Source organism: Adiantum capillus-veneris, chromosome 9 (genome assembly GCF_014529385.1).
Source record: "Adiantum capillus-veneris isolate H3 chromosome 9, ASM1452938v2, whole genome shotgun sequence".
Taxonomy (NCBI): domain Eukaryota; kingdom Viridiplantae; phylum Streptophyta; class Polypodiopsida; order Polypodiales; family Pteridaceae; genus Adiantum; species Adiantum capillus-veneris.
The window spans coordinates 61,259,239-61,331,327 of NC_140939.1; the positions used below are offsets into that span (position 1 = coordinate 61,259,239).

General features: G+C 41.4%; 1 protein-coding gene and 1 pseudogene across 1 annotated transcript; both read left to right on the forward strand.

The window, feature by feature from the left end:
• Window positions 1-1,312: 1,312 nt before the first annotated feature.
• LOC147450558 (uncharacterized) lies at window positions 1,313-2,379 on the forward strand (annotated as a pseudogene).
• Window positions 2,380-22,106: 19,727 nt separating this feature from the next.
• On the forward strand, window positions 22,107-55,032 carry LOC147450559 (F-box/LRR-repeat protein 3-like). The gene is made up of 7 exons (XM_086519742.1): window positions 22,107-23,519; window positions 52,129-52,254; window positions 52,414-52,518; window positions 52,594-52,987; window positions 53,067-53,196; window positions 53,717-54,011; window positions 54,743-55,032. Exons 1-7 carry the CDS (start codon window positions 22,809-22,811, stop codon window positions 54,989-54,991), a joined length of 2,010 nt encoding a protein of 669 aa, XP_086375868.1. The 5' UTR covers window positions 22,107-22,808; the 3' UTR covers window positions 54,992-55,032.
• Window positions 55,033-72,089: the final 17,057 nt, after the last annotated feature.

Consider the following 72,089-nt stretch of genomic DNA (forward strand, 5'->3'; position numbering starts at 1 on the left):
AAGGTATGGGAAATGCATTTTAATATACTTTATAAACTTAAAGTCTTATATATTTCTAAACTTTCATGATGTTCTCCGCAAAATTAAGAATTGGGTGCATAAATTTCGTGGGGAGTCGAGTGCTCGTGGAGAGGAGTCATTGATAATTGACTTAAAGAGACGCTTGACATTTGTGTTTATCCACGGAATGCTTTTTCCAGGTCAATCTAATAGAGAGGAGGATAGATGTTTTGTATTCAAGATGTCAACAACAAGACAAGTCCTGGCTCAAGCATAGATCTTGTCAATAGAATGCGAAGAAATGGAAATGGAGATCTAAAAAGAGTGTGGGTTTGCTTTGATCACGTTCGACGGGTAGAAGGATGGACAACCATGGCACCACATGTTTACGATCCAAGGCAAGTTTTAATTTAATTCTTTTAATTTTATGTTCAATACATCCTACAACCTATTCTAGAACAAATTCTAGAATACTCAACACATATTGACACATACTTAAATGTTAATGTGGCTTTGTGTTGATGTTCAGTGTCCAAGAATTAATGACAATTGCCATATGTGAGATGAAAGAAGAGGACACTACAGCACATATTATATTTTGGCAACAAATGATTAACGTGCTAGAGCGCAATGGGGTGCCCCAACCAGATTTTGCTGGCTTTATGGCAGATGAAGCCCAAGAAAACTGGAATGCGGTGCGCACAATTTTCAATGGAGGTCCGGATATGGTGATGAAAGGTAGGGAGATATCATGCCTTTTCCATTGGGATCAGAGTCTAGAGTTTCACACCACAAAATTTGTTATCAATGCATTTCAAGACGAGCACAAGCAAATGTGTCGAATGTGGCGGTGCGCGCAAAGCAGTGAAGATGCAGAGGCCCAATATCGGTTCATTCGAGCTTGGTGGGCAACAGGAAAGATGGCAGATGGGAATCTAGGCCCAATGGAGCTGGTTGAGTTGGTGGCATGTGAGGTACCCTCATTGGAGGAGGGAAATTGTTGGTGTAAGTTTTCAAATTTATTCTAGAATAGGTTGTAGGATGTCCATTTAATTAGACCCTTCATGATATCAATGAAATATATTAATTTCTTTTTTTGTAGGCTTTAGATGACTATTGCATCGAGGTCATCCCTCGAACAAATCTCTCAGAGTCACGTCACACTTCATGGCTAGCAGGTGAAGGTCACAAGCCTAAAATTTCTTTGTACGATGCAACAGTTTCGGATATTGGGAACGCTCTTCTTCAACAATCCAAAAGAATGGCATATACAGAGGGTAAGTATATAGGAAGCGGACCAAGCATAAGCAAGATGAGAGACAAGGCAGCTTCACGACAATTTCACACACCTATTCCATCACAGAGTAGCCGTGTTGTGAACGATGTAATTGGAGGAACTGATCTTCCAAAGGTGTCAGAGTTTTTTGGAGACCGGGTTACAATGATAAGGCGACGCAAGACGTTCGGCAATGTTATAGGCGAGGAGGCAAATAGTTCACACAGGCCAGAGTATGTCACTCAAAATGTTGCTCGATAAAGAAAGGCTCGAAAGTGTCATTTGGAGATGCATCACAGGTAATCCAAGATCACTCTACGAACGACGAGAATGACGGGGTAACAATTAGGGCCATCGAGGTTGACATAAATGACACCATGTGGGCAATCCACAGGTGCAAACTAGGGTCTAAGTTCACTTGCCAAGGAAAAATCAAAGGAGGAAAGTGCAAGAAAAAGGTGAATTTATGCAAAGAGGGAACAACGGCACCAAGTTTTTGGGGGAAACGCAACTGGGAGGGGCGTAACAATGAGACATGGGTATGGTTTTGTAGTGATGATGTCAAACATGTGTGGGATGTATGTCCATATATTGTGATGCGGCCTCCAAGACCTCCGCTTGAGTGGCCAGTTGCACAGGGCACGAACTTAATAGCGCTGGAAGTAAAGTCTCTGCAACTAGCGGGGTTTCATATCGCAACAAAAACTATGGAAGTGCAAGGGCAAAGACGTGCGGGCAAGTATAGGACAGGTGTTTCTGAAGAGGCATCGAAAAGGATTGACAGTGCTTTAGGACTAGAAATGGTCATCGAACAAGTGGAAATGGTAAAGATCGGTAAGCATGAAGTCTTCATTGCAGTAACACCAAACTCGAAGTTACGTGGTGAGAAATATCGAGTCACAATAGCTAGGAATCCTAGTTGTACTTGCAGAGACTTACAAAGGAGGTCAGGGGAAGGAATGACCTATGTGGCTTGCAAACACTTGTATTATATCTACTTGAGAGTGTTTGGAATGGACATAAACAACAACATGTTCATTCATCAGTCTAGTCTGGCTGATAACGAGCTCAAGACTTTACTGAGTGCAAAAAGACTGTTGTAATAATCTAGCATTTGTTGTGCTATCACATTTACCTTGAGTTGTGCAAACGATGATATTTGTTTTGAGTTTTCAACAAAGTGAATTCTATCATTGTTGTCTTTTGATATGCAATTAGTGAATGTGTGATGAGAGAGAGAGAGAGGGGGGGGGGTAGAGATAGACAAGTGAGAGAGAATGAGAGACAAAGTCAAGAAAATAAAGAGAGAGAGACAGATTGATAGAGAGAGAGAGAGAGTGAATTCTATCATTGTTGTCTTTTGATATGCAATTAGTAAATGTGTGATGAGAGAGAGAGAGAGAGAGAGAGAGAGGGGGGGGGGGGGGGGATAGACAAGAGAGAGAAAGAGAGACAAAATCAAGAAAATAAAGAGAGAGACAGATTGAAAGAGAGAGAGAGAGAGAGAGAGAGAGAGAGAGAGAGAGAGAATTCTATCATTGTTGTCTTTTGATATGTAAATAGAGAGAGAGAGAGAGAGAGAGAGAGAGAGAGAGAGAGAGAGAGAGAGAGAGGGGGGGGGGGGGTAGAGATAGACAAGTGAGAGAGAAAGAGAGACAAAATCAAGAAAATAAAGAGAGAGACAGATTGAAAGAGAGAGAGAGAGAGAGAGAGAGAGAGAGAGAGAGAGAGAGAGAGTGAATTCTATCATTGTTGTCTTTTGATATGTAAATAGAGAGAGAGAGAGAGAGAGAGAGAGAGAGAGAGAGAGAGAGAGAGAGAGAGAGAGAGAGAGAGAGAGGAGGTCCTTGAGTAGCGAGAGAGAAAGAGAGAGGGAGGGAGGGAGAGAGGGCGAGAGAGAGAGAGAGAGAGAGAGAGAGAGAGAGAGAGAGAGAGAGTGTTGGGGGGAGGGGGGGGAGAGAGAGACATTTGTGTGTGTGTGTGTGTGTGTGTGTGTGTGTGTGTGTGAGAGAGAGAGAGAGAGAGAGAGAGAGAGAGAGAGAGAGGAGGTCCTTGAGTAGCCCACTAGAAGGAAGAGTGGGAGGAGAACCGGCGGCAATGGGCAGTGGTGGTAGGAGGAGGAGTGGCAGATGGTGGTAGTGAGCTAACACCACCAACCACTGGTGCTAGGTGGGAAAAAAAAAAAGCTTGCTCTAAAGCTCGCTCCATAACCACCCCCATTAAGTTTCATAACAAATATCACTTTCCCATCACACTCTTCTTGTGTCAACCCATAAAATCTTATCATTGACTCTTGGAGCTTCAACAAGTCAACATACACATTGTTGAACTCGTTGTAGCGGAATACTTTGTTGTCATCTAATGGCATGTCATCCTTCACATATTGAAATCCGCCCAACAAGCTTGCAACATCATTATTGGCGCACTTTTTTGCAACACTGACACTGTAAGGCGTTGGCAAAAACCGAAACAAACCTTTTGTTTGATGATCGAGTGTGACACTTTTATACAAAGCTTCATAGGCCTTGAAACTTATTCCTGCGCTATCACACACCTCCATCATCTCTTGAGGCGACACAATGTCCTTTAGCTCACTGAAATACTTTTGCGGCAAAACATTAGCAGTGGCAGCATTGGATGGATCATCTAGTAACTCAACCAACATTAGCAGTGGCAGCATTGGATGGATCATCTAGTAACTCAACCAACTCCTTTGGCTTGATGATATGCTGTAGCAGAGCACGTCCGGTTGTTTGAGCATCGGGATCAATTCCCATCATCATTCGAGCCAAGTTTCTGCATATTGAATTACCATTACACAAACCTATAGAATATATAGGAAATCAAAATCTTGCATCAGTATTCTTACCAAGTTTGACAGGCACGTTTCTTTCGAGCTCCACCACTTGAGGATAGCAAGGACATCACTTGTCAAGCGCTTATGAATGTCCATTGTTTTCTATTAATAGCTTTTGAATTGTCTTCTTACAGTGCTACCAAACTTATTGTTGGTCACCTGAGTACCACAAATAAGGATTACAATATAGAAGGTTTCAGTACTACGATCAAAAAGTGCCTTTACAAACAGACTCAACTTCTTGTGGATGGAGGGTGCTTGCCAATGCATGGAGATATCTTGAGTCAAGGTGCAGGATGACTACACTCACTGTAAGTGTGTATCTCATGTGCCATTGATTTATTTTGATTTCTTAACTATGTATGTATGTACTCATGTCATTTCATTCCTTTTTCTATTAGTTCCAGTTGCATGACTATCCAGAGTCTTGGTTCACGTGGGTGAGAGAGAAAGTTGTTTCTATGGTTTTGGAAAGATCAATAAACCCAAATGATCCAAAATCTCCTTTGCCACCAAAGATAGATAGAGTCACCAAGGGTTTGGATGCAAAAGAAAATGGATCACAAGAAGAAGATTCCTGCAAAGAATATCCATACAAAGAAAAGCCCTTCAAAGAAAAGGGATCACAAGAAGAAGATTCCTACAAAGAAGAGCCATGCCAAGAAGAGTCCTGCCAAGGGAAAGAGTCCCACCAAGAAGAAGAGCCTTGCAAAAAAACAAAGCAGATACAAAGGGCCATCCATTCCACTCACCATTGAAATTGAAGGTTCAAAAGTGTCGTACAACTAAGAACAGTAAGGGGGAGGCACCTAGCTCACCTTTCAAGCTACCATTCATGCTGCCAAAGAAGGTTGCCAAGTCACCCAAGCCAACCACTCCTCAGGAGCCCAAAGCACCAACCCCTGCCAAGTCCTGCGTGCCAAGCCTTGAGGAGCCCAAGTCACCATCACCCACTCCTGAACTTTCACCCCCTTCTGAACACAAAAGAAAAAGGGTCTCTGAGGATGCAGAATCCTCTCACGCAAAAAGAAAAGCGGAGTTTCATGATTGATTACTCCACAAAAGCTATGTACACTTTTGATCATTTTTTCCATATGAACATGTACCCTTTGGTGATTCATAATTTTGTACTTCAAATACTTAATACCAATTATCGATTCTTAAATGTGTATCATGGTGTCACGTAAGTTTAAAACAACATAAATAATGATCACAATAAGGTAGAGAAAAGATAAATATATTTGCAAAATGCAATGATTACAATATTGAACTTGTTTTTTCAAGTCCTTGCAAGTGGCTCAAATATAACTCTTTTTGGGGGAAGGCATGTGATGCAAGAGGTTGAATTCTCCATCCTTGTGCTCACCACAATTTCATCCACTTTGAATCTATACTCAGGAGATGTTTCATCAAGAAACTCAAGAGATTCTCTAACATCATGTAGTCTCCAATTTATTGTTACTATAAGGCTTCTATACTCGGTGTGTGGATGGATTGTGATCTTTAGTTCAAACTCTGGACAATTTTCCTCAGAGTCAAGAGGAACCCAGCTACCTAATTTGCTTCTCCATCTCCTATAGTCATAGCCCAAAACTAATGATTGACGACATAGTTGATATGAGATAGACATAGAATTTGGGCTTACTCTACAACTAATATTATCGCCAATATGGAAAGTTTCTTTGGTACTCCATTCGTCTCCAAGTACATTATCCAGTTCAGTCATAGAAAGTCTTCTATTAAGCCACACCATTTTTGTCCTCTGCAAGTCCATTGTTTTGAAACATGCCACAAAGACATGTATAGGCAAGAACCATTGAACTTTAATCCTTCTTGATATCCTGCCCGGAGACATAGCTTTAAGGATGTCTTCTTTGATCTTGGATTTAAAGCTTGATATAGTACATGCATCAGGAGCTTCCTAGTCAAGTGAATTTATGGTGGGAATGGGTAATTGATGTAGTTCTCCATATGCACCTTCTCGTGATGGAACCTTGTATTCTGCAAAATAGACAAACAAATCCATTGTTTTGTAAAAGGAAGGTGGCTTGTCAACATACATAGCATCTGCAATCCCTTTATGCATTGCTTTGAATGTCCCACTTAGACTCTCCACAGGCTGCCATTCCACAACTGTTGAAGTAAATATATCTAGAATGGAATCAAAAAATGAGAAAAAACAATAGGAGAATGAAAAAATCATTGTATCAAATATAAGTTTTTTTTTTACTTACAGTAAGAATGCAGTGTGGGATGTTCTTCCCAGTCTAACACCAGTGTGGGATGTTTCGCAAGTTTAATGAGCTCACTCGTCGAAAGCACCTAAATATAGCAGTTTCAGCCTTATAATCAAGACATTTAGCCGTTCTTCGTCAAAATAGGACCACCAAAACCCAAAATAGAGGAGATAAGAGTGCCATACTTTTGTATACGTGTCAAATGACTATTGGACTATTCCTTAGTCCTTATATTAACAAACAACCCTTTTTGAGTCGTTTTTGGCCCTAATGGCGTGCATGTAAATTATGGATATGGTAATGGAGAGTTTGTTCCACCTTTGTATAAAAAATACATAGAGTTTTGTTGCATTTATGTACACAACTACTCCTAAAATAGGTGCTCTAGCAAGCAGAGTGGAGGATAAGTCAAAATCTGGGCACCTTAATTTTGAGCCAAAAGAAGTGCTAGTTTTGTCGAAATCTACCCTCTTTCTCTAAAAACATGGATTGATTTCAAAAGTTAATTCTTGCCTCCACCATTCATTTTTTTGGTGTAATTTATTGAGTTTGAAAGGAATCTTGGTAACTAATGCAATTATAGCTTTGATTCTTACCAACATGCATTCGTATAATCATGATGCTCATCATAAGTGCTACTAAAGGCCAGTTGGGGTTTTTACGCTAAGATTAAGGTCAGTTGGGTTTTTTTAAGCTAAGAATAAGGCTTTCTAAAAAGTCTCTCTGTGTGTGTGTTGTTGTTTTTAAACTTATACACAAAAAGAACATAATAGTTTAAAAGACATCTGGCTTTAGACAAAGGACAAGGATTATCACAAAAAATGACTTAATCTTTGATTCAATTTGGCACATCATAGTGAGAAGAGGTATCATTCTAGTGATTTTGTACATAATATAGTGGAGAACAACTCATAGTAAAGTGATAGAGTCCAAGTTCGACGATGACGGACAACAACAAAGCCCAAAAGATCCTAAGTAAAGATATAGTCATCACCAGCATCCATATAAACAAGACAACGAATTTGTTAGACTTGAAAACATTCTACAGGTGTCAATGAACCCTATCAATTGTTATCCATGTCCTACTTAAAACCTTTTTAGCTTATACCTACCATCTAGCTAGTGTAAAATACCGGCAAGTATCCATTCTCAAAACAAGTGATATGAAGCTCTCACTGTTTTTTGTAATCAAAAGGCCAATACCCCTCCTATAAAGTGATTCACTTTTCATTCCTTTTAATTTGTTTTAATTTTTGATCCGAAGGTCATTACTCCTTCAAACCCAAATGAAATCAGAGTTTAAAATTAAGGTTAGTAGTAACCCCATTTTTAAAGGAATTTATACATATTGATTAAGTTCTCATCAGAAGGCCATCACCCCTTCTGATCCAAGTGTTTTACCCAATCTTTTGACCCAGAGAAGTTAAAATATGAAGTTTCTTTAGCTAAACTACTTCCAATTTACAATTGTTCATGTTTATACAAAAAATGGAATCACCAAAGATGTGTCACAATCATAATCTTTTATCTCACTAGTGATGGCAAGCTGATTTGTGAATCTTAGTGCTCAATAACCATCCGAGTCAACATTTTTTAACTGATAACATAAACCATTAAAAAAAAAAGGACATCATTACTCTGGGAGTTTCTCAAATTATACCAACAATTCAAGTATCCTAAAGATTTCCCACTTTTATCAGCTTATAAAGACTAAAGATTTTAACAACGGGTTGGTAAGGTTTAGGTAAACCAAAACCTCAGTCATTTCATAGCTTAACTAAACTAGACGACTATCCTAAGTAGTTGCCTCAAAGGAGTGAGAGTATCCAAAGTCTAGTAAAGATCAAACCTCAATAGTACTCAAAAAAGCCAAAGCTATATGGCTACCTTCTCTACTCTTGACATAGAGTTGTTTTTAGAAGATCATTATAGTATGAATGAACAAATTACTTTGCATTACAATCATTTCAGATAAAGACCAAATGGCAAAAATATGATCAATCTTGCAAGAGTTTATGCAAGATATTTAGGTTTTTTTATAATATAAATCTTTCTTATTTGTAAACCTAAAGTGCATTAAAAAATAATATGATAGTGCTGAGTACTCCAAAAAGCAGTAGTACCTAAATGAAAAAAATTTCAGCATTTAAACTAATCGTGAGCAGTATAATATAATATATTTCAGAACTTAAATCATTCCTATCAATTCATCAATACAAGGTAGGTAGTGAAACACCCTTAGATTATTAGCTATGAGAGAAAAAGTATTACTAATCTAGTATAAGTTATGAACTAAAGTATGCGCTATCAAAGAGCTATGTTAGAGATAAGACACCCGTTTTTAGAACCCAAAATCGATTATTGTGATCAAAGACTGCTTGAACAACACATCATTTTAATAAGTAGGAAAGCTACACATCACCATATCAATAAGTTTATAACAAGATAGTAAGTATCCAAAACAATCTTCAAAAGTATAGCACCAAACAATGCGAAGGAGCCATACATTGCTCAATCATTCTCATGGATTAACCTTATCAAGGTAAACAAAATTGAATTTGGCATAACCCTTTTTTTTAATTAAGAAACTCACCCCCACACTATACTGAGCATGACACCAGAAAAATAGGTAAAATAGTTTGGTCGCATCCCATATGTATAAGTAAATCCCAACAATAGTACAGAGTTTGCAAAAAAACAAAACATTGAAAAACTCGACAGTAGCGACCTGAAAATTTCCACATTTTTCCACGATTTCCATATTGGAGACATCAAGCCGATATACAACCCACGACCCTCACTCAAAAATATGCAAAATAAAAGGAGATTCAAGGCTAAGTGAGGGGAAGATTCAACCCTCACCTCCATTTATATTAGCACAAGGAGGTCAAGCCAACCTGTTTGTGAGAAGGAAATCCCTAGTTTTTGCTTACAAGATTGGTGCAAGGACCAAGACAATAGCTACGCAGACTAGATATTAGGGGTAGATAGTAGAGGCACAAGGAGGAAAGAGAAAGAGAAAGAGAATGGGATACCATAGTAAGTTTGGCATGAGTCTGCAGATGGGAGTCCCATGTTCGGAGAGCGTGAGCATTAAAACATCTTGCAAGAGATTATGGCGATGGTGTAGTGGAGGGAGAAATCGCGGATGCTGCCGGTAGACAAGGACGAGTCAGGCGATTCACCACTCAACCTGCTTGGTAGGAGACCAACCATAAAGGATGTGTACCTAATCATGGTAGGGTTGTCAAACCATTGTAAAACGCATTAAAGGTTTTTTCAAACCCACTTATTTGGGGAGAATAGCCTAGTTGTGATAAAAGGTAGGTTCCACTAGTAGTATTGCCAAAGTAAAAGATGGTACTAGGCTAAGGTTCCAACAAACTGCCAAGAGAGCTATAGGCTTGAGTGACAGATCCCTCAAACATTTTTTTATAGAAAAACTTAGTTTATGTAAGGTTTTTTTAAGGGTGAGGTCCACACAAAGATTTTTAGTCCATACAAGAGTGTTTGATGGTTAAGTGAAATCCAAATCAAATCATAAATACTATATATAAGACTAAATGGCACAGAAGGGGAGTTATCCCTATAGGGAGGTTATAGTATTATAGTAGTTTAAACATTTTGAGATAAAAGTTACAAGGTGCAGGATAAGCCAATAGTCAATCAATAGAAGGCTAGTGATAATATGTTTGTCAAATTTCCAGAGCAATTAAGGTTGAGTTACACTAAAGGCTTATCCAGAGCAATGAGGGTTTATAGTTATTAAGGAAGATTCTAAGATAGTTTTGTAACAAAATTAGGTTAAAACATGATTTTTAAAAGGCTTGAGTTCAACCTTAATAGCTGGTGGGTACCATGAGGCATTGGGGAGGGAGAAAGGAGTTGGGGGTGGAGCGACTTCTTGAAAAAAGAGCTTGAGTTGGTAGCTTCTTTCCAAGTTAGACAAAGAATGTTTTAACAAGGAGAGAGTAGGAGGGGAGGGGGGAGGAATATATTTAAGGCTTAAACCAAGAAGCTTCTTTTCACAATGAGAAAGGGCACGTTTCGAGAGGTTGTGGCAAGCTACTTTAGTGACGTTGTTTTCTAATTCATAAATCGATTGACTACCTAGAATTATCACTTTAAAATGAGAAGGGTTAGTAAGAGGAGGCTAGTACTTGAATCTTCCCTTAGCAACACCATAAGGGGAAAAAGTGGAGCAGGGTGTAGTGGGGAGTAAGATGAAGAAAAGGGAAGAGAAGTCCAAAAAAGAGGAAAAAGAGGGGGTTTGGAGAAGAGCAGATGGATCCAAGAAGTAGGGTGCTCAATTGATACTTCCTCCTCCAATGCAAGTTTTTTGAATATCTAGGTTTTTTAGGAAGGTTAGAAGGGGGAAGAGGAAAAAGGGTGGGAGAGGGGTGGCTAGAACTCGGAGGGTTACTAAGGGGGTATTTGGGAGATTTGAAAAAATGAGGGATGGGTGGGGGAAGAAGGCCCAAAGAGAAGGGGGGGTTTTGCAAGCAAAGTAGTGGAGGGAGAGGGAGAAAAGGAAGCGTTATCAGGGTTTTTGAATGGTTGGCAGGAGTATTTCCCATGGATCTTTATGTTTAGTAAGGGAAGCTGAAGGCAGAGAGGGAGCGCAAGACATTATGGCAATGGTGTAGGGGAGAGAGAAATCGAGGATGTTGCTAGTAGACAAGGATGAGCCTAGCAATTCACCACTCAACCTGCTTGGTAGGAGAACCAACCATAAAGGATGTGTACCCGATCGTGGTAGGGTTGTCAAACCATTGAAAAATGCCTTAAAGGTTTGTTCAAACCCACTTATTGGGGGAGAAGAGAGTAGTTGTGAGATAAGAGGTGGGTCCCACCAGTAGTAGTGCCAAAGTAAAAGATGGTACCAGGCTAAGGTTACAAGGTTCCAACAAACTGTCAGAAGAGCTTTAGGCTTAAGTGACGGATCCCTCAAACATTTTTTAATGGAAAACCTTCGTTTATGTAAGGGTTTTTTAAGAGTGAGGTCCACACAAAGATTTTTAATCCATACAAGAGTGTTTGATAAGTGAAATCTAATCATAAATACTCTATAAGCCTAAATGGTGCAAAAGGGGAGTTATCCTTATAGGAAGGTTATAATATTATATTATTTTAAACATTTTGAGATAAAAGTTACAAGGTGCAGGATAAGCCAATAGTCAATCAATAGAAGGCTAGTGATATATGTTTGGGTTAAGTTACACTAAAGGCTTATCCATAGGTTTATGCTAGAGCAAGGAGGGTTTATAGTTATTAAGTGAAGGAAGATGTGAGCTCAAGCTTAATAATATGCCACACAATAGTATCTATTAGTTAGTACCACCCAAAATAAGCTAACCTCATTTTTCTATTTAAGGCAAGATTAGGCCCTAAAAGGGGTTATAGTATTAAAGCCTCCAACGGAGGGCTTTTTTAATTGAATATGGACACGTCTGATTCCAAGTAAAAGGTAAACCATAGCAAAAAGTCAAATTCTTGCAAGATACATGCACAAGGTAGTCACCCTTAAGACAAAATAACCATCGACTACATAGTAGCTCAAGTGTAAGGGTATGTGTAGCTAGGTGAAGCAATCATAGCCAGATGAAGAGACCAAGTGTGTGTGTGTGTGTGTGTGTGTGTGTGTGTGTGTGTAGTGTCCTTGTCTATTTGTGCGTACTTGGTTTTGGGAGAGATGGTGAGAAGTTTGATGGGTGTGCGTGAGAGGAAAATTGAATAGAATAAGTATCCCATTTTTTTATCTCCCAACAGTGGTATCAGAGCCTTAGGTTGAGATAATTGGCACTTGATTTCAAATTTTAAGGAGAATTTTTGAATCGGCAACACCGGATTTGCAAATTGAAGCTCAATTGGTAATTAACTTGAAAATTGTCCAATAAATCGCACTTATCAACAACCCTAAATGGGGATGCCAAGCATTTAAATTCAATCAATTACTCAATTTTGTGAATTGTGAAGATCTGAGAAGAAGAAATTTTTGAATAAATTTCAATAAATTGGTGATTTAGATTTGATATCAAAGTGCTTCAATAAAGTTCTGGAAGAATTGGTTTTGGCTTAAGAGGAGGAAAGTAGAGAATAAGGCTTCTAAAAGAGGTTAGCAAAGAAGCCCGCACATACGTGCAAAGTAACAAAGGTACTATCAAGAGATTTTGAAGGTGAATTTTAATTACTCAAAGGAGATTGAATTTTTGCGACCTCATTTTATTTAACAAACTCAAACCCAATTGTGAGATCTTCCAAAGAATTCTAAAAAGAAATTTTGAACCTATAGACTCAAGATCAAGCATCTCAGGTCGCATCATAAGAAGGGGAAAAAACTCCCTTGTGAGAACAAGAATCAAACTCGTGATGTGGGCTTCTCCATTAGTTCCTTTCCCCGAAAACAATTGACCTTAGCATGGGAATTACCCTCTACACGTAGAAGAGAGTAGGAGGTCGATTTTCATCAGACCTTGCAAAGTTGATGTGAATGTGGTCGCCTTGGGTTACAGAATGAAATTTTCTTCATGCTTGTGTGTTGAAATTGCTTCTGTTAGTTTCCATCCTCCCTTCTTCCCTTGTGCAGGTTCTACAGAAGTCATCCTCACTGCCATGCACTCTTTCCACACACTATAAGCAAAAAAGAGTGGATTTATTTCATGGCCGGTTGTCCCCCACTACCCCATGGTTAATGAAGTTAAAAAAAGAAAATAATAACTTCTCAAAGGCTCCCAAAGAATATCCAACTATTCAATCATTCCCATTCTCATATATGCCATACCCTCGTCTTGCTCCCTAGTGGCTGTCTGCGAGGAAAAACAAAAGAATACTTAAATACATAAAGCTTTTATTTAAAGTTTCCTTGAACTCGGATTTTCAAAAAGCCTTGCAAAAGAATCCCCAAAATTATTCTCAACCCCCGGTCTTGTACACTGCCCACTATCAGGTGATGGCCATTACCCCATGATCAATTCTTCTACAAAACCCTTTTCTGATTGCCACCTATAATTGGAACAAGGGAGTTTAAATGCAACCAAAAAGGAAACAAGGGAGTTCAAATGCAACAAAAAAAGTCAATTTTTTAACATACCGACCTGCCCAACCGATCGCCAATTTTCAACCTTGCCTTGGTGCTACACATGTGGAGTGCAGATCACCATCAAATTTATTTTGTTTTTTTCTTTTATTTTCTCATTTCTTGCATACCAATAGTATCCACATATATATAGCCATTCAATATATATGTGTGTGTGTGTGTGTGTGTGTATATATATATATATATATATATATATATATAAGAAGAGAAAAAAGAAAAGAAGAAAAACATACTATCATGGCTCACCTCTTCCACATCTACTCACAATCACAAACAACACAAAACAACACAAATTTACAAAAATTACTTGCATATTAGTGTATGCAAGGACAAGACCTAGATTATAAGCTATTGCACATTGCATGTGTTGACACTGCAACTGCTCCAAAGAAAACAAAATTGGCAAAAAATCTTTCACTTTTAGATATCTTGATGGCACTAAAGATGTTGGTATTGTTCTAGCCTAGATTAGTCAATTAGATAACTACTTTCATGATGAATTTTTTTTTTAATGTGACATGGTCAAATAAGCATCAAATCACTTCACTATGGATTAATCAATTATAAGACTACTTTCATAATGAAGAGTTTCCTAGATGTGACATGGTCAAATGTGTAACAAATCACCTCACTAGTAGCACTACACTATGGTGGAATGCCACCAAATAGTACAATAGAAGACCTCATGCTTGACATGCATTTAAAAAGTTATTTCTACCCCATTTCTTATTCACACAGTATAAAGCTCAAGCACACCACTAGTGAGATTTAATTTGTAAAGGTAGAAATGAAGATGTAGAGGCTTTACAATGATCATTTATAGAACTGTTTCATTTAGCTAGGCCATTGAACATGTTAGCCGCATAACTAAAGCATAAGTATATATCTAGGTTAGCACTACAAATTGGTGCTAAGCTAGATATGTTTGAGCTAGATTTTGTTTCTTATTCATACAATATAAAGCTAAAGCACACCATAAGTGATATTTAATTTGTAAAGGTAGAAACGAATATGTACAAGCTTACAATGATTGTTTCTAGGATTTTCTCATTCGACTGCAAGCCATTTAACATGTTAGCCGTAGGAAACTAAAGCATAAGTATATATCAAGGTTAGCGCTACAAATTGGTGCTACAATACATATGTTTGAGCTAGATTCCTTGTCAAAATCTATGAACTTGGCTCTTAATGTGGAGAACAAGAAAGGTGGACATCAACCACACATTGATTAACCTACTGACATTAATCGTAAAGAGTTCCTTCCTCTCCTAACTTTGATAGGAACAGGAATCAAAGCTGCATCTTCTTCAAGAGATGACGATTAGAAAATTCTTCTACATCTTCTCAGCCCCATGGAAAAAAATTTAGCAACATGCAATAGAGGGGCAACCAAAATCCTTCAGTTAATCAATGTCCTACTCAACCTTCCAACTCTAAAAAAAGGTGAAACATTTTAAATGTTTTTAGTTTGGCCATTGTGCACATAATTGCCCAAAAAAAGTGTTAAGAGCAATGGTCATTCCAATGGCCAATCCAATGGAGTCACACATAATTCCAACCAAAGACCATTCAACAACAACCGCCCATATGATGCAACAACTAACCTCATAAAGATGCTCTCCCCGCGACAACAATGAAGTTGAAGCCAATTATGGTGAGTGCTATGATCTTGAATATGATTCCAATAAAAACCCTTCTCCAAGTATGCATAAATCTTCACACACGTTACTTAAAGTGAAAGGCAGAATTAAGGATGAAAATATTACAATTCTCTTAGATGATGGCAGTAGCCATGATTTTTTTTTTGCACAATTGGAACAACAACTCTCTCTGTGAATTCTCTTCACCCCACAAAGTAAATATTACTTTCAATAATACATCTTTTAAATGTAAGACTTAGGTCACAATCAAAGTTTGCATTGGTGAATTTTCACATACATATACATTTTTAGTGGCAATTAATATGATTTTGGGAATGCATTTCTAACATGAGTTTAATCTAGCAATCACAAACTATGCACATCGAAGTATCACCAAGTCAAAATGTTTAAGAAAGATGTTTACAAATCTGCATTACACAAACTTGACATTGTGAATTCCATGTCATGCCATTTGGTCTTACAAATGCATCAAACCCCCTTCACACATATGATGAACAAGATTTTTATTAAATGCTAGGATTTCATCACTGTATTTTTTGATGATATTCTAGTGTTCAATAAATTTGAACAAGAACATGAAGAACATTTAACACATGTGTTTGATCTTCTTTCACAAGACCATTTATATCTGAATCCCAAAAAGAGGTCACTTTTCAACTTAAATTTGAGTACTTGACACATTGTATTGGGAAGGGCAATGCATGTAGACCTCAAGAAAATTGATACATTATAAGTCATGGCCTAGACCCGAAAACCTATATGAGTTACATTTTTTCATTCATTTTTGTAGTTATCACAAGAAGTTTAGTCGTAATTTTGCATATAAATATCAATATTTGACTCTTTTGTTAAAGAAAATCACTCCTTATGCATGGAATAAGTTACAAGAAAACTCATTCACTACACTCAAGCATACTTTAACTAATGCACTCATGGTACAATTGCTTGATTTTGATAGAATATTTTTTGTTGTAGTCACTGATGCTAGTGGAAAGGTATTGGTTCGGCTCTTATGCAAGATAACAATCCACTCGCATCTGAGAGTCATAAATTTAAAGCTTCTAGATCAAAGTTTAGTGCATATTTGATGTAGTGTATGCTTTAAAGATTTGGAAATATTATTCAAATGGTGTTAATTTGATAATCAAAACGGATCAACAAAGCACCAAGTAGCCGAGGGGAATGTGTGTGAGATGATCGATTTGCCGACGCATATTGCGTGAAGTGTACATGTTGTAGGTGAACATAATTGTCTAGTCAATGCTCCTGCTCTTTTTTTTTTGCTTTACTTTTTCATTGAGATTCGTCATCTCATCGTTTAGTTGCTTCATCTTCTTGTTGGCTTCCTACTGTAGATCTTTCACAGACTTCTCTTGTAGTGATGAATAGGCAGCCAATAGATGTTTACTTGCTTCCCTTTCATTGACAAAAGCTGAATACAATCTCCAGTAGTAGCCAAACAGTCCGCCTCTTCCATCTCCAATAAAACGCAGAAGATCAGTGACATTACGAAAGGGTAGTGGTGCATTAGTCGTTGGATCACCTGGATAAATGTGGCCATCAACCCATAAGTTGATTGCCTTGCACCCAATGCTTCGTAGCTAATCTGCAGCATTGGGATTCGATGTGCCAAGTCGCACAGTAGCATACTCCTGCTCCAAATCAGCGTTTAATCAATATTGTTTTGGCTTGTTAGTAATGTCTTGCAGTGGAGGGAGATTGAATGACATGTTTGTTAGCTAATCAAGAAAAATAGTGAGAGAATGTGTAATGGTGACTGCTGCAAGCAGGAAAATCTGGCTATTGAGGGAAAAAGTGGAAGGTACTCAGAGATAGTAGAGAAGGATTATGTTGTGGAGGAAAGAAAGAGAGGGAGTGTAGCTCAATCTCTTTTGAATTCAAAATATTGATCATGAGGGATTTAGAGAGAGAAATGCAGTTGCACACAGAGGTAATGGAGTTCTCCGTTGCTCTCACCTGAAGCTAGAATGGGAGAAGAGAGAGCCTGAGAGAGAGAGAGAGAGAGAGAGAGAGAGAGAGAGAGAGAGAGAGAGAGAGAGAGAGAGAGAGAGAGAGACATAAAGGAAGGGAGTGATAGAGAGAGTAGATCTGCAGCCTTGGAGGATCTGCACTTTCTGTCAGATGTAGACAGCATAGAATGTCCTCTTCATGATTGGAAGGTGGAAGTAACAAGAGAGAAATGGGGGGGAAAGAGAAAGAGTTGGCTCACCTTTTAGAGAGAGAATATGCAAAATCTGTTTTTTGGGCAGGGGGGCTGAAAAGTGCTTCTTTTAATGAGAACTAAGTGAGAAAGAGTGTTTTATATGTTAGAGAGAGGGGAGAGAGATGGGGAAAGACATTTTAAAATTCAGTTACCCACCTCTCATTTGTGTTAAAGTAGTCTATTTTCAAAAAACAAAATATACAAATGGTATTTTTAAAAATCTTAGCATAGGCCTTTTTGCCCTCTCTTTTAGACTTGGTCAAACTTGACTTAAGCTTTAAGCATTTCCTTAAAGTTCCAAATAAAGAGGCCCTCCTATACCCCATTCCCTTCCTAATGTTAGTATAAGGAATCTGGTAAGGAATCAAGAACAGTCTGCACAAGGGAACTGTCTGAAATGACTTCACCTGCAGAAATAAGTTGCTCATTGATATCCTTGACACCAGCAAGGAAAGTGTCCATATCATCTTCCTCATGCATAATCTTCGACTCCAGCTCTTTACGCAGCAAAGCAATTTTAGCCTCATTACAACTTTCATAAAGACCGGCCAATATATCCCAAGCCTATTTTGCAGATTTTGCGGAATGAATGTGAGGAAGAATGGTGCGCTTCTCAGACAACGCAATCAATGCATGAGCCTGCGCATCCTTTACATCCCAACGAGATTGTTCAGCCGTAGGAAAAACAACTCTATAGCAGCAATCCTTGCAGCAACACCTGCAACATCCTCAACATCGCCTGCATCCTCAGATCCATGACGCATATCAATGCCCTGCACAATATTATAGACGCTCTTTGACACAAGAACATGTTGCATCATGTAAGCCCACATAGGATAATTGTCACCATCCAACCTGTCCTCAGCAGTAAACATCTTGAACACATCTGTGTTGTTGTCAACCATGGTAAATGCTGCACTTGATGTGAATTCTGCCCGAAAAGAGGAGAAATGAAGCGGGAGCAACACGTGCTATATAGCACAAACCGTAGAAAACTATAAGGCACATGTTATGTAGAAATCGGCTCTGACAAAAATTTTGCATAAAATGTCGAAATTGCCTGTGCAAACCTGCCTGCAGTGGAAACAGGGGCCGAAATGAGGCTGAAATGAGCCCGAAATGGGCCAAAATATTTGTTGATCTGCGAACGCTTGCCAAACCTCACTGTAAATCGAAGAAAGTGAGCAGGCGTGTGCTGGAGCAGCTGGTGACTAAGCCGGGAGGACGTAACTTGCTTTGATACCAATTGTTGGAATTAGGGTTACAGAGAAACGCACACAGCTTGGAGAAGACGAAGGAAGCTCAAGGCCCACAATAGAGAGTGTGTTACTTAGTGTGCAATGGAAAGATAGATTGCCCTAGAGTGATGGGCGTGTATACAATGCTCGGGGGAAAAAACCTCCTAAAGAGAGAAAAAAATGCCCCGGCGGTCCTAGTTTGTTCACACACATCACTACCACATGTATATGGCAACATCCAATGATTGAATTAGCTTAACATACACATCAATTACATGATTGCACACTCACATATCATCAATTCCATCAATTTCTATGCATGCACACACTCACGATTAGGTGCACACACACTTGCATTTTTTGGCAGTCTTTCCCTCTTTGATGCATTACACACACAATGATTTTTATGCGCACACATGATTTCTTGTTGGAAATCAAGCTTAATCTTGATACAAACATCATTGACTTGTCCAAATTCACCATCAATTTCATTCCAAAACAATCAAATTAGGATCTCAAGGTATGTCAATTGATTTACACACCTAATTTTAGCAATAAATTAGCAACACATTGGAATCAAATTTATCACCCAAAAATTGAATGGAGTAGGTCAATGCACTTACAGTCGATTGCATCCAAGCTAATCCTCGCTCCACGCGACGTTTTCATCATGCACACACATGTGTGGCTCTTCCAAATTAGCCCAAAAATTGACCATTGTAGGCCAAAAATCAAACACTCAAATCATCAAATTAGGCATGGATTAGCACAATTAACTTGATAAAAGTATTAATTTCACCTCTTATAAGGGGATTGAACATACATTACACTTCAAATGTTAGCGGTTAGGTTAGCAAAGTTAGTCAAAAATTAGTAGAAATTAGCATGAAATTAGTACAATTAGCATGAAAATGAAGCGAAATTAGTAAGGGCCGGTATGAGATTAGTGAAATTGGGGGTTTGGAGTATTCATAACTAAAAAATTAGCTTCAATTTCTTGCACCAACATCATCAAATCAATCCAAAATTGAGTTACACACACTCAAAATCAATGAAATTAGTAGTGAAATTACTCTATTCTAAACATCCTATACTCACTAGCTTAGGTTATCGATCCCGACAAACGACGCCAAATGTTAGGGGCAATCGTAGCATAGTCTAATCAACCCAAGACCAAAAAAATGATCAATCCTAGGATCGGCAACCCGGCTAGGGCATGGAAGCACGAGCATCGGATGTATCGAATGAGAGGATTCAAAAGAATGCTCATCCAATGCAATAGAGATTGGCCATGAATCACTAACTCTAATCACATCATCAATCAAGCATCACCTACACACATTAAGCCCGCCAAAGTCCGACTTGCTATAGACTACAATATCAAAGCACACTCTTGATAAGCACACGCTAATTGCATTGGTGTTGGCGTCTCCAATCACCACATGCCAATCAATTCACTTCATCAAAAGCTATACACACAAGGTGAATGGTGCTAGAGTTTCATTAAACCCATCCACACACACAAGCAAACAATAGGACACATACACTAATTACAAGATTAAGAACCAACTTTATCAGCCTAATTAGAGATCTTATCGCAAATTAAATGCTCATAGAAGCATAGGAGTGGTTAATAAGCAAGAAGTCATTACACATACTCAAATCTAGAAGAATGAGAAGGTGAAGCTACTTCATGACATAATGGAATGTATAAGAAGTAGACTAATGAAGAAAGTAGAGATTAGATTAAGAAATGCTTCTCTAATTACAATGGATTAGCACTAGCCTCTCAAGCATGGGCATTAAGCTCAAGGCTAGGCCATCCATAGAGTGGACACTCAAGAGAGAGAGAACTCTCAAGAATGGATCCTCAAGAGTGGATACTCAAGAATGAAACCTCCTTGCATAAAGGCTTGCACCACAATCCCTTTTACTATGGGTTTAAGTTTAAGCTCTCTAGCATATACAACTTTGGAACTCTCAATGAGCCCAAGACCTTATACAATGTGAGTTGGAAATATTGTGCACATCCATAACATATCTCCCGCTTGATGCATATTCGATGTATCCTGTGTTAGCCGCTGCTAACAAATTGAAATGGTGGTCTTTACCTTCCATTGATCCTCTTAAGTGTAGACCTAGTGATTTTATCACTTGTTGTATTATGAAGTAACAGAGAGTGATGAATAGATGTCTTCTCTAGCACCATAGCCTATCAAATTTATTTACAAATTGGAATGTTTAGTGTAAGTCTTAATATCCACATTACTAGTTCAAAATTGGGTGAAGGGTCGCATTGGTCTTCTAAAACAATTAAAATTTAATGGAATGGACCAATGTGAGGCTCTTACATGAAATGACTCTTTTACAAACTAAAATAATCATCGAAAATATAGTCATGTCAAATGTATGCATTACCCCCTTCTTCACTAAGGTTTGTTTTAGAAAGCCAATAAGAAAGAGCTCCACAAAGCTATACTCACACCTACTAGAACTTTTGCTTAAATAAAGATTCCAACTTATCGTATAGAAAACATAGATTATTACTTGTGAACAACTTGCTACTTTATTGAGGTGAAAGTGTCTTTGTGACTTCTCTTTCTACTGTTATGCTAGGCTTTTATTATTTCACTAGTGGGTTAAAGATTTGTCTAGTCTCTCTCGATGATCCATTTATTTGACATTCTTTTATTGCATTTCTTGTGTATGCTCCTCTTGTGATTAAATATGATGGGGCATATGGTGTAGAGTTCTTAGCTGGTCTTCTTCTTCCTCCAGGGACGTGGAGCAATGAGTCTCCTTGGTGAGCAAAGTTAAAATAGGTGAGAAAATGAGGCATTTTCCTCACTTCCTAGATTGATGGCGTGCTCCAATGAATTTTTAGATGTTATGCACATGTTGGTGTTTCGTTGTGCTCCTTGTGAGTGATGATTGCCAAGACATTCTCCTCCTAGTATTGGCCACACTTGGTTGCCAATATTTGGTGACTTGAAATTTTTGCTAACCTTGGCAAACAAGATTAGATAAGAGAATGTGCTTGCTGTAGCTTTCTCACAACAACATACCTCAAAAGCCATAATATATATAGGGTTGGGACCAACGTTCGGTGGCCCTATTGGAGTATCACATTGTGTAATTTTTGTGCGCTTGGCCAACAAATCGAGATTCTCTTTAGTTAGCATCTGGCGATTGGCATCGTGCAAACGTCGGCGCAATATGTTGCAAAGAAGCAACCTTAGTATGGAGTGGAGTGACCCACATGAGGGTAGAGGGTGTGTATCAACAAGATAGGAAGGCATATGGGAAGATACGGGGGCACTGCTTTTGAAAGATCTGTGTAGCATTTTAGTATGAAAAGGGGAGAGAGAGTGTGCACCCGCCCCAGAAGGAGCCGGCCCTAGATGGGCGCGAGTGGGTAGGTGTGTACGGGGGGAGTGCACTGCCGTACTACCTGTTCCTGCTAGCGTGGCGAAGGGCAAGTCAAGGATACCGTATACGGTTGTACGTGAGGCGGGCTTGTGTTTTACTTGCTCCTTGCTCGAACCTTCAAGTTCAGTCCCTCGGGCCTCGGCTGAGAAGTTTCTCTCTCCTCTCTCTCCCCCACACACTCACGGCAAACCAGACTGCAGAGTGTGAGTTACTGTGTGACCACACTCTCCTCTCTCTCTCCATCTCTATCTTTTTGTCTCACGCGCGCTCACGATAACCTGCAGATCGCCCTCACGCACCCCATTAAATCGCAACACCAACCCATTCTTTCTCTCACACATATAATTCATACACTCACAGATAGGCACCCAGATGCACAGAAAACCTACAGATCGCAAGACACACGCACACCCCCTCGCAGCCCTAACGAGCCAAATTCTTTCGCTGCCTGCATCATCGGCTCAATCTTTGTTTCTGCTGCATGAAGACATGTTGCTTCACCTACCCCAGGTCCCGGCGGCAATTATGCTGCTCTCAAGGTCCTTGGGTAAGGAGACAAGCTGTAGACATTTGATTGCACTGAAAGTAGCGTTCTATTGTGCCGCCATAGCTGCCGGCTGCAACAAGGAAGAAACAGAGGTTCTTTCTTCCCATTCTTTTAAGTGCAACCGTTAAGTCATCTGCGTCATCCGAAGAGGGGACAGACGACATGTAATTGTGTTTTCCTCCATAAATCAAAGGAAGGTAGAAACTCTGTGTGTGTGCGCGTGTGCATGTGCATGAAGCAGCTATGGCAAGCTTCCTCAGAACAGAGACCGTACACGTAGCTCACCCGAAAGTGAAGGTTTTTTGCCGTTACGTGCCAGAAATCTGCTGCAGAAGCATCAAATCCATGAGCATCTTGGACATTTTGCATGATAGCATACTCCTAAATATACAGGAAAGGCTTTCTCATCCATTAGACCTGCAATCATGGGCTCTCTCCTGCAAGAGGTTTTATGCACTCGAAGCTGGCAGCAGAAGGCATCTCTCCTTACTAAGGCTGCACACATTTCCTGTGCTTGCGCAAAGGTACCCATCTCTGCAACATCTTGATCTGTCCTCTTGTACTTTTGTGTCGGATGAGGGTCTCGGGTATGTGGCCCTCTCCGTAGGCAAGCGTCTTCTCTCACTCAACCTCTCCAGCGTGTGCACATTCACTTATTTGGGGCTCATTCTACTTGCCAAAGAGTGTATATCGCTTCTCCATCTGGACCTCAGCAAGTGCTTGCAAGTTGGGGAGCTTGGCATCATGGCCCTTGCTCACATCCACACCTTGCAATCTCTCAAGCTTAACGGCTGTGTGGAAGTGTCTGACTCCAGTTTGGCTTTCTTAGCCTTCCATTGCAGGAGATTGCGGTCGCTTTGCCTCAAGTGGTGCATTCGGATAACTGATGGTGCTCTTTTTACCATTGGAGCTTATTGCCTCAGCCTTCAGGAGCTCGACGTCTCGTATACAGAGGTAAGCCTACCGGTTTTCCTTGTCTACCTGCTACCTTTTTCAGTTATTTGATCTGCACTTGTCAACACCTACATCTTGGTTTTTTGTAAAAGGGAAGGCTGCGGTGAACAGATTTAAGATTGTTACTTTTAGCTTTTGTTGTAGGTCTTATCTCTTTAATGACCTACGTCAGACTCATGTTTTTTGAAACACTTTTTCTAGGATTTTCTGGTCTGTAGTTCTCCTTTTTTCAATGTCACTTCAAGAGTTTGAGATGGGGTTAGGGCATTGCAAGGTGCTTGACATTGCAAGCTAGCATATGTACCAGTGGTTTTTACTGCAGCACTTCCTTAAGGAACACCCTTTGCAAAGGCAAATAAGTGAAAAGGTCATTGTGAGGCTTGTCTGGTGAATAATATCGTGGGGAGAGACCATCATCATAGTGAATCATGTTTAGCTCATGGAGATTGTGTCGAAAGGGTTCATTCTTTTGCAAGGGTTACATTGCAAGTGCATTTTCCATGAGGTGAAATGAGTGCATCGAGTTGAAGAACATAACCGAGGGTACAAGTGAAATGCCCCTTGTAAGTTGTACAATGTTAGATTGTTCAATAGAATGCACAAAAACAATGGCACATAAGTGAGAAGACGGGAAGAAAGAAGTCCAATTTTCTATGTAGTAGATGCATCATGAATAATGATATTCAAATAGTGAGCAGTGAGGGAAGGAATTTGTCAACAAGGGCATGATGAAATATTTCCCACATGGAAGTTGCAAGTTAGCAAGGGCTCTAAAGAGTGGATGCAAGGATGGGTGTTGGACTATCATAAATAGACTTGCTACACCTACATGCGGCAAAGACTTCCCTTGCAACAATTATGAAACATCTATTTGACCATAATAGTGGTTGTCAGCCTGAAAAGGTGGGGCATGTTCACAACCGGGGCCCTCTTGCAAGATCTAACCCAGGAATTTAGGGCATACACAGATTGAATAATTGATAACTGATTGCCCATGGATTGTAATGTTTTTATTTTTTATTTTTTTACCAAGTGATTGCCCATGGATTGTAATGTTTTTATTTTTTATTTTTTTACCAAGTTATATTTTTACATGTGAAAATGTGATGGTAGGGCCTATAACACAAGCTATGGCGCATTCAATAAATTTTTTTGCTAGCCATATTTTTCTCTTGGAAACTTTCTCTGTGAGTTTAAGATTTCTTGTTTTATTTTTTTGTGAGAGTTAAATAATGCCAATTTAGTTTTTCTTCTTTGTTCTTGTGTGCTTTGCGTTTTTGTATTTGTGTGTGTTTTAGCCTCTTTTATAACTCATAAATTACAAACTTTTTTGACCTTACGAAGATGTATAGAAACTTTTTGAAAAGGTTCAAGAGTCTATTGGTTCGGAAGTAGATTTTTGACGAGCCTTGATACTAGTCTAGTTATCATCATTTTCATTTCGTGCCTCTCTCTTTTTGATTTTTTGTTCTCAACTTTTTGGTATCTTCCATTATGTATCCCATGATATAAAAAAATTAAGAGCCGGGGAGGCAGGGCCCATGGGGAACCAACTTTCTCTCTCTCTCTCTCTCTGATTTGTGTCGTGCGAGGAAGCCAATATGTGGGATTAGGAGAGGGTGAGTGAAGAGGAGTCGCAACGGAGATGTGATGTAGACTTTTGAAGGAAGGGAGGAGAATCTCGCTAATTTCTGGTTTTAATTTGATGTGAGCCATAATGTGAGTATACGAGTTATAATTTTTTGTTATTCAATCTTGCCATCTTTTCCATCACTTGTTAACATTAAATTGTAATTTTAGCTACAACTTAGCATCTATTAGTAAATGAAGTTTCTTGTGTTGCCCTTGTGATCGCATGTAAGAGGAGAGATTAAGTATGATTCTAGCAAGGGACCATGGACTGTGGATGTGCACGCTATTGTCGATCATTTTCTAAATGCAACAAGTATGCTTATCGAAGTCACTCATTGCTTGTTGGCAACAACCTTGTTAAACAACTTAGGTTTTTAGTCCCTTGGGGTGGATGTTGATCTTAAATGTTGCCCAACCTATAAGAATGCATAGTTGTTTACTTCTACCTTAGCTTTGATCAATAATGCTATGTAATGCTTAATTGTTTACTTCTTCTTCAGCTTTGATCAATAATGTTATGTCCCTAGGTATGCTAGAAATAGTCATGGTTGCTAGAAACTCAATTTATTGGTTTTATAGAGTACATTCAAAAGGATGAATGAACTCTATATTGACGTGCACCTACTTGGGTATTGATGACGTGTGTAGGGATGTCATAGGATTGTTGAGGCTATGCATGATTAAGGTGATAATCTTATTCTTCCAGTTTGGACAAACAACGAAGTTGAGGTTGCATAATGTCAAGTTTTGAACTATGTGCTACTTTGGTTATGTTTGTCCCTTCTAGGTGGGTTTGTAGTAGTATTCATTTCTAGTATATAGCTTACAGTAGGTGGAGTTTGATTTCTACGATTAAGTCCTGGACATGACTTATCCTTGTTAATTTTAAGTTGAGTACTTGTTTCAAGCTTTAGTTAAGTAAGCTTCTTCAACTTATTTTGCTTATGTCTTTTCTAAGTGAATAATTGGTTGTTTTATTAGTTTTGTTTTGTAACAAATTATTTTTAACCTTTTCTAGTTTTTGGGTTCCTTGCTTTTGTATTTTTGTGAGTGTTTTATTCCCTCTTATAGCTCGTAAGTTCAGACTATGATGACCTTATGAAGGTATATATTGTTAAAGTTTAGGCATCTCAAGTGAACTGCTCAATGTGATCCCATTATTTAGTTTGGCTTTTAGATATTTATTTTACTTATTTGTCAAAGTCTTGGGTAGGGCAATTTACTGGGATTGCTATATAAGCAACCCCTTGTCTCCATTGTATACACATTTAGTTATTCATTGCCAAGGTTGATTGGTTCAGGAGACTTTCTCTCTCTCTCTCTCTCTCTCTCTCTCTCTCTCGTGCTCACTCCCCTTAGTCTTTATGCTTCCGCATTGTCGACTTTGACATGGTATCATAGCGTGTGGCTTGAAGCCCTTGGTGGAGAAGCAGCCCTGTGAAGAGAGGAACCCATTGGTCGCCGGCCTCCAATCTTCCCATCTTTGCTGTAGTGTTTTAAAACGTAGCCCAAAAGGCGGCTCTCTACACCTCCCCCCTTGCAATGGCACGTTGTGCGTTTTCAAAACGCTGACACCGTTGTCCGTTTCCACCTCCCCTCCCAACAACGTTCTAAAACGCCGCGCCTGGTAGTGCCTCCCCTCCTCTGCCCGTTTTGAAACGCCGGCCAACCTGCGACAGCCACACCCGCTCCTCCTGTCCCCAGCGTATTGAAGCGTTGCCGTAAGCAAGGCCCAGTCCCCCCTCCCGATTTGCGTTTTGAAACGTCGACTGGCGACCCATCCTTCCCTCCCTTCACTCATTGTCCACCCCTCCCTTCTCCTTGGTGAGGCAACGTTTCAAAACGTTGTCCCCTAGGAGGCCCTCGGGGCTTTTGAGCAGCAGGGACAATTCAAACGACTGCCTCACCTAGACGATTGGAGCGAGGAGATTGAAGCCTAGAGAGGGGACAAACCGAGCCTTCGGAGCAGCTTGGTGGAGAGATTTATCACACGACTTGGAGGAGTGCAGAGTGCTAGGCTTTGAGTGGCCAATTGGTGGGAGTTTCGAGCGGTTTCAAGTTCGGGAGGGATAGCAAAGGGTTTGGAGTTGTTTGACATAATGCCGTGGAGCGGATTGGCATCATCTTGGATGGAATTCTTAGCCATTGCTATGCACAATTTATTGTGGAGCTTTGGATTTGTTCGAGGCCTACCACATGGCAAACGTGCGGAGCGGATATCGGCGACGGAGTTTTGGATTTCAGAGAGGGATAGCAGATTGTGCGGAGCCCATTGCATGTAAAGTTCCTTTTGCGGTGGAGTTGAAGCGGCTTGGATCTTTTTTGGCGTGCTTTGTACGGCCATTTTTTGGAGTGCAAGAAGGTACTCGATTACCGGATCTTGCATCTTAAAAATGGCCTCCCCTTGCTCGAGCATGCTCGACAACAACGACCAAAAGCAACAAGTGGCTATGGATAACGGATCGTCAACCATCCATTTAGCGGCGTGTACACCGGCAAAGATATCAAGGAACCCGGAAATTTGTTTGGCTCGAGTTTACGAAGTCAAAAGCAAATGGAGGAGTTCGTTAGAGGACAACGGCAAAGGTCAGTTGGACATGGATGATAGTACGAGTACTTAGTCGATACTCGGGAGGTACGACCACAATTGTCATGATTGTGATTTGACGCTTTGTTTGGCTCGGGAGTTTGAAGCGAAAGGCAAAAGCATGAACTCACAGATAGACAACGACAAAGGCAAGCTGGACAGAGATTACGGTAATAAAGATTTGACAGAGGAGATCGGCATGGCACTCGTAGCGATGGCCACAATGGCCTTGATGTTAGATTTCTAGTCAAATGATAGGTGTCACCACTAGCTTCAGCTAAAGAGAGGCTTGTGAGTGGTAGAGAGACAAAGGCAACCGAAGCTCAAGATGGCATTACTTTCAGGTACGAAGTTGAGGAGAGCAACACCGAGGTGTATCCAGTAGTACAAGGCCTTCTATTGGGGTGTCCATGGTAGCTTCTTCATCGACTTGGTCTCACCATTGATGTCCACTATGAGTTGCACAGAGGGTGTTAAAGTTTAGGCATTCCAAGTGAACTGCCCAATGGATCCCATTATTTAGTTTGGCTTTTAGTGTTAGGTGCAGCGGAATGAATGTTGTATTTTCTCAAGATTAGTGATCTTTACTGCTCAAGGTTCCTTTTAGTTCTTAGGGAAAGAGAGAGCTTTCCCTCTTATAGAGAGTGTGGCGATCACGAACAAAGTGAGTGGATCTAGTGCGTGCAAATGAATGAGACTGAGAGGAGGAGAGAGAAGAGATACGACACCGAGGGGTTGTAAAACCCTCCTCCGAAGGCCCCACTCGTCGGCGAGAGTGGTCTACTTTGATTGCACGAAAGAGTACAATGCGAATGCAAAGGACTGATGCTGTTGGACTATGCCGATGACGACGATGGTGATGATGTCGACGGCTTCATGGTTGAAAAGGGGACTGTTTTTCTTTGCTGAAAATGGACGGAATCTTGGGGGCTTATGGCTGAATCTGAGTGCTGGACAAAACACTAGGTTCCGGGTCTCTTTTGGCTGCGTTTTTGGGGGATAAGGCTGGCTGAAAAACGCTGTTACAGCAGAGCTTTGATTGCTGAATATTGACTGTTTTGCAAGGCCCAATTCACCCTTATGGCATGTGGATCTTCTGCTGCGATCGGGGATGAAAAACGCTGCTGCTGTAGACACTTCCTCTTGCGTTTATGGTGCTGATTTGCTGCAGTTCTTCCTTGCTTCCTAGCGTTGGTAATTGCAGGTTTACTGCTGCCAAGGGAAGAGCAAAACGCTGGATAGGCTGAGATTGAAACGCTGAATTTTCTGTGGCTGCTGGCGTTAGTAACTTGGGAAGAAAACGCTGACTGTGCGGAGGTTCCTGGCGATGTCTCCAAGAGGGAAGCGCTAGGCTCTGCAAGGGGAGAAGGTGACACCAAGGTTGAAGATGCGGGGGGGATTGGACTCACCGAAGTTGGAGAGGTTCTTGCTGAGAGGGAAGGAACACCTGCTGCTTTGGAAAAGCCTGTTGTGCTCTCTGCTCATCTGCCAATTAGTGCTAACTTGGATCTGCTTATAAATTAACTTACCCAATTTGCCCTACTGACTACCCAACAAAAGTCACTTAATAAATAAGTGAAAAATGTCAAAAATAGGGAAAAATGGGATAAAGTCATCTGAAAAATCCCCAAACGCACTCTGATGGAATCTGATGGAAATGCTTATGCTTGTGCAAGGTGCAACCAGAGGATATGCATCTATACTGAGTGACTGGGCATGCACGGTCTACGAATAGACTCACAAAAGTGCCAGATCACTCCTAATCTAACTTGACTCGACTTTAACAGAAACCTTGCTATGGTGTAGCTTGTCCACGGACACATAGGGTTGGGATGTGTCACGTGACATCCCCTCCTTTTTAAAGTGAGGTACTGGTACCGAGCTGCATGGCTTCCTTGTAGTCTACCAACAACTCTGGATAATCCTTGAAGAACTCTTCGTCTACCCACACCCCTTCATGGGTTTCTCGATCTTTGAACTTCAAAAAATACTGTCGTACTTGTTTCTTCGAACCATGGCGAAACCGATGCAACAAGACTTACTTTGGCTCCATGACCTCTGCTTCATCGATGATCTTTGGCTCTTCTTCTTCCGAAACGTCCTTTGGAGGTGTCTCCTGAAACACTTTCAACCAAGAAACATGGAAAACGTTGTGCATTGACCATAAGTTAGGCAACTTTAATTTCATTGAAACCTCATTAATCTTTTTGATGATTGGAAATGGACCATACATACGAAAAGATAATTTAGGACATTTCTTTCCAACTTGCTTAAGACGCTGTTTCATAATCCGTAGATACACCCAATCTCCTTTCTTGATCGAGACCTCCTGACGATGCTTGTTAGCGTGTCGAGAATAAGATTCCTGAGCGTTGCTTAGGCGAAGCTTCACACTCTCAGAAATCTCATCCAATGACTGACTCTCAGCACTAGCATCAGGCATTTGACTGACCGATCGAGTCAACAATGACTTGGAATCGGCAGCCAAAAGCTACCTCATACGGAGTTCGACCAATAGCAGAATCATTGAGAATAGCCTGTACCAATGGGAGATAGAGCTCCCATTGAGACTGTTGATCATGAACATAAGACTTCAACACATCAAAAGCTAACTGATTATAAATTTCCGTTTGACCATCTGACTGTGGATGAGAAGTGGATGAAAAATTCAACTTTGTGCCAAAATTTTCAAAGAGTGCACGCCAAAAGTTGGACGTAAACTTAACATCCCTATCTGAAACAATGGACTTTGGCAAACCACAGAGGGGGTACCAATGCTTTATGAACAATCGTGCAACATCCTGTGCAGTAACTGTGGCCTTACAAGGAATCAACATGCAGAATTTGTTGAAACGATCAACAATAGTTAAACATTGAGTGTTTCTTGAATGCTGACTTGGTGGTAAGTTAGTCACAAAATCCATAGAGATATCTTGGAAAGGTCCCTCGGGAATAGGCAGCGGAAGCAAGAGGCCTTGCTGCTTACCCCGAGGAGCTTTCACTTTTTGACAAATAGTGCAATGTGTGACATAACTAAACACATCCTTTTGCATTTTAGGCCAATAGAAAAATCGTTCAATCTTTTCCAATGTGGTGTTCAAACTTCATACCCCTGTGCCCACCTGTGAGAGAGTCATGTGCATCATGCAATATGGCTGGCCTAAGAGAGGGCAACACACATAGACGCTGACGAAAAAATAACAATCCATCACGAATGAAATAGTTGCTGGGCCCTTGGGAAGCAAGAGCCTGCAACCAATACTTACCAAACTCCGAATCTACATATTGATTCTTCATGCTGTCGAAAGACTCACCCTGTATAGAAAATGTGGATCTTGACTCAAGAGCCAAAATCTGTTCTTTGCGACTCAACGCATCTGCAATAGGGTTAGCTTTTCCAGGCACATACTCAATCAAACCACCAAATTGCTCAAAAAATTGTGACCACCACGCTTGGCGATCACTCCAATGTGCACCAGGCATAGACTAGAGCCACTTGAGGGCTTGATGATCTGTGCGCACTGTAAACTCTCTACCATACAAAAAATGCTTTCAATGTAAGAGAGTGAATGACAGACAAAAGTTCTTTATCATAAACTGAATAATTCTTTTCCGCACTATTGAGCTTTCGGCTAAGGAAAGCTACTGGGCGACCATGCTACTGGAGCACAGCGCCTATGGCGACATTGCTCGCATCCGTCCATACCTCAAAGGGGTCATCCCAAGAAGCAAGGATAAGACACGGTGCTTCTGTCACCGCAACCTTAAGAGCTGCGAAAGCCTCAATGGCTGCTTCGGGCAAGTCTACGTGCTGAGGGCGAGTCTTTACCCCTTTCAAAACATCAGTCATAGGTGCAGCAATGCGTGCAAAATTCTCTATGTGCGAACTATATGCTTGACATAAACCAAGAAAAGAACGCACATCATATGCAGTTTTGGGCAAATCCCAATTACGAACCTGTTCCACCTTCGCGAGGTCTAGCTTGATGTCTTTTGCAGAAATGATATAACCCAGATAAGTGACTTCAGTAAGAAAAAATTCAGACTTCTTAGCTGCAATGTACAACTGACACTCATCCAAACGAGTTAGTACCCTTTCAACATCTCTTTCATGTTGCTCCCACGATGTAGAAAAAATGAGAATATCATCTAAAAAGATGAACACACATACACCTACCATGTCGTCGAAACGACCTACCATGAGACGGTTGAATGTACCCACGGCTCCTGTCAATCCAAAAGGCATAACAATATACTCCCATTGCCCTCGCTCGGTGCGAAAGGCGGTCTTGAAAATGTCGCCTTTGAATACCCGTACCTGATGGTATCCACTTTTGAGATCGACCTTGCCGAAAACTTTTGTCCCATTGAGCCTATCCAAGATATACTCAATGCGGGGCATCGGAAACTTGTTCTTGACGGTCATCTTGTTCAATGTCCTGTAATCAACACACAAACGAGACGAACCATCCTTCTTGCGAACGAACAAAATGGGGGCAGCAAAAGGACTTACACTCGGACGTATGAATCCTCTAGCCATAAACTCCGTCAGTTGTCGCTCTAACTCTTCCTCCTATGACTTGTTCAAATGGTAGGGAGCCTTATTGACAGGCTGCGCTCCCTCCACAAGCTCGATGCGATGGTCCTCCGGCCGCTCGGATGGAAGATGAGGTGGAAGATCATCTTGCAAAAAGAGATGTTTAAATTTCGTAAACAACTCCGAATACTTACCTGGAGCCTGAATGCTCTGGGAAACCGGGGCAGCATATATGAATGCCGCTTTTGCTCCTCGTCGTAATTCACGCTTTACCTGCACATGCGAGATGAGAGGTAAAGAATGCAAGCCCTCCTCAGCACGAATGATGAGGGGGGAATTTGTTTTGGCATGCAAAGTGAGAGTTAGAGCCTCCCAATCAACGAGAGGGTTCAGTTCACAAAACCACTTCATGCCCAAAATCATATCACATCCTGAGAGAGGAGACACAAGAAATTTCCTACTAAAAGAAGCTTGTTGGACGGTAAACATCACACCAAGGCACTCCGTCGTGATGAGAGAGTCCATACCAGGAGCGAAGCCAGAAACCTCGATAGGAGATTTCTGACTAACCTCTAGGCGGGCTCTCTCAACAAGAGGGGGACTAATCACATCATGCATACTACCTGGATCAAACAATATGATAGAACGCTGTCCTTTTACATGACCATAACACTTCATGAGAGATTCATCAACGTGAGTGTCAGAGTCATGAGAAGATGAAGGTTGTGTTGTGACAGAGTTTGTGGTAGTTGCAGGTGCCTTTGGTTCTTTAGGTGCGACTGTCTTAGGACAATTTTTTTTAATGTGACCTTTAATGTGACATTGAAAACATCTACCTTCTTTAGCATAAACCACTTGTTCTTCAGCTGTGATGTATCCTCCTACAATTCCTTGAGAAGCTTTTTCATCAGGGGTTAGCTTAGGTTTTGCAGGTGCTTTAGCTTTACCCTTAGATTCATTGTGAGAGTTCTTTTCCGAGGAATTAGAGGAAGAAGCGCTAGAAGAATTACCATTCTTACCGTTCTTACTGTTCTGTGTGTTCTGAGAATTCTGAGATGTCCCTTGAGAAGACTTGTTCTCCTTAGGCTTTCCCTTGTTATGCTTCATCCCTTGGGCGAGAGCGACTGCTACCGCCTTGTTGAGATCCGCGGGGTCAAAGACTTCAACATCAAACTTGATGTATTCGTCTAACCCAAAGAGAAAAGCCTCTTTGCGTTCATCATCCGACTTGCGTAGTTGAGTGCCTAGCTGCAAAACACGGTTAGAAAAAGACATGACTGGCATACCATGTTGCTTGAGATTACGCCAATCCTCTTTCAAGCGTGCAAGATACTGAGGTGGCATAAACCGTGTCTTGAGCTTGTCTTGGAAATCAGCCCAACTAAAAGAGAGGGGCGTGAAATCGTCGGTTGCCTCTAGGTGCGCGGCTAGCTGTGCCTCTTGCCATGCATGGTACCAATTGATGGCATCACTAGAAAGGTACATAGCTGCCGTCAAAACTTTGCTATTTCCTGTTTTCTTAGTTGTTGCAAAATAAGCATTAAATTGATGCAACCAAGAATGAATAACTGTAGCATCCATCTTACCGTCATACTTACTGAAAATTAACTTTTCTGTGACTAGATGATTGGAATCCGCGTCGTGGCTTGCGCCACTTGACGAACTTCCCCGATCTTTGGGTGGATCGATCTTCGAGGCTAGGACTTGGGCAAGAAATTCTTGATTGCGAAGCTCCCTTTGAGCTTCACGATCGACCTCCATGGCCAATCTATGCGTAGCACGATCGGCCTCCAATTCTGCGTTTCTTGCTGCGGCTTCTTCCTTCCTTAGTTTTTTTCTTTCTTTTCTTGCGTCGCGCTCGCGTTCCAAAGCAAGGCGCTTGTCGTCCTGTCGATCCATCATGGCCATCATTTGCCTCATCATTGTCTCCATAAGGTTTGGCGTAGATGGCGAAGGGGGAGGGTTGGAAAAACCTCCTGGTGGGGAGAATCCTTCGTCGCCTCTCTCATGCTCATCACTTGAAGGCAAAGTATCCATGCCGCTTCGGGTGACGGCCATGCACTATGATCTTGGGGTCTTAAGCTCGCAAGGAACTTGGTTCTTGAGGGTCTTGAGGTTCTTGAGGTCCTTGATTCGTGAGAATTTTGGGTTCTTGAGGTTCTTGAGGGTTTCTTTTGCTTGCAAATCGCGTTGGAGAAGGATCTTCTCTTCACCCGAGTTCTACCCTTTTCTGCGGGCGCACCCCTTGGCGGCCTTGCGCTCACACCAAGGTTGCTTTTTTCCACCTCACGTCGATTGGCCGGCCGCTAAGTGCACGGTCCGCTCTCAATGAGTGAAAAGAGACACAAGGGGAGGTTGGACAAGCCCTTCTTTCTTGGGATTCTTGTCACTCTTCAACAAAACACGATTAGGAATCGCCATGCCCAAGTAAACTTGGGTTCATGCCATCGCAACAAGCAAAAAAAAAATCTTGCGGTTCTTGTGGTTCTTTCCTTGAGTAATGTAGAACACTTCCAAAGCTATGATACCAATGTTAGGTGCAACGGAATGAATGTTGTATTTTCTCAAGATTAGTGATCTTTACTGCTCAAGGTTCCTTTTAGTTCTTAGGGAAAGAGAGAGCTTTCCGTCTTATAGAGAGTGTGGCGATCACGAACAAAGTGAGTGGATCTAGTGTGTGCAAATGAATGAGACTGAGAGGAGGAGAGAGAAGAGATACGACACCGAGGGGTTGTAAAACCCTCCTCCGAAGGCCCCACTCTCGTCGGCGAGAGTGGTTTACTTTGATTGCACGAAAGAGTACAATGCGAATGCAAAGGACTGATGCTGTTGGACTATGCCGATGACGACGAAGGTGACGATGTCGATGGCTTCGTGGTTGAAAAGGGGACTGTTTTTCTTTGCTGAAAATGGACAGAATCTTGGGGGCTTATGGCTGAATCTGAGTGCTGGACAAAACACTAGGTTCCGGGTCTCTTTTGGCTGCGTTTTTGGGGGATAAGGCTGGCTGAAAAACGCTATTACAGCAGAGCTTTGATTGCTGAATATTGACTGTTTTGCAAGGCCCAATTCACCCTTATGGCATGTGGATCTTCTGCTGCGATCGGGGATGAAAAACGCTGCTGCTGTAGACACTTCCTCTTGCGTTTATGGTGCTGATTTGCTGCAGTTCTTCCTTGCTTCCTAGCGTTAGTAATTGCAGGTTTACTGCTGCCAAGGGAAGAGCAAAACGCTGGATAGGCTGAGACTGAAACGCTGAATTTGCTGTGGCTGCTGGCGTTAGTGACTTGGGAAGAAAACGCTGATTGTGCCGAGGTTCCTGGCGATGTCTCCAAGAGGGAAGCGCTAGGCTTTGCAAGGGGAGAAGTTGACACCAAGGCTGAAGATGCGGGGGGGAATGGTCTCATCGAAGTTGGAGAGGTTCTTGCTGAGAGGGAAGGAACACCTGCTGCTTTGGAAAAGCCTGTTGTGCTCTCTGCTCATCTGCCAATTAGTGCTAACTTGGGTCTGCTTATAAATTAACTTACCCAATTTGCCCTACTGACTACCCAACAAAAGTCACTTAATAAATAAGTGAAAAATGTCAAAAGGGAAAAATGGGATAAAGTCATCTGAAAAATCCCCAAACTGACTCTTATGGAATCTGATGGAAATGCTTATGCTTGTGCAAGGTGCAACCAGAGGATATGCATCTATACTGAGTGACTGGGCATCCACGGTCTACGAATAGACTCACAAAAGTGCGAGATCACTCCTAATCTAACTTGACTGGACTTTGACGGAAACCCTACTATGGTGTAGCTTGTCCACGGACACAATAGGGTTGGGATGTGTCACGTGACATTTAGGTATTTATTTTACTTATTTGTCAAAGTTTTGGGTAGAGCAATTTACTGGGATTGCTATATAAGCAACCCCTTGCCTCCATTGTATACATATTCAGTTATTCATTGCCAAGGTTGATTGGTTCAGGAGACTCTCTCTCTCTCTCTCTCTCTCTCTCTCTCTCTCTCTCGTGCTCACTCCTCTTGGTCTCTATGCTTTCGCATCGTTGACTTTGACATATATAGTTGCTAGAAAGGTTTAGGTTTTACCTAGGTTTACTTTTGCAAGGACCAATCTTAGTTAGCGCTCATTGCATTGATACTTCCTTAAAAGCTCTGAAATATTATCATGTTAAAGAAAGAAGCACCTCTTTGTATATCTTTATTGAGTCAAGTTTGATTTTATTCTTGATAGGTGTTTGATATATGTGACCAACATTCTAGAATTGCGATTGATTATAGTTAAGAACGTGCTGAGAGAAGCTAAAGCGCTTTACTTGAATGCATGACACCCCTTTATATGACGATGGCCATCATGGCTTGGAGTCTTTTGTTGTTTCCTATTGAACACAAAGAAGGTAAGTTTGAAGACTCAACAAGGTTACATAAATTAACACGGCCTCTCATTTGCTTGTCAATGAGAACTTTACATACTTTTTTTTTCATGTTTTAACTAGAAATGAAGTTTTTTTTGTACGAGCGTTGGTAGCTCTTTCTGCCTTGTTCGAAAATCGAGTCATCAGAAGAGGTAATTTTAAAAGCTGAGCATTGGCAGCCCTTTTTGTTTTGTTTGGATCTGCTCTTTTCATATCGGCTTTCTTGACTCCTGTTACAAAGTGATGACGTGGCATGACCAACCTGAAGGACTTGTCGAGAGAACTTAATCGAGAGGAGGAGTTAAGAGTTATAAACTCTTAACCTAGAAGATCTAAACTCAGAGTCCAAGCCCGTTACAGTGGTATCGGAGCTCAGAAGATTCTTCTTTTATGGAGGATCCGGTCCTTTTTGCAACACACACAGGTTTTTGTGAGAGAAATTTTATTTAAAGAATCTTTGCTCTCGTCTTCATCGAGCGCGCTCTTGTCTTCATCGCTCCGTCTTATAGGGCATAAGCCATAAAGAACCCCAAATTGCACATGGGTTTTTGAGAAGAATTTGACAGAGATAACACCTCTCGATGGGCAGGCGAAGAAAAGTTGAAATCAGGCACGAGAACTGAAGAAAAGAACGAAGATTTGGACAAATTCTTGGCAGAAAAGTTTGTTAGAGCAGAGTACAAACGTCAACTGTAAGTTGATACATGTGTGAAAAGATTGATCAAGTACTCTAGAGACCCGAGATTTGGAAATGCGTGAAGAATTATCCGATTGATGAGATTTACTTGATGGCCAATTGAAAGGACAGACGAGTGCAAAAAAAAAAGAGCGAAATCTATACTCATAGAAACAATTGGATAGAACTCTCGAAAAGAAGATGAACCAAAGGTCCACCAAAAGATAAGCCAGAGAGTTATAGAGTAGCAGCTGAGCGCAGAAGAAAAGGAAAGACGAAAGTAGAACTGGTACCAGATTTTGGTGGGGACCTCCAACCCTGACCAACTGAACGAAAGTATTGAACTTTGCAAATCATGGGGCAAAGTGATGAGGAAGTCCTTATCTTCTTTGATGGAGAAGCCAAGGCTAACTTCATTTCAATCGAATTGGTGGCTTGACTTGGAATTACGTAAGAGGAAATGGGGCCATCGATCGAGGTTGTTCTAGAGGCATGACGGGATGTTGCCACTACATGTCATTAGCAAACTACATTTGCATTGTCAGGGGTATTTAGGGCCCAAGTACTTTTACATCATGCCTTTGGAAGGGTGTGACGTCCTCCGAGGAATCCCTTGGTTCCTCAAGAACACTGCCATGGTCAATTGAACAAACTTGGACACCCCAAGTCGAGATTCTACCGTGACAGAGCAGAGATTCACTTCAAAATAGTTCACAAGAGACAACACGGCCCGTCGTAGTTCTATGCCAAGAGGTATGGCCCCAAAGATTAGCGCCCGTTTCGGTATTTATTTTTATATTAATTTGTGTGCAAAGTACAATTGAGCCCGTGGGTGCTCACTCTCAGACTCTGCGTCCAGATGCCCTGAGAAGTGAGCTCTGAAGGCCACTTATAAAGATTACATGGGATGCCAAAAGCAGAGTCCCAAAAACTCAAACTCAAAAGCTTGTAAATTTTAAAAGCAGCTGGTCTTCAAAACTGCCAAAAGCAGTCATCTCCAAAAGCTTGTAGCGTAAAACATGGAGCGACCGTACTATTGTCCGTACGGCCTGCCACGTCGGCATGTCAACGCGTTCTGCAGGATTTCGTACATTGCCACGTCAGCATGTCGGCCTGTTTTGTGGAACGTTCGTACGTTGTTGCCACGTCAGTCTATCGACGCATTTCTCGGGATTCCGTACAGTCAGCCGTATCCGGGGGTCTGCCACGTCACCAGTTTGTGACATACCCCCCTCTTGAAAGAGCCCTCTATTATGCCTGCAAAACAGACAGAGGCCATAAACTGTCTTAGTAGACATTGACTGTTAGTACCGACACACTAGACATGACACATCTAGCACTTGTACAAAATGATAGTCACATCAGCGGACATCACTAGACATCACATCACAAATCACAGACAAATTCATTCTAAATCTCAGACCATGACCATCGACAACGTATCTAGTAATCGCATCTAGATCCATTCCTTACCTCACAGATGCTCGATTAACTAATCCTTATTGCATTTATGTCTATAGAGATTTATGAGACCAAAATGCTGCACTCATTTCGTCTTGCAGTTCCTGCACTCAAACAAGTCAAGTATAAATCAATCATTTTCATTTTCGGGAATTCCTGTCATAAAGTTATACAACAGAATCCTACTCAGCCCATTAGTATCCCTGAAACCCAAAGGGGACATCAATGACTATTCAAAATCAGGGTAATCCGTTGACAAAGGAACGGAGTGACTCCCCTCTTGTGCAAACCCGTTGCACGAGATTCACCCTCGTTGAATTCGGGGTTCTATCAGAGTAGACTATGCTAAACCGAATGCTTTAAGGTAAAGTTCCAAAATATGAGGAGTATCTGCTAGTTCCTCCTCCTCCATCCACTTCGCATCCAATGCAGGATAGTTCTTGAGTTTAACCAAGAACCGTGTAATCACTGTACCTTTTATCTTTGTGTCTTCGTGTGTCAAAATCTGTCTTGGAACAAGTATCTCCTCGCTTTCCTCCACTTTTGGTTGCTCATCAGGCCCCACATCATCGGGCACATAACCTTTAAAGGGCTTCAATAGACTCGCATGAAATGCATTGTGAATCTTCCAAGTATTGGGCAGCGCTTGAGTCTAGAGGAGACATCATTTATCTTTTCTTTGATCTGGAAAGGACCATAATACCTCATGCTAAGCTTTGGAAAAAGCCGCTCCTTTCCCTTTTTCTTTCTAAGGCGTGCCTTCTCAAAACGTAAGAGCACCCAATCATTTTCCTTTAATTTCAAATCTCGTCAATGTCGATCTGCTGCCTTCTTATGTCGTTCTTGAGATTTCGCTAAAGCCTCCCGGACCTTGACAAATGCAGTGTCTGAGTCCCTCGTGTACTGGTTACCTTCAAGGTTACCTTCAAAAATCTGATCTTTAGTGCTAAGAAAGGGTAGAACCTTAGGAGCACCTGCACTCTGTGTCTTTATCCAAAACAATCGAGGCTCACTCTTAAAGGAAAAAGTGATTGATGTCGCGGCAACAGAACCATGAAACCGGCCTGCGGGGCGGTAGTCGTTGGCTTTCACTCGAAATTCTTTACTTTAGATACACAGAGCACTTTGCAAAGGTAACCTGTAACGGGGATTAATAGCTAAGTACACACGGCTCGGAAGCTAGAATGCTTGAGCAGACGCCGACAATCTGTAGGCCCCAAAATTGGGGCCCCTTTCGGTATTTTTTTATTCTTTAACGGAGGGAATAAAACCTGTGATCTCCTACAAGCTGCTCCGCACAATCCAAGCTAAGAAACACCTGTTCTGGCTCGATTTCGGCAGCATAACTGTACTAGGACGCTTCACAGTGAGTATCCCCACGCAATAGATGACTTTCCCGACGCATACGGACACTTTGCAAAACCTGGCGAGAATCTGCAGCACGCTGAATTCTCTGTTTTCTGCCCCGAAAATGCGCCGGATCACCTATATAGCGGTTCCCTCCCGTCCCCGAACCTCTTGGGGGTATTAGGGACCGTTTAGGGCCGAAACCCTAAACCTGCAAAAATACACAGCTGGCTGTAATTCCCTGTTTTAGGCTCCGTTTCGTGTGCAAGTCGCATCTGTAGCAAGACCTCGAGCTCCTGCAGCTGTAGGGCTACTTGCCCTTTGAATCGGACGAGATTTCTCACGTGAAACCTCTCCGAATTCACCTGTACCTGCGGCGGATTAGCCACTAGCTAACCTAGTACCTGTGTAAGAGGCTCTTGCCTCGGCAATCGTGCATGAATCCACACAACTGTACATCAGTCAAATGAAAAGCCCTCTTGTGGGGCATCACATAACTGCACGTAAGGGAGAGAGAGAGAGCAGTGTGTAGCGTGCAGGGCATCACTCTTGGAACCACACTGTACATAGAGGGAAAGGAAGCACTCCATAGCTCTTAACTTGTGGCAGGAAACTAAAAAATGAGCCTCCCAGCTATAAATTCAGCGCCACTTCTTGATGCATGAGGCAAGTGCACAGAAATGTGCCACTTGGCGCATTTACAAGCATTTTTCCGTTTCGGGTTTGCCGCCTAAAAATCTCCCGACTAGTTGCTCAGTTGACTTCGCGGCAGAGTTGTAAAGTGTTTCCCTAGTCATATCGGAGGTAATGACACGAACACATTTCGTGGCCCAAAATAGCAGTTTCCTAAATTTTAGGAATGATTCCGTCGGGCTCCCAATGGTCTTCTGACCATCTATCCTCATTGGGACCACATCCAAAAGTGCAATGTGGCCCAACTGTCGGATAATTTCTGTTGGTAGTCACACCTTCACTTTAGGCCTTTATTGAGTTCACTTCTTAGTATCCACCAACTTGCTAAGTGCGACGGGGGGACCTATATGATCTTGCTCTGAGCCTAGACATCCTCTTACTGTACGAATTCCAGTGCCGACCACTTCCCGTCTGGGGGTGAAACTACCGTTCACATTGGCCATACAATGTCCGACCGTTGCTACTTCAAAAGGAGGGTCTCAAAAATAAAACAAGACCCATAGGAAAGAAACCAACAACTAAAGTTAGCAGTCGCCACGTCCTCGTGACATAGTTAACAACTCACTTCTTAGTATCCACCAACTTGCTAAGTGCGACGGGGGGACCTAGACATCCTCTTACTGTACGAATTCCAATGCCGACCACTTCCCGTCTATGGGTGAAACTACCGTTCACATTGGCCATACAATGTCCGACCGTTTGCTACTTCAAAAAGAGGGTCTCAAAAATAAAACAAAACCCATAGGAAAGAAACCAACAACTAAAGTTAGCAGTTGCCACGTTCTCGTGACATAGTTAACAACTGCCACGTCCCCGTGACAGAAGGCTATGTCAAACTCTTGGATGAAGGCCAAAGCCCTCGGAGCATCTCGGAATCCAGAAAAGGATTCAATTTTTATCGACTGTCCACCTTCTTTAATTTTTTTTGCTTACTTGCTCTTGTCTTCGAGGAAGTCATATTGGTTGGCTTTGTAGAAATGCTTCTTCTTTGCATAAAACATATGGTCATCGGAGTCCGGATTGTCAGAGAATGACTCCTCCGTAGAGCTATCAGAAACTGGGCGAAGTTTGAATTTCTTTGCCTTTTTCTTGTCCTTTCCGAAGCTTTACTTTTTGCTTCGCTTTTTGCTCTTTTTGTCCTCCTCGCTCGAGTCCGAAGAGCTAGAAGAAGTGTCTAAAGAAGAGGAAGAAGAAGAATTGGGTAGTCCTTCAAATCGTATACGCTTCTTCTGCTTTCTTATAGGTGCAAACGAAGATTGACTACCCACATAACCAAGATAGTCAGTCCTGTTCTTGTGCTTATTCATTTGCTTTTTGGATTGATTTTGGGTGTCCAAAAGCTGACTAATCTGAGTCTGAACCACCTCCCGAAGTTCTTGCTCTGTAAACATCCTCGAAGGAGGAGGTTTCTTGAGTGCCAGTTTGATGGGTGGTTCGGAGGCTTTCTGCCACTGAGTGTACACTTCAACGATGGATTGCTGAGACAAAAAATTTGCGAACTGAGGATCTTTCGCAAATCTAATCATTTGCTTGTGCACTCGTCAACTTGCTGTCGACGCTCCATCTCTTGAAGTTCGTACCGAGTAGGCAGAGGTGGCCCGTACTCTTCCTTTGTTAAGTCGTTTAAAGCAAATGCAGAAGAAGTCGATTGATTCTTTTTGGAATCCATAAGTGTCGCGAATTAAGGGATCCAATTTCTCGGTAGAAGAGAAATCGGTCGTGCTCTTATACAACTGTAACAAACTTGGACACCCTAAGTTGAGATTCTACTGCGACACAGCAGAGATTCACTTCAAAACAATTCACAAGAGACGAAACGACCCGACGTAGTTCCGTGCCAAGAGGTATTGGCCCCAAAGGTTGGCGCTCCTTTCGGTATTTATTTTTATATTGATATGTGTGCAAAGTACAACTGAGCCCGCGGGTGCTCACTCTCAGACTCTGCGTCCCGATGCCCTGAGAAGTGAGCCCCTAAGGCCACTTATAAAGATTACATGGGATGCCAAAAGCAGAGCCCCAAAATGTCAAACTCAAAAGCTTCTAAATTTTAAAAGCAATCAGTCTTCAAAACTGCCAAAAGCAATCATTTCCAAAAGCTGGTAGCGCAAAACGTGGAGCGTCCGTACTGTTGTCCGTACGGCCTACCATGTCAGCATGTCAGTGCGTTTTGTAGGATTCCGTACGTTGCCATGTCAGCGCGTTTTGCGATACGTCCGTATGCTGTTGCCACGTCAGCCTGTCGGTGCATTTCTCCAGATTTCGTACAGTTAGCCGTGTGTTCGGGGGTCTGCCACATCACCAGCTTGTGACATCGATTATAGGGCAAGGAAGGACATCTTGAAGAATAAGAAGGGCAAGAGATTGTACTTGATATAAAACTGAAAGGTGAGTCCGCTTGACTTAATGAAATCCAGTTTTTTTTGTTTATTTGATTTTCTTGAAAGAACTGAATGATAATCAAAGGCTGAAAATGTCAATCCTCGAAAAAAAGAACGACAAGATTTTTTGCAAGCTCAGACTAACTGTTTCTCTGAGGGCTTATCAAGCGAGTTGCCTCCTTCACGTCGTGAAGATTACACGATTGATTTGATTCCCGATAGTATATCACTGAACCGGCCACCTTACAGAGTTAGCTAAGCCCAAAATGAAGAAATAATGAACCAGAAAAGATTCCCTATTCCGAAGATCGATTATAAACTCGACAAACTTAAGGGTTCTACTTACTTTAGCCAAATTGATTCGGAGTGATTATCGTCAGAGCCAAATTGCTACTGGAGACGATTCCCCATTCCGAGGATCGATTATAAACTCGACAAACTTAAGGGTTCTACTTACTTTAGCCAAATTGATTCGGAGTGATTATCGCCATATCCAAATTGCTATTGGAGACGTCTATAAGACAGCTTTCAAGACGACTTTCTTTTACGACATTATCGTCTTCTCCAAGAATGAAGCAAAACACAGACACCACCACATGTTGTAGGTTTTCTAGGCAGTGTGGAAAGCCTAAATTGGTCATAGATGCGAAAAGAGCGAGTTTTTTTTCTTGCCTGAGATAAATTTCTTGGGACATGTCGTCTGAGCAGAAGGGGTAAAGAAATTGATTCGTGCTTGGCTTGATTTGAAGAATGTTCATGAAGTTCGAAGCTTTCTGGGCTTGTGCTCATATTATCGACGGTTCATTCAAAAATTTGCACAGATAGCTTCTCCTTTACATATACTGACTTAGAAAGAGGTTCCTTTTACTTGGGGCTCGACAGAGATTGCAACCTTTTAGACTCTTAAGGAAAAGTTGACTACAGGACCAGTGTTGGCCTTGCTAGACTTGCAAAAGCCATTCGAAGTTTATTGTGAAGCTTGTGGTTGCAGGTTGGGAGCAGTCTTGATACAAAAAAGCCATGTCATAGCTTATGAGAGCAGGATGCCTAAATAGGTTGCACAAATTTATGAGAGCTTTTGGCAATTATCCACGCTCTTACGTAGTGGCGACAATATCTACTCGGAGCTGACTTTATCGTCTTCACAGATCATCAGAGTTTACGCTACTTCTTGTCGTAGAAGCAGTTTTCGAAAAAGTAGACGCGATGGGCTAATATCTTGTCACATTTTCATTTCCAGATAGTCCATGTTCAAGGTCAAAAGAATTTAGTGGCAAATGCATGTCACAAGATGAGCACCATGTGCCAATATAAAAGAACAGATTGAATAGACTTTTAGCACTTCAATATCTACTGAACTGAAAGAGAGATGACAGGTGACACGGAGTGGCGGAATTCCATCCCAGAGAGTATTGGCCCCAAACCTTGGCGCCCCTTTTGGTATTTCTTTATATTACTTGAACTTAGTACAATGCTGGTACTCGCGCTTTGCACCTTCTCACTGAAGCGTGCCAGAGATTGAGCCCTCTGCACTTATTTAATGGCCCTTTGCCTATGAGAAGCAATTTACATGAAAAGCCTTCAAACTCAAAAGCATTTAGTCCAAAAGCAGATGCCCAAAAGTTGCAAGCGTGATTTATGGAAATCTGTACAACTCCCACGTCAACAATGCAAATCGCGCAAATCTGTACAGATTGCTACGTGAGCATGTCAACGCAATTTGCGGAGCATTCGCATTGCTGCCACGTCAGTAGCTGCTTTATTTTAATGTCTTTGGGTTACTTGGGCTCCATTGGACGGGGTCCCATAAGTTGGCGGGAACTTCTCTTTAAAAAATAGTCCACTCAGCAAGACTTTGCAAGTTGGTAAAACTTCTTCTGTTGCTTTTGTTTCTCCACTTAGGGTTTAGGCCCCTCGGTTGGGATCTGCAAGTCGGCTCCGTTCTTCAGTGACTTGATACGTTAGCAGTTTGTGACAGATGCGTGTCTAGAAAGCCCTTGGTTCTAGTTAGTTTCACGATAGATGTAAGGTGCAGCGGAAGTGAATGTTGAACTTTGCTCAAGATGAGTGCTCCGAACTGTGCTCAAGGTTTCTTTTTCTTACGTAAGGGAGAGCCTTCCTTTCTTTTAGTGAGAGAGTGCAAATGATCACAAAGTGGCAAACACTGTGAATGAAGGTCTTGAGATTGAGAGATAGAGAGAGAAGAATACGACACCAGAATGTTGTCAAACCCTCCTTCGAAGGCCCCACTCTCTATAGCGAGAGCGGTCTATTGCTATTGATTGCACAAATCTCTACAATGCTTTGGACTTGTCGACGATGTCGACGATGGTGAGGACGACAACGAGGCAGGCTGAGATCTGAAAACGCTAATGGTTGAAATCTGCAAATCTTTATCTGCTGAATTCTGACTCTTATGTCGATGACGACGGCGATGACGAAGACACTCTGAAAAAGCAGATGCTGAATTTGCGTTTTCCGGTCTGCCGTGCGGCGAAGATCTGCTACGGAAAGGTGAGATTTGCGAGGTTTGGGGGCTATTCAGCGGTGTCTATTTGCTGAAAATGCAAAACGTTGATACAAAGGTTGAATCTGTTGCAGAGGATCTGCAAAACGTTAGGTGTTTTGTTGGTCCAAACAGGCTAGGACTGATCTGTTATTTCTGATGCAAAAACGCTATGGATGTCTATATGCTACTGCCGGTTGATCTGCTACTGCAAAATGCTGGGCTGATCTTGATGAAAACGCTAGCGTTTGCTGCAAAAACGCTATGTGGTCTTGTTGGGGTCTTGCTGAGAAGATGCGTGTCAGACGCTAGGTCTCTGCTACCAAATTGCCCTACCGAGTTTTCTTATATACTTGCTTGTCAAATTGCCCTACCCAGTTTCCCGACAAAAGTCATTTATTAATAGTAAGTGAAAAATGGCTAAAATAGGAAAAATAAGTCTGTGCACTGTAAAAATGCTTCTGATGGGTTCTGACTGTAATCTGATGATCATGCTGTGTGCAACCAGAGGATATGCATCTACTCTAAGTGCCCAGAGATACACGGTCTGCAAAAAAACTCATGAAAGTGCCAGAACACTTCCTAATCTAACTGAACTGAACCCATGTCATGAAGTAGCTTGTCCACGTACACATAGGGTTAGATGTGCACGTGACATCCCCTCCTTTTCAAAGTGAGATATTGGTACCGAACTGTATGGCATTGAGGGAGATTGCCAACAGCGTCTGGAATCCTTGAAAGGACTCTTCGCCGGCCCACTCTGATGCGTGGGTCATGTGATACTTGAACTTCATAAAGGTTTGCAACGCTTGCTTCTTTGGGTCGCGCCGAAAGCGACAAAGTCATCTGTGGTTCCTTCAATGCTTAACTTCGTCTAGAGTCATGCGTCTACCTTCTTCAAGAATCTCTGAGGATGAAAATTCCTGAAACCACTTCCAACACAAACACATGAACATATCCATTCCATGTAAAGTGATTGGAAAAATTCTAGTCTTTCTAAAAAATTGTGCATGCAATGTAGATGAACATATCGACGGAGTGCCAAACGGTTCATCAAACACACGCAAACAACGGAATCGAACCTTGACTTTCTGACCTAAATCAATCAACTGTGGCAAATCACAATGGAAATGCCGATGCTTGATGCTCAATCCTTCTTGTGCTCTTTCGGATACTGTGTCATGCCAAGGAAGAGATATGAAATGTGAATTCCTTGGGTGCGAACATTTCATCTTTCCATGAGTAATCCGAATTCATCCGTGCTCATTCATGAGTGAATCATGTTCATCGTGCAATATGGCATGCATGTGAAAAGGGATCACATAAGGACGGTGATTAAAATACAGGAAAGCATCACGAATGAAACACTCGAACAATGTGTGTTGACTAATCATTCAAACACAAAATACTTCCTGTGGGGGTTCTTTGGATCCCGACTCGAGAGCCAAGATCGGCTCTTCGTTATGGATCGAATCTGCAATGAGGTTAGCTTCACTAGACAAAGTATCAACGAAACCATCATCCTTGTGAACAATCACATCTTTGTCCTGCAAATCATCATGCTTATCATTATCATGCAATTTATCATGCTCGTGAATAATCACATCTTGATCATGCAAATCATGTGTGTCGTGCTTTGAAGAAGAAACGACTGAGAGAGTCTCCTTCTCTTGATTCTTTTCAATCTTTGCCTGCACATTATAAATGAGAGATGAAGAATGAACAACTTGCTCTCCTTGAATGACAATGGGAGAGTCACTCTTGGCATTGAAAGTGAAAGTATTAGCTGCGCAATCAATGAGAGGGTTATGTTGACGAAACCATCGAATGCCTAAAAGCATATCACATCCTGAAAGAGGAGAGACTACAAATTTTCTACGGAAGGACGTTTGTTGAACGATGAACAAAACATCAAGGCACTCTTGCGTGATGAGAGAGTCCATACCGGGAGCGAAGCCCGACACCTCGAAAGGAGACGTCTTGCTAACCTCCAAGCTGGCTCTTTCGACAAGAGAGTTACTAATCACATCATGCATACTGCCTGGGTCAAACAATATGACAAAACGTTGACCCTTCACATGACCATAACATTCAGTGAGAGACTCTTAAATAAGAGGATCATGAGAAACTTGGGTCACACTTGTGTTTTCATTTATTGCATTGACAGAGGAAGTGGGTTCTGTGGGTTTTTTTAGATTCATTAGATTCAAGCTTAGGACATGTTCTTTTTATGTGACCCTTGATGTGACAATGATAACAACGACCTTCCTTAGAATAAATGCTTCGTTCTTCCGACGTGATGTATCCTCCTAAAATTCCTTTTTTTGCCTTTTCATTTGGAGTGAGCTTAGGTTTAGCAATTGTGTTAGCTTTAGCCTTAGGTTCATTTTGTGAGTTCTTTCCTGAGAGACTAGAGGAAGATTGGTTAGAAGAGTTACCATTCTTACCGTTATTACCATTCTGAGAGTTCTGAGAAGTTTGGGAGGTACTTTGAGAAGTCTTGTTCTCCTTAGGCTTTCCCTTGTTGTGCTTCATCTCTAGGGAGAGAGCAATGGCTACCGCCTTGTTGAGATCCGCGGGGTCGAAGACTTTTACATCAAACTTGATATATTCGTCTAACCCAAAAAGAAAAGCCTCTTTGTGCTCATCATCCGATTTGAGTAATTGGGTGCCGAGCTGCAAAACATGGTTAGAAAAGGACACGATTGGCATACCATTCTGTTTGAGGGTGCACCAATCCTCTTTCAACCGCGCTAGGTACTGTGGTGGCCTAAACCGCGCCTTGAGGTTGTCTTGGAAGTCGGCCCAATTGAAGGAAAGGGACGCGTGTTGTCGATTGTCTCTAGGTGTGCGGCCAACCATGCGTGGTACCAATTAATGGTATCACCGACAAGGTACATGGTTGTCGTAAGAACCTTGCTATTCCCTGTCTTCTTAGTTGTCGCAAAATAAGTAAATTGATGCAACCAAGAATGAATAACACTAGCATCTATCTTACTGTCATACTTATTGAACGTGATCTTCTCTGTGACGGGGTTGTTGGAGTCCGAATCTCGGCTTGTGCCACTTGATGAACCACCAACATCTTTGGCCGGCTTGGGTTTCAAGGTGAGAACCTGGCACCAACTCTTGCATGCGTTGGTCTCTCTGCGCCTCACGCTCTGACTCCAAGGCCGCTCGTCTCTCTTCGACCGCCTCCTTTCTTGCTTCGACTGCCAAGCACACTTGCTCACGCTCCTGCTCAATAGCTGCCTTTCTTTCTTCGGCCGCCAGCCAAGCGCGCTTGCTCACGCTCACGCTCACGCTCAATAGTTGCCTTTCTTTCTGCTTTTCTTTCTTTTTGTTCCTCGGCCGCCAAGCGTGCTTGTTCACGCTCGCGATCCAAGGATGCACGTCTTTCTTGGCACTCCCGATCCATGGATTCCCGTCTTTCTTGGCTCTTACGCTCCAAGGATTCCTTTCTTTCTTGGCGCTATTTGATGTGGAAAACGATGTTGTGTGTTACACAACCTTTGAGGGAAAAGATTTTGACAGAGTGCCATTGCTCACCTTTATCGGGCCACCCCTGAGTCCATTGCTTCGGATAGAAATCTGCGGTTTACTAGTTTGTTTTGGAGTTCAATCTGGGAGAACATTGGCACACTGTTGAAGTTCTCGTCCTCGTTCCACCCGTAAACAGATGGGCAATTTGAGATAGCCATTTTAGTGGTTTTGGATTTGTGGAAGTCTTATATTTTGGATTAGAGACTCAATGGGCAAAGTATTTGCCCTTGGTGGAGTTTGCCTGCAACAACACACTTCATTCATCGACGGGGAAGGTGCCATTTGAGGTAGTTGAGGGTGCTAAGAAGGTCCCACCATTTCTGAGCACGGAAGACAAGATTTTTGAAGCGGAGAAAAAGCAAGAAAAGTAGATTTTTGAGAAAGTCTAGACGACAAGGAAGGCCATCTAGTAGTTCAGAGGAGCACCTGCGACGTGGTTAAAATTCAAGAAAAATTTTCACGTCAACTTGGATAATAGATGAGTATGAAAGAGATGTCATCATGGCTTGGCATCACTTGAGAATGACTAACAAAGATACATTGGATGACTATTGCCGGAGGTTTTGGGATACTTATGTGCCAGAGAAACCAGATTGAGCAGTTTTGTTTTGGTTTGTCAAAAGAGATTTGAGACTATTGTCTGAACCAGAAGTTTGACTCCATTCAAAGACTCATAGGACATGATAAGCAACGATTCGAAACGCATGTCAGCTCATTGACTTATCCTATGGACAAGATAGTATCCACCTCAACAGGGCAAGAGTCTGCTAGTGAAAAGCCGTTCCTTTCCCTTTCGTTTCCTTAGGCGTGCCTTCTCAAGCCGTAAGATCACCCAATCATCTTCCTTCAACTGCAAGTCACGTCAGTGTCTATCAACTGGCCTCTTATGCCGTGCTTGAGACTTCTCAAGAGCCTCGCGAACCTTGGCAAAAGCAATGTTCAAATCTCTCATATATTGATCCGCTTCAAAAATCTTATCCTAGGTCTAGGGAATTCCTTGATCTACCAGCTGAAAGATGAGTAGGAGGAGATTATTCGATTGTTGCTTGGAGAGTCGGAGAGTGTGGACCTTGTGTTACGAGGTTGCGAGCATGGGCTTACAACAATCCTTTGCGCGAGCAAATCGCAGATTCGGAGACGGCACAGTGAGAGAGCATTCATAGAGGGAAGCTTCCTTTCCGTAGTTCTGGGAAACGGGCAACTGAGATTGAGCTAGAGTACGACGACGAGGGCAACCACTCTACAAAAAGGCCATCTAGTAGTATTGTGGCTAGTTTTTGTTTTTGAGTCTAGCCATCACAAACATTACCTAACATTCGTATGCTTATTGATCTATGTTGAGCCCGTCACCTGTCTATTGTTGCTTTCATTTCAGTTCATGTTATGTCATCTGATGTTTGGAGTATTGTTGTAGTGATTGTTTATTGGTATATTGACAATATTGAGGAGTGTGTCGTTTAAAATTCTGACTTTAGATGCTTAGTGGTGTAAATAGTCTCTAAATGTAACTTGTGTTATGTCTTTGAAGATGTTGGCTGTAAATATCGTAAAAATCTCATTACATTAAGTATTTTTGCGAAAGGTACGTATTTTTATGTACCTCAAAATTTTTGTTGTACGGAACTATGTACATTACGTATGGTTCCACCACGTACATTACATATTCATCAACCTTGTGATGTACTTGCCCTCAAAATCAACACCATTTGGGGGTTTGAGGGACTTTTCAAGTAATAGAACTCACCCTCCTTTGTTGGAGAGAGAGAGAGAGAGAGAGAGAGAGAGAGAGAGAGAGAGAGCTTCCCAATGTAAGCAACCACAATACTTAGATGGTGGCCACCTAAGGTTTAGAGAACCGTAGGTGTTCTACTTGGCCGTCTTCACTAGATATCTAATGTCATGTATGCTACTTACGACGGTTTCTTTCCTTAACGTTTTGTTTGTTGTTCTTACATAGGTATTTGTCTTTGTTTCTCCGAGTTTCTGTTTGTTTAGCTTGCTTGCTTGTATGTGCCTTATTTCTTTTGTGTGTGATGCTTGTGCTTGTGGATTTGCATGTGCTTGGGTGAGTGCGTTCTGCATGATTGCTTGTGGTTCAGTGTGTGTGCATATATACATGCATGTTCGTCTTGTTTACTGCTTTTTCCTTTTTCTCATGTTTTGATGGGTGATTTAGGTTTAGGATTGGTTTGGTGAGTGTGGGTTGCCGGGTGTGTTAAGTGGTTTCTGCCTCGCCTTCAGATTTGCACCATATACTAGGTTGAAGAATGTCATAGCCCTATTGATCATTGCCAAGGATGGGTAGAGGCTATCTTTCTCCCCAGTTTTTGGTGCAGTCTTTTTGCAGTGGTGATGTCTCTTCTGCTGGGATGTGCTATTGTATACGGCCTTGGAGAAGTGGAGTTGGCTATTAGAGATTCTTTGGTGGAGTTTGTGGTTGCCTCTCGGGGTCAGAGTGGCTTGTTTCCACTTTAGCTCTTTGCTACTTTCATCCCTCACTCCCTTGCTCCTAGCTGTTGTTGTATTCACTATCAGGTCCGTTATCCTTGTAAACCTACGGACTGGCTGCTGATGTAATGCCATCGGGCTCGTAATTTTCATTACATAATACAAAAGGGTACCAAGCCCCACTTATTTTGCCACACAAAGATAGAGAGAAGAAGAAGAAGAAAAGTATTTTAACGTCGTGGGAAACTATCCCAAGAGACCTTAAAGATCTATCCGGAGAGAGAGAGAGAGAGAGAGAGAGAGAGAGAGAGAGAGAGAGAGAGAGAGAGAGAGAGAGAGAGAGAGAGCCTGCAGTAGACATTATATCTTGACTTATTTCAGATAACAAATGCAAGCCTCTCGGCTATTTGCAAGCTTCGCTCTTTGGAAAAATTACGCATGGTAGCATGCAGTCAGCCGGATGATGAGGGTCTTCTTTGCTTAAGAAATGGAAGCAGATCACTGCAGGTCTTTTCAGCTGTATTATTGTTCAGTCTGCCAACTGACATGCATTTGAAGAGCAATCTAAACAGCCCCCCCTCCCCCAACAAATAGGAAAAACCTCCCTCTTTGTGTGTGTGTTTGCTTTACGACCTTGGTACATCTGCTGACTATGTATATTTGCAGACTTTGGATGTATCAAGATGTCGAAACATTAGTTATGGAGGAATCATGGAGCTCGCAAATGGGGAGTTCCCCTTGAAGCACATAATGATGTCATATTGTTATCCGGTAAGCAGGAGCTTTTGCATGTATTTTCTGGCTTGGCATTCATCATTTGAATTTCTTTTCTCCTGTGATCTGCAGGTAGCGGACCCCTTGCTACAAAGTTTTGCAAATCTCAAGGCCCTACACTCCATACGCTTTGATGGGTGTGATATGAATGCTGTGGACTTAGGAATGATAGGAAAATGGTGCAAAAATTTGGAGGGCATTAGCTTAAGCAAATGCAAAGGTGTAACAGATTTGGGCTTATCAGCAGCAGTGGCGGGTTGTCCCAACCTTAAAAGCATTGATTTGACCTGTTGTCGTGAAGTCACAGACATAGGGCTGTCATCTATAGCATCCTCTTGCAAGGGTCTTGTCAGCCTGAAGCTGGAGTCCTGTGGCAATTTTACAGAGCATGGCTTGCAAATGCTTTGCAGTTCTTGTGAACTGTTGGAGGAGCTGGACGTCACAGATAGCGGTCTCAATGATGCAGGCAAAGCCCTAGACAAGTTTTTGTTACCCATGTACATCATCCTCTTGTGTTTGCTACTAACCATGCACTACGCCTGCAGGTCTTAAGGGGATAGCCAGATGCAATCGCCTGAAGGCGTTGAAGTTAGGCGTTTGTGAGGAAATTCATGATACAGGCCTTTCATACATCGCATCAAATTGTTTAGATCTGAGAGAGCTAGATCTCTACAGGTAGCTCTCCGAACTTCATATTGCCTGCTAAGAGTTGAGACCCATGTAAGAAAAGAATGCTGTGTGTGCGCGTGTTGTGATCATGATGGTTTCAGTGTGTCCTGAGATGGTTCTCCTTGGGTTCTTTGTTGATTGTCTCTTAGAGCATAGATGAGAGTATCATCATCCCCCGGCTCCCAGAAGTCAGTATTTGACTGTTGTTTGTGTAGTCTGGCAGTCGGGAGCGTGATTGGGCTTCATCCTGTTGATCAAAGTTTGTTGCGACTCATACATGCACACACCCATAATGTGCATGTGTACATGCGTGCACGCGTGTGGCGACCCTCTTTGTAGTGCTACACACATGTGCACATGCATGCACACCCTTGCATGCGTGTAAATGGATATATTACACACACACACACACACACAGAGAGAGAGAGAGAGAGAGAGAGAGAGAGAGAGAGAGAGAGAGAGAGAGAGAGAGAGAGAGAGAGAGAGAGAGAGAGAGAGAGAGAGAGAGAGATTGATTTTGTGGCAGGTCTGTGGAGATCAGTGATGCAGGCATCAGCGAAATCTGCAGCCAATGCACCAAGTTGACCTCTCTCAATATGTCGTACTGTACCAAAGTCACGGATGCTGGTCTTTCTGCTCTTGCCAGGCTGCAAGATCTGAGGGTGTTGGAGCTTCGTGGGTGCACAAAATTGTCATCAATTGGGTTGTTTGCTGTTGCTAAAAATTGCCGAAACTTACTTCAATTGGACTTAAAGAGATGCACATCAATAGAAGAATATGTGCCGCTGGTTTTAGCTCAGTATTGCCAAAATCTCAGACAGGTGAATCTTAAGCCATCTCTTAAAATGATTGCTTTAAAACTCAGCCTTCTAGGTGTTTGTTCTTCATAGTCAGCTGTCCATGAACATAAGGAGGTTGAGCTTTGAGATAAAACAGCACATTTAAGAAGAGCGGACTCAAGAGAAATCCATTTTAAGAGCGGACTTGCATGAGGGGAAGCGGATGATAAACGTGACACAGAATCGGATATCAAACTAATCCAGCCACTAATGTGCCACTAAGTTTTTTGGTTCCTTGCTCAGGAAGAGCTCCTTAACACACACACACACACACACACACACACACACACACACACACACACAGAGAGAGAGAGAGAGAGAGAGAGAGAGAGAGAGAGAGAGAGAGAGAGAGAGAGAGAGAGAAATGAAATGAAATGAAATGTTATATTAACGTCTTCAAAAGGCCAAAGTGACCTATGAGACCAGAAAGTTACAATGTGGTGGATCTGATACAAAGTCAGAGTATGACAAAAATGAAATGACAAATGTCAGTTAAGTTACTGAAATCAGGGATTGGAAGTTAAGTTGGTTGGAAGATTAGGATTTTGGGGCTTTTTGCATACATGAGCTCTTGTGTGTGTGTGTGTGTGTGTGTGTGTGTGTGTGTGGTTTACTCAAAATCAAGTTGTTGCCCAGTTTCACCTGCTGTTTGGAAGGCCAACCAGCTTGGGGGTGAAAGAAACTGAATGGGGACATTATTTTGAATTGCGCAGGTGACCTTGTCGTACTGCTCGGCGACGGACGAAGGGGTCGTGGCCCTTGCGAAAGGGAGGTGCATGCAGAAGATGAGCCTTGTTCATGTGAGGAATGTGAGTGTCCTAGGGTTTTCCAAGTTGCTTGTGGCTGGAGAGAGCCTGAAAAAGGTGAAGCTTCCTGTGCACTTGGGAAATTCTCTGCCACAGCAGCTCATAGAGCAGGTGGAGAATCGTGGTTGCAAATTTCAGTGGATGGAAAAATTGTAAAACCATTGCTTTTTTATTGTTAAATGACATGTTGAAGGGTCTCTCTCTCTCTCTCTCTCTCTCTCTCTCTCTCTCTCTCTCTCTTTTAACATTTTAGAACAATACTAAGAGGCCAAAGATCTATCCAATAGTTTTGAACTCAAGACTTGTTACTTGCAAGCGGTCCTAAATGTGTTCACACATCACTACCTTAAGTTAGTAACATGATAAGGGATGCTAAACCGAAGCACGTCATGTAGGATAACATTTGCACCAGTGCTGATGAAAAACTGATCTTAAGTGTATTTTACCGGCTAAAATCCCAAAATACCGGCTAGATTTCAAGCTTGTCTTTAAGAAAATCAACCAAATTTGACACATTTTAGTGTAAAAACCAGAATCTTTAATATATTGACACAAACCAGCAGGTTTTTAGGTTTCCTCTTTCTCAGTCATTGGGAAAGTTTTTGGTGAGCAATAATTTGCATGGTACCAAAGAGCTCATTCTCATCAATGCAGGAGGAAGCAAATTGTTACTATTGTTGTTCCATTTGAAGGAAAAGTTTTTGGTTTTTTGTTGTCTTTTGTGGCAAGGTGCATTTTTGTGTTTTTGTTTGGTTTATGGTTTATGCTGGGGACCAGATCAATGTCACATTACAGGTCTTGAGTTCAAAATTGTTGGGTAGATCTAAGAGGTGTCTTGGGATTGTGCCAAGATGGTAAAGGTTATCTCTTCGTCTTCTGCAGATCTACGAGGTCTCTTTGGATTGTGCTAAGATGGTAAAAGTTCTCTCTCTCTCTCTCTCTCTCTCTCTCTCTTAAATTTTAACACATTTCCTTAAATGCCCCTACACTTAAATTTTAACACATTTCCTTAAATGCCCCTACACTTCTTACTTAGGAATCCTCAATATATTCAAAGCTTTGACTCTATTGTGCTGAGAGATTGCGAGAGCAAACTTTAGGTACATGTTTAATTAGCAATTGGGGACTTTGCAAGTACTATTGTTGTGGCCCAATTTTCCACGGATATCTAAGGAAATGATGTGAGAAGAAACGAACTTTTCGGTGTTGATTCACTTAAATCTAGGAGGGATTAATGACATTGTCAATAGGCCCACTAGTAAAAGCTTGTTTTTTTTTCTTGTCTCTAGCATTTGAAGTATGCATAGTAGGCTTCATACATAAATAGGCTTCTTAGATTGGGCTTGATGGCACATTTTGGACAAGCAAATACTTTGGGAGCTTTGTTGATAGCCATGGGAATTGATATATTGGGCAGTTGCATTTGGTCTTGTTGATGCAAATATCGAGGACCCTTGGGTGTTGTGTTTGCAAAATATCCACAATTGTATTATGAATGTGAATGGTCCTACTTATAAGCTAGATGGGCGGAAATGTCTTCTCCTCGTTGTGCTTGTTTTTTGGGGTGTAAGCAAGCATACTGTAGGGCCACAAACCTTGGTAATTGTAACATCAAAAAGTTCATTTGGTTTTTTTTTGGGTGGCTGCTCATGTTGTCACTACCAAAAGAATCAAAGCCATAAATAGTGAGGTAGCAAACTACTTGTTGACCACTTCATTCTCATCCCGTTGGGCAACAACTCACTTTTAAGGAAACATGTTACATCAAACATTGTTGAGTCTTTGAATGAATGGTTGCTTGAAGCTAGGGAACACCAACTCATTGGTTGGTGGGATGGAGGACTCTCCAATTTGGATTGGTGGCAAATGTAGAGAGGAATCTTTGAGAGGTCATCAATGTTGCTCAACAATTACCAAAATTTTGCTTTTGACTTGATAGCTAAGGTTAGCCCATTTTAGATGCGAGTGTAGTGGCATATGATGGGTTGTTTCCGCCTACAACATATTGTCCTCTTGGATGTCCAAGAATAAATAGAGAATTGCATCAAGGTAATGTGCCTTTCTACATGCTCCCCTTGTGGTGGTCTTGGTGACAACATGTATTCTTACACATCTCAAACTATTGATCAAAGTTGTACCAAATATTTGAAAAAACGAGGGGGATATTGGGAATTTCAAAATACTAGAGAAAAATCTTGATAGAAAACAAGACAAAAGCTATTCATTATTATTTTGTGCAAGTTGATTATGGTGGACATTTGTGATTGTCAGTCAAATTCAAACTGTGACCATGAACAATTGATAACGTGGTATGAAGTGCCATTAGCAATTGCTTCCCTAGATGACAAGCCAACAAGATAGACGAATTATGCAATAGTGGCGCAATGACCTAGTGACTTACCAGGTCATTTCCAGTATCAATTGCAAAACAACAACGCAATAAAGAACAAATGTTGAGTTTTGAAGTTTCATTGGCACTCAATCTTATTAGCTTTATTAAGAACTTGATTACTATGTAGGACAAGTGTGTGATTTCACGAAGTAAGATGCCAAATATTAATGGAATGCTAAAGAAAAATGTAGCCATCTTAAAAATCAAGTGAAATAATGTCATATATTTTCATTCTTCCTTGAAAACTCACAAAGCCAATTCAAATACATTAGGATGCATGTGTTGACTACTTAGGACTAGTCCCTTTAAAAGAAGGATATATGATGGAACCATTTCTATCGAAAAAAGTATATTTCTAAATGCCTATGCAAAATATTTCCCATGGTGATGCATGCTCTAGATCCTAGAATTCCCTTCATTCACTTAGATAGAACATCAGGTACTTCAGGATGCAATTCAACATATGAATGGGGTGGGCAATCATTTATCGCTATTCCATTTTCACAATGCTCACATTTCAAACAAGCCGTTTTGGCCTCTGATCCACTGCTATAATACTACACGAGCACTTTAAACTTTTGGTAGTGGTTGTGTGCAAATTTTCCTCTATTTTGGCAACTTCTGCATCAGGCACATTCATTGGCCATGGTTGACAACAATGACCATTTTTGCAAGTCTCCTAAAGAAAAATTAAATGGGGATAATTATCCACTTTGGGTATACATGATGCAACACATACTTATTGTAAAGGGAATTTAGAACACTGTGCAAGTTTCTTATAGAGACCAATCTCCATGGATATAGGTTTTGTGGATGATGGTATATGATGGAAAGTTCTACTGTCAGAGTCATTTTGCCTAACTATTGATCAAGCACATTAAGATGCTAAAGATTGCAAGCTTGTGAATTGATTTCACTTTTTGTTGAGCATTTGATCACTCCACATATTTTCTCAAGAAAAGAAAAGCAAATCAAGCATGGGATGTATTCAAGAGGGGAAATTTTCTTATCTACATAAGGCATAAGATCAAAGGCTACGAGGGAAGAGAATGATACCTGTGTAATTTTTATAGATTTGAAAGATCTCGGGAGAAATCAACTGCCATTGGCGAGGTCATTCTTGATAGTTTCCTAATGAAGGCAATTCTTGATGCATTGCATATTCTTATCATGAATTTGATGACGTGAAGTTTGATGTCCTTGTCTTTGTATTGCTACAAGTGGCCCAATAAAACAAAGGGACTAGGCAACGTAACTACACAACAAAAGAAGAATACTATTGCTATCACTCCTAATGCTTGTTTCAAGTGACATCTTGTAATCACAATTGCTTCTTCTTTCAATAGTCATAAGTCTCAGAAGTCTGGTGATAAAGACAAGATGAAAATGAAATGCCATTGTTGTAAGGCAACTGATTATCTCATCAATCAATGTCCTAAGCTTAAGGCTAAGGAGGCTCATAAGCAAGAGGTAAATGGGATCAAGAAGAATATTTTCTCTGTATTTGCACTTACAAAAGTTGATCTTGTAGCCGAGTTTGTTGATGATTGATGCACTAAGCATGATCTTGGATTTGATGATACTATTGTAGCAGCTGGTAATTTGTTTTATGAGATTGCTAAAAAGAAATGTGTGGATGCAAAGATTTTCATTCTAAGGCTATTTTAATTTGGTAGACAGGTTTTGGTACTCTGAATTTTTCTAGTTTATTATGTTTGTAGAAATCTGATATGGTTGCTTCATAGCCCCCCTTTTGAGGCACCATTGAACCATGTATGTGAAGGTAATATTTTTGACAAAAGGCAACATTCTAATGATGATTTTGTGTGGTCCACTCTCAGATTATAAATTTTCCTTAGTGATTGCATGCTTTATCTTTTGAAAACCAATTTTCACTTATTGACTTTTATTGATGGTTACTCTAAACATGCATGGATATATCCACTTAAGACGTTCAAAGTGTTTATGTGCTTTAATTCCTTCGTATGGGTAGTAAAGTATTTGGTTGTACTATGGGCCCTATCTATCGGGTCTCTATCATGATTAAGGGGAGAACTATATGTTTCAAGAATTCCACGCACCTCTAGCAAGTCGTGAGATAAAACACGAATATATAGTGTCATATACCTCTTAATAAAATAGCGTTGATAAGAAAAATAGAGACCACAGGATGTATGGTGGAATGCCAAGCTTATTGGAGATGGCACAATGTATGGTGACAAGCTAAGCTTTGCTACACGTTGTCAGGATTTTTTTGGAAGAAGTGATTGTGCATATGTACATACACATGCATGGTGCATCAAATAAAGGATTTCCCATTTTCTTGAGCCAGGTGGTTACGTGGGGCCCACATGTGAACAGGTAGGACAACATGTACATAGTGCATCGATTTTCACTATCACCAGTACCAGTGTGTTTTTTCTATAATAATGAGGAGTTTGTAGCGCGTAAAACTTCTCGAGAAAGCTATCGGCGGGCCGATGACATGAGGTAAGCAGGTGCATCAGATGGCATCCAGTGGCGTCAGGAGGTTGAATGGGGTCAATACTTGCACGTGGATAAGTACGGACACAACGTGGGTGTTTTCTTGCGATAATTATGCAAAAAGATCATCATGAGGACTATCTTTTGGGGCCACTTCACGTGGTTGTGGGATGCATTATTGCAAAAAGTTGAGTGCCAGGTGTGCGGATGGATGCAGCAGGGTGACAACTATGCACTGTGAGGCCACTTTTTGGCCTGTTCGGGGTCCATTTGAGGTCAACTAAAAGGCCAAAGGTGCCCAAGTAATAAAGCTAAGTGTGGAAACTGAAAAACCTGAGAGAAGACAAAAAAAAACGTGGAGAGAAGAGGAGGAATAGCCGCAACTGAGTTTTTGGAGCCTGTTTTGGCCATAAACTGCTCAACCGAGGTCGGTATTTGAGCACTTTGACATTGTAGACTGGGGTTTTGGGCTGTTCCAGACGCGATGGTGCTGTCCATTTTGCCAAATTCCGCAGTGATTTTTTGTTGTTTCGGCTATGTAAGTTTCTCCTATGAGCAAAGCTTCTGCTCCAATTTGTGATTGTATCTGACATATTTTACCCATATTGTGTGAACTATGTGCCCCATTGGTGTTGGCCCAAGCTCAATTGTATCTTCTCCTCTTTTGAGCTGAGTTTTTTGGGTGTGTGTGTGTATGTGTCTCTCTGTGTGGAGTGGGCAAATAGATAATCTCTCTTCTCTCACTACATCTGTGTGTTTCCTATCTCGGCCAGGCGGGTTGTGTAAGCCGAGTGGTGTCCCATAGTGTGTATGTGTATCATCCCAAGAGTGTGTGTCCGGTCATTATAGAGGCATTGTGTGTGTTTCCATCCCGCTCACATTCTTTTGGTGCCCCCATGAAGGAATCTTCTTCGAGTACCTTCAACTTCGGGATTACAGGTTGCACATCATAGATTACTGATTACAGGTTTCAGGTTACAGATACAGGTACATGTATAGTTGATTTACATAGGTACATGTAGCTAGAGTAGAGTGATACATTGCAAGTGGAAGTCACTTGTAGTTGCCGTGGGTATGCATCATTTGGCGCGTGTTTGAGCGCATTGTCTGGTATTGTACGTTACTTGTGGATACTACCATTGTACGCCATTGTCATTTCTGAGACTTGACTATACGAGATTTGCATAAGCTTTCGTGGGAGGGTCGATAGCGTGAGATTTTATTGAGCTGGGGGATTCTCAAATGGGAGATCCTTTTGGTGATACAGGTGGCTGGAGCACCCTTTTTTTGTGACCTCACCATAGGCTATGTACTAGTGATTCCTACTTGATGCTCGGGTTCTATTGTTGGCAGGTTATGCATACATATATAGTCTATATTTTGGGTTCTTACTGCTCTACTTCTGGGGAAACTCTGCCAAAATTTTTCCAAGTTGTGATGGCTGGTTTTTTGGTCTTTTGAGCCATTTATGCTGTTATGCTACTGAAATTCTGGGAAAATCAGAGGATAAGTCAGATGTGCCTTCTTGGGAGCTGTATGGTTGGCTTTAATGGATGATAAAAACGGACCTCAATTCACTCCTTTTCATTTAACACAAAGAATCCAAATAAATGTTCATGTGTCCAGGAAGATTTTTTTCCAGCAGGGCATAGTCTTTATGTTCGGGCCAAGAAGATTAAGAGAGATACTGGAATGCCCTTTGCCTGTTGTAATTCCGATGATTAATTATGAAAACTCATTTGATGTGCATGTGTTTATCCTTATCTAAAGACGACGAGCTCCATTGATGTTTCTGGGGATTGAGTCAGTCAAAAGTTTTGGGTTCTTGCACGTGTGTTCGAAGGGGTTCTCAAAGCATCGAAACTTGGGTAGCCATGGCTTTCTCTTATCCGGAATTTCATGGAAGAAGTGATGAAGATGTGGAAGACTTTTTGGAAAAGATGGAGGTTGCCTGCATTAGCAACCAGATTCATGACCCGACAGAGATGTTACGTCTTCTCCAGATTTGTTTGAAGAGTGATGCACGAGTTTGGTCCAAAGCATTTGAAGAGGAGTTGCGTGTGGTTGATCCACCTGTAAGATTGAGTTGGGACAATCTAAGGCATACATTGGAAGTGGAGTTTGTGAAGACAGAATATCTTGACAAAGTGTGGCAAGAAGTACAAGGTTTGGTGCAAAAGGAAGGTGAGCCAGTAGATGCTTACATATGTAAGTTTTCATTGGCATGGGAGTGAATGTGCAAGGCCTTAGCACCACAAGTACCTTCACCTGCCATGATGAAGAAGGACAGATTCTTGGCTGGTCTTTGGGAGAATATACGTTGGAGAGTGGAGCTAAAGAAGCCTAGAACATATGAAGATGCATTGGAGGTGGTAAGGAACAAAGAGTGGAAGCTGAGGAAAATGAGCCAGTTAGGGGTGGAGTCTTCGCCCAGGAGGTTCGAGTTTCAACCTATGGACTCTTTACAAGGTCGCATGCTAGGGGTTCATCATGAACTAGTGGTTTTTGTTACTCCTCAGGTTATGCCAGCAGTGGTCACTACAACAGTGCAAGATGATGGGCTAAGGCAAGACATGAGGCAAGTGGTATATTTAATGAAGAATCTCAGCCTAAACATGCTAGGTAATGTGGGAAATAATCGAGGTCGGGGGAGGTTTACAAATCAGCCAGGAGGTGAAGAAAGACCCAGGATTGGTGTTGGACAAAGCAATGGTAGAGTCTGGAGGCAGACACCCACATGTTATAATTGTGGAGAGTTGGGACACATCAACCCGCAATGTGATAAGCCACCAAGGATGGGGGGAGACATGTATCCATTGCCAAGACATGTGCTAACTAGGTCAAATGATTATGGCATTGAAATTAAGGGAGAAGAAGGAACCAGTGGATTAACGCAAGAGGAAAAGGGAAAGACAAAAGTGATAAGTGTAGTCACCTTGGAGAAGGCATCAAAGCTAGAGGATACATTAGTGATGCCTATTGGGAAGAGGACCACAGAGGACAAGGAAGGAAGAAGTGCCCCAGGTCCTAGTAAGAAGAAGGGAAAGATCCATGAAGGCGAGGATGTCAAGGCAAAGAGGAAAAGGAGGGCTCATCGCAAGTTTCACGTTTTAGATTTTCCACTAGGGGATGGGCAATTAAGCTATGACTTGAAGCAGGATCTGACAAGCAGTAAGACAGATGTTACTTTTATGCAGCTTATAGAGATGGTGCCTAAGCTAAAGTGACAGTGGAAGAGGATGGTTAACCCAATGGAGAAAGAGCCAGAGAGAGGTTCAGTAAAGGTGTTGGCAATGGATGAGCTACCAGACATTTGCCCAAGAGTAGATGTGTGGCATAAAAGAAAAAATCTAGGATAAGGTTATGTTGATGGTGGAGACCAAATATGTGTCATAACACACTCATGCGTTGAGAAGATGGGTCTTACAGTGACTAGGGTGTCAGGCTTTTGGATCAGATTGGCAAACCATCAGAAAGTAAAATGTTTGGGTGTTGTAAAGAGCTTAGAAGTGCAGGCGTATGATGCAAAGGCGGTGGTTGATTTTCATGTGATGCCAGCAGGGTTGGGAGCATATCCTATTATACTGGGCAGACAATGGTTGCGTGCAGTGGGAGCTGTTCAAGATTGGGGATGTGGTACAATTAGCCTCTATGGAAGACAGGTGCCAAGAAGATATATATATGGACACAACGAAAGTATTGGAAAAGATTTATGAAGATGAGGATGAGTCTAGTGATCAAGACTATTCCACAGTGACTGATGAGGACAGTGATAGTACTACCAACAATCATGAGGGTGCTGATGTTGCATTTCTTTTGATGGACAAAGGAATCCAGGAGTTTGGTTTAGTTGCATTTGCAAATGAGGTTGAAGATGAAAGTGAAGGGCCTTATGAAGTGATTGAAGGGCTGATGCAAACCAAGGTTGAATTGTCAAAGAAGTAGGAATCGATGACATAAATGATCAGTGGAGACCTCTCAGCTATGGAGAAGGAGATATATTTGCACATGCTGGCTAGTTTTCCTAATTTGTTCATTACTTTGTATGAAGAGATTAGAGGGTTCAAAGGAGAAGAGATGCATATAGAGCTGAAAGAAGGTGCTAAGCCAGTGCGACAAAAGCTAAGAAGGATGGGTCAAGTGCAAATGGAAGACTTGCGGGAAGAGGTGGACAAGTTATTGAAGGCAGGGTTCATAGTCCCAGTGGAAACCACAGAATGGGTGAGTCAAGTAGTAGTCAACCCAAAGAAGGATGGAAAGTAGAGGATTTGTGTAGATTTTAAACCCTTAAATGCAGCCACTAAGAAGAACCCATATCCTCTTCCGTTCATCGATCAGATCTTAGATTAATTGGCATGTAATGAGAGGTACAATGTGTGTGATGGTTTTTCAGGCTATTTTCAATTGAAGATTGCTCTTAAAGACCGAATAAAGACTACTTTCATTATGCCATGGGGCTGCTATTACTACACGGTATTGCCATTTGGGTTGTCAAATGGACCATCCTTCTATCAAGAGAGAGCAAATTGGGTATTGACACCATTCATTGGTAGTTGTGTTAAATCTTTTATGGACAACTTCTGTGTCTACAACAGTAGGGATGAACACCATGAGAAGCTGCAGATGGTATTGGCTCGATATGATGAATGTGGAGGACAACTAAATCCAAATAAATGTCATCTAGCACAGCCAAGGGTGAAGTTATTGGGCCACATGGTGTCAGAAAATGGCATTGAGGCTGATCCAGACAAGGTTAAGTCTATTATTCTTCTTCCATCACCTACGAGTATGAAGCAATTGGCAACCTTTATACACAAAGTGAAGTACATGGCATGGTTTAATCCATTGTCTTCACAGCTCCTTTATCCATTACAACAAGTGGCAAAGCATGATCCATTGCAATGGGATGACAAGTGTGAAGAAGTGTTTCAAGAGGTGTTAGGGGGGTTGTCAGCCACGCAGGCTCCTGATTGGGAGAAAGTGTTTTATGTCAATCCATCAGTAGGGGATGATGCCATTGGAGCCATGCTATTGCAAAAGGGGAAGGGCAACCATTGTATGAGGCCGATGTATTGTGCAAGCCGAGTGAAGTTGGTAGCAGAGAGAAAATTCTCGGAAGTAGAGCTAGTGATGGCTAGTGTAATATTTGCTTGTCGACGATTTTGTCATTACTTGCTACCACGACCTTTTGTTCTCTTGACGAGTTATGCCTTTAATATGTCAAATGTGGTGAAGAAATGGGTAATTGAGCTGCAAGAGTTTGAGTTCTCTTTTCTAGTGGAAGATAGTACAAGAGCTACCCTAGCCGATTTGTTGACCTATAAGGAGAATCCCCTTATTGTTAAGGAAGAGGCAGTGAAAAAGGTAGTCGAAGAAGTTCCATAGATTAGTAATGCACATGTGTTGTTCTTTGATGGTTCATACAGAAAGAGCCATGATGCAGCTTCAGGGGGTATAGCACTTTATGGTCCAGAGGGGAAGCTAGTATGCAAGAGAGGGTTCAAATTGGATGCTCATAGTAACAATGAGGCTGAATATGCTACTCTGGAAGCCGGATTACACATTTGTTTGAAGCATGGGGTTCGAAGGTTGAGCATAAAAGGTGATGCCTTGTTAGTTGTGAAGCAAGTGTTGGGTGTGTGGAAGAGCAAGAACACCTCATTGAAGGAAATGTGCTTCAGAATTAAAGGCTTGTTAAAAAAGTTTGAAGCATGGAGCATCAGACACATTGAACGTGCTCTAAATGGAGAAGCACATGAAGCAGCTCAAGGCATGATTGGGGAGCTATTTGTGTTGAGGACCACTTTACCTCTTTATCATGGCCGGGAAAGTTTGGCTCAAGAAGAGGAGTTTTTGTTAACAGGAATCATTCCAAAGGAGATTCAGAAGTCTAAGAAGTATCGTTTTGTGCGTAGAGCATCCAGGTACAAATTGATTGGTGATGTCTTATACATGAAAGGGGCTGATCTCGTGTTGAGACGTGTACCTTGGGGAGGAGCTTTACAAAGTGTTGGAAGAGAATCATGAAGGCACATGTGGCGGCCATTTTGCTTTAAAGATCACCTTGCATAAGATCTTGCAAGAGGGGTATGTATGACCTAGTTTACACAAGGATGTTCACCATTGGTGTAGGTCTTGCAATAGGTGTCAAGAATTTGGGAAGAGAGTGTTGAAGCCAGAGCTACGAAAAACCATTATGGCGTTTGATGTGTTTGAGAAGTGGGGGATTGATGCAATCGGCTCGTTACCTATCACAAGCAGGGGCAAAAGCTATATCTTGACTACAGTGGACTATCTCTCTAGATGGGCAGAGGCTATAGCAATAAAACAAATCACTGCAAAGGATGTGGCAAAATTTGTGTATGATGAAATATGTTGCAAGTTTGAGTGCCATTGGAGCTACTTTCAGATAAGGGGCCAGGATTTAGAGCTGAACTATTAGACTTCTTATGTGAGAAGATGAAGATTAGGCACCAGCATACCACTCCTTATTATCCCCAATGTAATGGCTTAAATGAAAGATTCAATGGTGAGTTGGTACAAATTCTTTCGAAAGTGACAGAGCACCAAGGAAAGAATTGGGACTTGGAATTGCCTAGTGCATTATGGGCTTATCGTACTTCGGTGAAGACAGGTACATGGTTTACTCCATTTCATCTGATATATGGAAAGGAAGCACTATTGCCTATGGAGGTAGAGTTGCTTGCAGTAAAGATGCTAGAGAAGTTGCTTGGGCCGCCTAGTGATGCATTCAAAGAGAGGCTCTTACGGTTACAAGAGGTTCAACTGGATAGGATGAGTGCATTGGAACATTATGGGCAGATACAGGATAAGGCTTTGGCAAAGCTAAATGAAAAGGTAAAAAATAAGGGTATCAAGAAGCATGACTTGGTTTTGTGCTACAACAGTAAGCTGGAAAACACCTTCCAAAAGAAGTTTCAAATTAAGTGGGAAGGCCCTTTCAAGGTAGTGGAGTGTTTTCCGAATGGTACATATCAGCTGGCTAACTTGGATGAGATTTTACATAAGTCAAGGGTAAATGGATTTCATCTTAAATTGTATCATGCTAGACTGATGATGGTGGAGCAAGATGAGCTGTCTGCAAAACAAGTAATGTATGTGAGGGATGAGGAGAGCTATGATGTGGCGAGTCTCATATCTCTTTTTGCTCCTGTTGATCACAAATGATCTAGAAGGCTAGGGGATGGGCAAATTATGTCAGGAGTTTTTTGAAAGAAGTGATTGCACATATGTACATACACATGCATGGTGCATCGAATAAAGGATTGCCCATTTTCCTGAGCCAGGTGGTTACGTGGGGCCCACATGTGTACAGGTAGGACAACATGTACATAGTGCATCGATTTTCACTATCACCAGTACCACTGTGTTTTTTCTATAATAATGAGGAGTTCGTAGCGCATAAAACTTCTCGAGGAAGCCATTGGCGGGCTGACGACATGAGGTAAGCAGGTGTGTCAGATGGCATCCAGTGGCGTCAAGAGGTCGAATGGGGCCAATACTTGCACGTGGATAAGTACGGACACAACGTGGGTGTTTTCTTGTGATAATTATGCAGAAAGTTCATCATGAGGACCATATTTTGGGGCCACTTCACGTGGTTGCGAGATGCATTATTGCAAAAAGTTGAGTGCCAGGTGTGCGGATGGATGCAGCAGGGTGACAACTACGCATTGCGAGGCCACTTTTTGGCATGTTTGGGGTCCGTTTGAGGTCAACTAAAAGGCCAAAGGTGCCCAAGTAATAAAGCTAAGTGTGGGAACTGAAAAACCTGAGATAAGAAAAAAGAAAAAAACGTGAAGAAGAGAAACAGCTGCAACTAAGTTTTTGCTATTTTTGGAGCCTGTTTTGGCCATAAACTGCTCACCTGAGCTCGGGATTTGAGCACTTTGACATTGTAGACTGGGGTTAAGGAACTTATAAAAGATAATTAAAGATTGAAGAAAGGATGTGCTATAATCAAGAAAAATGTACAAATAAAATAATTTAATAATTTTAAAGTGTAGGTAGTGAGGATTTGGGGCTTTTAAATCCTTAGTTGGGAAATAGCTCACACCGACCAGGGTATATCATGGATTCACGAGATCGCTGCCAACGCGGACGACCACGAAAAATTAACTTCACAAATATGAACAATGTGACTGTGGATAACTCAGCTAGATTGCAGGAAACTTTTATCGAAGAACAAGGACCAACTTACAATGAAAGTACAAAATATCATAGCATTGGTAATAAAGATGGTGATGGTGGTGGTGTGGACAGTGCATCTCAAATTTTGGAAGAGGATATACACAAGTCAATGTGGGCCCTTAGGCGCATGCCAATTCATTGTCGTAGAGAATGCTTTGGAAGAGAAAAAGGAAAAAAATGTATGAATGTAATTGAGAGTCGAAGTCCTGGGTTGGTCACACCATCATTTTGGTCAGAGCGCACATACGATGGAAATTTTTTTTCTCAATGGATGTGGTTTTGTAACCACAATGTTGAACACACTTGGAATGTTGACAAACAAGTCAATCACAAGCCAGATACACCTACAACATGGCCAATTCAACTTGGTACCATGATTTCAAAGGAGGAGTATGCAGGCCTTTCAAAGGCAGGTTTTCAACTACGGTGTGTAATAGTGCCAAGAGAGGGTGAATGTATAACCACTCCTTCATCATGTAAGAGGAGTAAAAAATGGAGGCATGGAATCTCAAAAGAAGCTGAAAAGCGCTTGACTGCAGCAGCTGAGAGTCTAAGTGCAACATTGATAGAGGAAAAAGAAATGGTGGCACACAATCATGTGGTTTTTCGTCTTCTTACTAGTGAATGCTATGATGTCCATATACGAGAAGATCCTACATGCACTTGTTTAGATTTTCAAAAGAGGGAGAAAGATAAGAAGGCATTTCTAGCCTGTAAGCATATTTACTATGTTTATATATACGCCTGGGTTTGGAGCGCAATCAACACATGGAAATGCATCAACCACTGCTCTCTAAGCAAGATTTAGCCTTCATACTTGCTCAGCCTCGTCTTCTAAGTCCAGTTTCAATATAGTGAATAGCTATGCGATCTCAAATAGATGCTCAAAGTTATCCATCGAAAAGTATTTTGGCAACTTGGATTCCCCTACTAATTACCAAACTGCATTGTAAATTCTATTTTGTTGTAACTTTTTTGTGAAACCCATTATGGTATCCGGTGAAAATTCAACAAGAAAGATTATTTTGAGCTCTACCTTTCTAGGAGAAATGAAGTATTAAATTAAGGTACCGTGTCCACATTGGCAGGTCCATGTGTTGGGCACATGGTTTAGTGGTGGTTTATTTCACTACAAAGTGTTTTGGCATTTTAGTTTGTCTCTACTAATTATGGGATCACATTTATAAAGCATGTTTTATTCTTATTACTAATTAAAATAATTTTAATAAATGTATTGAAGGATTCTTTATATTTGTGGGCTTACTAGCAACAACGGTTCTATCTTGAGCCATTAATGTTGGGTATTATATCCATATTTTGTGGTTAGTTTTTTTTTAAATAGCTTACACTAAGTGGTGAAAAGATCATTATATATGATGAAATATGCAAAAGCTCTAACTAAGAATTATAAGGCTCTAAATCACAAGCTCGCAAGTTTATAACTTCCATTGAGATGCAACCATTTCTCCTTTTGGTCCCCTGTTGAGATAGGTCTAGAAGCACATATCTATATCCTAACTCTTGTTCCCCTTTTATCTTTCCATATTAAATGATCAATTTAATACGAGAAAATCATTTGGTAAAGTTAGATATTATATTTTATGACATTACCTCTCTCTTGAAATCATAGTCGTCCTCGACTATGAGGTAGAGAAGATAAAGCCTAGTCATTGGTCCATGTTTCTTAGTGGATAGAGGATCCCTTTTTATCCTATGACATCATTCCAGAATGGATGACTAATCCATTTGGTGCTCGAGAGACTTAACTGCTGCAAGCATGTCTGATCTTTAGTCCATATCATACTTTCAAAGTAGAGCGACAAGTTCTACTTGGTGTTTCAGAGACGTCGTCACCACAAACATGATCCTAAGCATGCATACTTCTTAAATTTTGTGCACAATGAAAGAAAGATAATGAGTCTTATAAGACAAAAACATTGTTCATTTAAAATACATTTTCAGTTGCTTACTCTAGTGTAGCATTGTAAGCATTGAAACGGTTCATATTATCCTTAAGCTAGGTTCCTTGCATCCATCTAGCTTTTTTAAAAGGATAGTTCTTAAACTTAACAAGATATAATTGGATAGTGTTACCGTTTCTTAGTACCTTGTCTTTGTGTCAAAGAATTGATTCGATCCGCAACACCTCTTCTTGATCTTCGATCTCTGGCGGGTCCTCCATTACTGGTTCTTTTGGTGGCTCTCGTTTGTGAGGCTTGAGTAGGCTCACATGGTTAGCATTGTGAATGAGCCAATAGTTGGGCAACTTTAACTAATAAGCCATCTCATTGATTGGCTTAAGAATTTTAAAAGAAAGGACCATAGTATCTTTTTGCTAGTTTATCATAATACTCTTGGTGGCTCATAGGATTCTTGCCCGTAGTATGCCTTATATGAGCCTTGAGAAACTTTAGCAAGATCCAATCATTTTTCTTAAAGGCTAAGGCTCTTCTATGCTTATTAGCAGTAGCCATTTTTGCCATTGCTGTGAGATGGATATAACCTTTTTAATCTTTGGAAAAGATTCTTGTAAGTCTCGGCTATATTCATCAGCAACAGTGAAGATCTTCCCATATACTTTAAGTAGTAAGGGACTTTTGGATCCTCCCTCTTTAAACTCAAAAGGTGCTTTCCCACTAGAAGTATGTACAATGTCATTGGACGCATACTCTATAAGAGGTAGGTACTTCTCTCATTGAGAATGTTTATCTACGTCCATGATCCAAGAATCGTTAGATTAGTTATTTCACTTTGGTCATCCATTTGTGGTTGATAGGCCAAAAGAGAAATTGAATCTACTTCCTAGATTCTCAAAGAGACCCTTCTAGAAATTAATGGCCATTCTAGGATCTTTGTTCGACACTATGGGTGTTGGCAAGCCATGATACTTGAAAATTTGAGATCTAAGAGGGTTGCCGTTTGATGTGCCTTAATAGTCTTTTTGAAAGGCATAGAGTGTGTTTTCTTGCTAAGCCTGTTTACTGCAACAATCCAAGTTGCTTCCCTCAATCAAATTTCAATTTTTGGTATACCACGCATTTTGAAACATACTCTTGTATGTTTACTTTTCATGGTAGACCAACAAAAATACATTTCTACTTCTCGAAGATTAGATTATGGAATCCCTCTTTGCCCCGCATAAGGAGAAGCATGGGATTCATACATGACTTTCTTATTGTATTGGTGAGTAGCACATAGCCTATTGCCGTTTGGAAGATAACCATCCTTCAAAGTGAATGGTTCTTTTTTTCTTCCCTAATGCAAAGGCTGTAATTACCTACTTAAAGTCTTGGTCAGTAGCATACTCATCTATCATAAAAGATAGATCATTGTGAGTTGGTATAGACACCACATTTACCCTTGGCCGTTGTGAAAGTGCATCGACCACTTGATTGTGCTTGCCAGCAATGTGAGCAATGTGAAATTTGAATTGCGAAAGAAAATTTATCCACCTCATTTGTTTGTCGGAGAGCTTGGTTTGCGTCATGAATTTCTTGAGGCTTTGTGATCCATTCGTAGGATGAAGGGAGCTCCCAAGAGATAGTGCTTCCATGTGTCTAGGGCATGTAGAACAACTAGAAGCTCTTTTACATATATGCCCAAGACCCATTCATCGGCATTGAGCCTTCGCCTCTCATATGCTATAGCATGCCCTTCTTGAAGCAAAACTACTCCAAGGTGATCACGACAAGCATCACATTGCACATCAAATGGCTTTGAGAGATCTGGAAGCATAAGGATTGGTTGGGAGGTAAGCTTCTCTTTGAGCTTGTCAAAAGCATTTTGTTCTTTAGGGGTGCTTTTTTTTTGCGAGCTTTCCATTTCGAGCTTTTCATGAAATGTAAAACTATATTGAGCTTTTTTCTTTATTTAAAGCATTTTTTCATTTTGTTTCAACATCTTTTACATTCTTGCAATTCACGTAGAAATATTGAATAGGACAACATCACCTCACATTGAATAATTAAACGCCTCAAACTTACTCTCTTTAAATATGCTAGGCTATAGAAAGGGGAGGGGAGAGAGAGAGAGAGAGAGAGAGAGAGAGAGAGAGAGAGAGAGAGAGAGAGAGAGAGAGAGCATTCAAACAAATCCTTATTAAGACTTACTCTCTTTAAATATGCTAGTCTAGAGAGAGAGAGAGAGAGAGAGAGAGAGAGAGAGAGA

What these genes read in the sequence shown, in the direction of transcription:
- LOC147450559 (XM_086519742.1), top strand. Translation starts at nt 22,809, where the DNA reads ATGGCAAGCTTCCTCAGAACAGAGACCGTACACGTAGCTCACCCGAAA. An exon ending in TCGACGTCTCGTATACAGAG is followed by an intron (nt 23,520 to 52,128) that starts GTAAGCCTACCG and finishes GACTTATTTCAG; the next exon opens with ATAACAAATGCAAGCCTCTC. An exon ending in TGATGTCATATTGTTATCCG is followed by an intron (nt 52,519 to 52,593) that starts GTAAGCAGGAGC and finishes TGTGATCTGCAG; the next exon opens with GTAGCGGACCCCTTGCTACA.